Source organism: Homarus americanus, unplaced genomic scaffold (assembly GCF_018991925.1).
Source record: "Homarus americanus isolate GMGI-L3 unplaced genomic scaffold, GMGI_Hamer_2.0 scaffold39675, whole genome shotgun sequence".
In the NCBI taxonomy this organism is placed as follows: Eukaryota; Metazoa; Arthropoda; class Malacostraca; order Decapoda; family Nephropidae; genus Homarus; species Homarus americanus.
In genome coordinates this window covers 5445536-5517624 of record NW_024736071.1, presented here as the reverse complement: position 1 = coordinate 5517624, position 72089 = coordinate 5445536, and the positions used below count along the sequence as shown (strand labels likewise).

The window sequence follows — 72089 nt, the reverse complement described above, 5'->3', positions numbered from 1 at the left end:
GGTCCTCCAGCTCCAGCCAGGGAAACAGTGACAGTAAACATGTTAGAACGGTTACTCTACCACACCGTCTTTGTGTAGGTGGAAACTTACCGGTACTTTAATTTATTTGGTACTTATCAGTTTACTAGCCGTTAGGGCCGTTGCTTTTTACTGTATTAGACCTTCATTGTCCAGTGACACCAAAAGAAAACCTGCAACGTTTGGTAATGAGGGTCACACTCAGCTATCACAGCTGACCTGGCTGGGAGTGCACCCACAGGACACATCGTGAGAGGCTAAAGGGAGTTATTTTACTATTGTGAACGCATTTAAAACCATACCTAACCATCACTAGCACAGTTACAGATACATTTTGGAGCCCGTACTTGCCAACAGTGTGTAAGTCAGAGGGATACACCCCATTTCGTCACTGACCCGGTTTGTCACCAAAACCCCATTTCGTCACCAATATCAAATCCATTTCGTCACCACCAACAGTCGCTGGAATTAGTGACAAATTGTAAGTTATTATTGGTAAATTTGCACTGTCACACCGTTCACTTTTAAACCGAATATAACCATCATTTCTGGCGGAAATCAGCCGGGTTTTTTTGCGATATTTTTTCGTTTGACGTTTTCTGAGAAAAACGTGGCTAAGCGACTAAAAAAAACAAGAAAAAAACCAAACCTAACCTAACTGACTCTCACCATATGATGGAATCACCTATTTCTTACCTTATTGGCCTGGTTCTTGTTCGTCGTTGGATTCTGAGATTCTTGCACAACGCCACATATGTTGGTCTTTGCGATATTTACATTCAGTCTTGCTCTTAGTACACTTTACTGAGGTTGGAAGAACACCATGCGATCGAAAAAATACTATAGTTTCTTCGTTTTTTTCCCAATAAATTGTCTTAGTGTTTTTTATTATTTTCTATCCCAAGCAACAGTTATTTTTGTGTATATGTTGATGGAAATGAACGTGGTGATGAAATGGGTAAAGCAGTGGTTACAAAACGGGTTAAAAATGGTGGTGACAAAACGGGTTGGTGAAGATATGGGCAGACCCCAGTCAGAGACGTGGGCCGTGGCTGACCGCCTAAATGGCTAACCAACCAATCAGACCAATCAGTGGTGGAGGATCAAGTACCATAGTACTGTCTGTACAGTCAGTACTATCGTTTTTTTTTCTAGATGCACAGAATAGCTAACGCGTTAGCTATTCTGTGCATCTACAATAAACGCATTATACAGCTGCTCCCCGACTAAAGACGGGGTTAGGGACCGACATCCAGGTCGTAAGTTGAAATGGTCGTAAGTCGGAAATGCTTAAATAATACATAGAAAATCTAAAATGGGTGTCTCTTTTTCTTCTCAGCACCACAAAACACTCACTTTTATGCTTGCCAGCCATTTTAAAGTGAATTACAGATGAAAATTTTGTCGGTGTACTGACTTTGGGACTCAAAAATACGTAATTTGACCAAATTTTGGTACGACTGAGGCAGGCCGTAAGTGCGGGTGGATGTAAGTCAAGTACAGTCAGTTCTGCTATAACACGATAGTTGTGTTCTTGTAAAATATCGTGTTATAGAAAATCACGTAATAGAAATAACAGGGCTTATGGAGAAAATAGGGTTAGGTGCAGATTACTACATTACTCGAAATCGAAAAAAAATTAGTAGTTAGCCTAACACAAAGGATAGCACAGTCTAAATAAATGTTACATTCATATCTAATAATGAAATCATACAGTAAATGTAACACTTTACCTAGAAAAAATATGAATAAAATTTGATGGGGGAGAAGGGTGATGTTGAGGTTGATAACATCGAGCTTCTCTTGAAGTGTTATAGCCTTTCTTTTACGGTCATCACCGGGAATTCTATCACCAGAGCGCTTCTTGGAGATATTCTTCTTTACCATATTCACAGTTAATTCCACAAAATTGGAGAAATAGTAAGCAAAAATCGCGTTACAGCAAACAAGCGTTCGCGTTATACAAATATCGTTCCTCTATTCATAAATCGCGTTAGAGCCAATTCTCGTTATCAAAACACGCGTTATAGCAGAACTCACTGTAGGTCGTAAGTCGGGGAGGAGCTGTACTGTTAAGGGGTGTGCCCATTTTGTCACCAACCCGTTTCGTCACCACTGCTTTTACTCGTTTCGTTGCTGCATTCATTCCCATCACTATTTCAAGGGCAATACATTCCAGAAAATTCTTACATAATTAATACATCAATATATACACGAAAATCACTGTTGCTTCGGATAGAAAACAATCAAAACATCTAGTTTACAAAATTGTACTGTATTATGAAATTATGCTTCAGCATAACAATACAGTGACCCCTCGGTTAACGAACTCAATCCGTTCCAGAAGGTCGTTCGTTAACCGAAAAGTTTGTTAACCGAAACCATTGTTTCAATGGGTTTTTGGGTAATTGGTTCCAGCTCACCGAAAATTTCCTAAATTCAACAAAAATGGTAGAAAAGTTCACTTACTTTGAGGTGTGTAAGTAGAAGGCTCCTGGATGATGATGATGATGATGGGATTGGGGTGGAAGATAAGTCACCCCATGGTGCCATTTCACCCATAAAATTTTAGTTCTCATGGTGTATTTCAAGATTATTTTCTTTAAATCAACACTGCACTGCATTATATATTGTCAATATGTAAAATATATTTCAAAATGACCAATAATTTGCTTGGAAACACAGAAAAAAAGCGTTTAGTTGAAGAGAGTCTCAAGCAAGATGTTACCTCCAGTGAAAACAGAGAGAGACTAACGCCTGTTTGCTGTGTTAAGAGGCTGGATGGCACGCCAGAAACTAGTTTCTTTACCTTCAATTATGTTCAATAATTGTTAAAATGACTAAAAAAGTTAATATTAAACTTTTAAAATTATTGAAAAGTATAAACTTCTTGATATTTACTAAAATAGTAAGGAATTTAAGCCCTAGAACCGATTAATGTATTGGCGGACTGATACTAAAGCTGGTTGCCCGGCCAGTGCAAGCGAAAACATGTTGAGGTCGGTTCGTAAGAAATTCGTTAACCGAATTTTTGTTCGTTAACCGAATTGAAGATCCTTATGAAAGGCAGTTCGTTAACCGAAATTTCGTTAACTGAGGCGTTCGTTAAACGAGGGGTCACTGTACATTGGATTATGCAAGCATCTCACTAAGACAATTTATAGGACCTAACACAAAGCATATGGCATGAAAAAATTGAAAAGAATTGTGCCTAGTTGAAACTAGTTTTGGCTCCGCCCATTGTTAAGAGGGTACTGTCCGATTTCATTAGTTGTTGGTAACTTTGGTGTAACAATATTGATAATTACTCAAATATGATTAAAACTAATATCATTACTCATAAGATACTTTAAATAAGGGTGAAAAGTTTATTACAGTTCTGTAAGTGCAAAAATTAAGACATAACGAACCTGAAATCCGTCGTATTGCGTGTACTGTATATTATATGCGGACACCTGTAAGCAACACAATGTAGCCGCGAGATGAAAGAACATACAGTAAGTAGTGGGGCACCTTTCCTGTATCAAAAATGGATCAAGCTGCCATGGCTATTGTTGACTGATTTACTTTTTTCCTTTTTGTCCTTCCATATTTTTCTATATATTTTCTTCATTATTTCTTTCCATAATGTGTCCAAATAACAGTTCTAATTTTATTGTTCCCTGAAGACTGTGTTTTACAACAGTTATTTCCAAGATGTGGTACAAATGTTGTATTTTATAATGACAATCTGGGAAGCTAACGTGTTAGCTATTCTCTGCATCTTAAAATGCCTTTCAAAAAATGCCTATAGTTCACATAGGGTATGTGTTCCAACTTACGTACATTTTAACTTTTAAAAACTTCCTCAGGAATGGGACTCTTTCATAACCCGGGGAACCCCTGTAATAAAAATGATCTGACAAATTTTTATATTAGTTATAAGAATTGATTTTTTTTATATTATTTTCCCCCATCTATGATCATAAATCACCAGTAGTGGGGCAAAATACGGTGAAAACTGATCATATGCCACTGTCTCTATGTGCTTTGTGCACGAAGGAATTAATTATTTACCATAAATATTCAGCTGAAAATCAGCCGTGTTGACACATGTTGTCGTCTGCTCTTTGTTTATTTAAGTTAGCATGTCATTTGGTCCATGGGAGATTTATTGATGGATTATTTATGGTAAATACCTGTGTTGTTCTGTACAGTCAAACTGAGCCGATTATTGAGAATTGACCAATAGAAATGTGAAGGATCAGTTGTGACATCCTTGAGGCTGTAGCTTCCAACTGGGCTTCTTAGCAGATCAGGTCATTGTGGGAACAAAAGTGACAAGAGACTGTGCAACATGGAGAGCTGCCATCAGGTAATTTAAATGTGGTTAACCCAGGCAGTTGGTGGAAAATGGCTATAAAACATTAATGATGATATTGGCCACACACGAAGAAATCCTAACATCTAACATGCATGACAAAAGGAAGCTTGACTCAATTTTGATGTTGTATCTTAGTAAAAGTATAGAATATTTTGGCACAGCTATATGCAGGTTGCTGTACTTACTTTTATCCTCTTCGCCACTGATCGGCTCATTAGCTGCTGGGGCAATCGGTTACATCTCTGTTACGCACTGTTGGCAAGTACTGGGCATACACTGGCTCCTGGATGTATCTGAACCCGCGCCAGTGCTTGTCAAGTCTGGTCTTGAAAGAGCTCACACTCGGTGCCGTCACCACACTATCTGGCAGATTGTTCCAAGAGTTCACAACTCTCACTCCGAAAAAGTTACCCTTCACAGTTTTCTGGACTTGCGGCTTCTTTAACCTTGAGCTGTGACCCCTTGTGGGGCGAGAGTCCGCCAGCTCCAGGTAAGGACACTCGACTGAGTAGTGCCCTTAGAGATGCTTGTACACCTCAATCAGATCTCTTCTTTCCCATCTGTAGTACCTGTATAAGCTAGACAAGTTCAGGCACTCCAATCTCTCCGGGTAGCTGAGGTTCCGCAGTGCAAGCACCAGTCTGGTGGGGCTTACTGTCAGCTTTCCACATGTGGTCTTGGCTGGGCTGTAGATGGTCCTGTACAGTGCTGTACAGTATTCCTTTATCTCCAGAGTTGGAGAATATTTGCCAGTTTTCACTTGGGCAGTGTTTGCCACTTTTTTTTTTTTTAATAAATGGACCTGACAACAATCTACATCTACTGTTTATTAACTTTGTATCAATAAATGTGTATTAAATGTAAAATATATATAATAATTGTGTACAATAATTATAAAAAAATTCTTCTCAAATTCATGTACAGTAGTGTTCTGAACAGAAATCTCAGAACATAGTACTGGTATGTCTCTGATAACACTGTACTTTGAATGAAGTGTGGCTGTCCAGTGCAGTACACTCCCAGCAGGCCACACTGGTATTAAGAAGTGTGTTATTAAGAGGGTTTATTTTACAGTACACTACTGCACTAATTGACATGGTACAGTATTACTTACTGTATACTGTACTTAAATGAGATGTAAGCATTGTTCTGCATTCAATGAAGATAAATAACCAATTCTTAAAGAATAAGAATGCCTCAGGTCCTCCCAGGGGTGTGGCACTGAGGTACGTGTTTGTCTCTGGAAATGTTCTGTGATGTACTACTATAGGTAGGTGGCAAGTGAATAACAGATGGCACACAAGTTGAACCTGACTTACTGACTCTCCTTAAACAGACACATGTGTCTTGTACTGTTCTCATTTCATTTAAGAATGGAGATATTTAGGTACCGTATGACTTTAAAGGTATCCGATTCATTAATGCCATGGTGTTGGATTCACCAGACTTGACAAGGTGGGCTTTGTCACAAAGGATTGGCCTCCTCTCAAAATCCAGTCATTCGCTCCATTCTCTGTCATGAAATGGGACTTCAGGATTCTTTTCCCATTTTTTATAATGATTTCAATACAATACTGTACATCCATGATGCATTATAAGAATGTTAAGATAAATATGTTGTAATATGTATGTGCATTTTTTGCAGAATAAATAAGAAATGAATTGGGTAGCTCAGTTACCGAGGATTGTTTTGAAGCCAGGATGTAAATATTGTGTCCCAGTGGGGACCAAGGCATCCAGGTACTTCTCCTCTTCTCCCACACTGCCACCAGGTATGCCTCCACTTGTCTTTGCAATGATCAAGAAATTTCAAAACAAAAGGATTTATTTTAAACTCATTTCATGGCTAAGCCTAGAACTGCTGCCATAGGTGGCTTGAGTATACAGAGGGTAGTTTACATCAAGTCATTTGTTTAGACCCAGGAAACCTGATGTAAGTCACTAGGATTGATCTATATTACGTACTTGTATTCCTTCCTGTTGCAGTCATCACCCAGAGGAGGGAGAATAGAATTAAGGATTTCTCACAGACAATAAGGAGTACAGTACTGTACACTTGTACAGTGATCCCTCGGTTAACGAGCGCCTCAGTTAACGAAATTTCGGTTACCGAATTACCTTCCATAAGATTCTTCACTTCGGTTAACGAGCAATCCCTCGATTAACGAATTCCTTACGAGCGCCCCTCAACATGTTTTTTCTTGCTCACTAGCTGTCGTATTAGTCCGCCAATACAGAAATCGGTTCTAGGGCTTAAATTCCTTACAATTTTAGTAAATATCAAGAAGGTTGTACTATTCAATCATTTTAAAAGTTTTATATTAATTTTCTTAGTAATTTTATCAATTATTGAATATAATTGAAGTACAGGAAACTAGTTTTATGAGCGCCAAACAGCCTGTCAACACACCAAGCTTGGCGTCAGTTTGTTTACACGTTCAGAGGAAGGAGCATCTTGTTTGAGACTCTTCAACATAAACGCTTTTTTTCTGTGTTTCCAGTCAAATTATTGGTCATTTTGAAATATATTTTACATATTGATAATATATAGTGCAGTGCAGTGTTGTGTTGATTTAAAGAAAATAATCTTGAATTACACCAAGTGAATTAAAATTTTATGGGTGAAATGGCGGCATGGGGTGACTTCTCTTCCACCCCAATGCCTTCTCTTCTCCCTTCTCCTCCACCCCCATTCTAATTCCAATCATCATCATCAACCAGGAGCCTTCTACATGCACACCTCAAAGTAAGTGTATTTTAATGCATTTATTTTTCGTTTGTATGTAATTTTCGGTGAGCTGGAACCAATTACCCAAAAACCCATTGAAACAATGGTTTCGGTTAACGAGCAACCTTCTGGAACGAATTGTGCTCGTTAACCAAGGGACCACTGTACTGTAGAAGGACTGGACGAACATGTTATTTTACACTGACCAGTGTACATTTTACCCTTTCCTTAGTATCAGTCATATTGGTTTACTAGACAGTAAATCAAGAAATATATTTCTGTGCAGCAAATAGTACTGCATTCTCTTCCAATCTTGTTCTTAGGTGAAGGGAAGGTTTTTGAGGTTAGTGATAAAATGCAATTTATGGTACTGTACAGCAGGCATGGGCAACCTTTCCTCAGTCATGGGCTGCTTTACAATTTATGTGTATTTTTCTGTGGGCCTACCCACCAAAACTTATATCCTACCTAACCCAAAAGTAATGTTAATATTGTATTAGCACGGACAGTGATGCAGTTTATCATCACGTCCACCTTACGATATTTTCTGTTTACAATTACAGTCTTTTTCCCATTTATGAAACAAATCCACCATTTTCGTGGTTACAGTACTTACTTTTAGGTGATGAAACAGTAACGAATTGTGTGTGAAGATTATATTGCTTTACTCACCATCTACCTGAACCGCAGGCCTCATTAAATAAAATGTCTCAAATCACTCTGTGGGCCACACAAAGACATGGTTCGGGCTGCCCATGCCTGTTATGCAGTATTCTAGGCCGAGTACAGTACTGTACAGTATTTTAGGCCAAGTAGGGTACTGGACAGTGGTCCTTCGGTTAACGAACACAATTCGTTCCAGAAGGTCGTCAGTTAACCAAAAATTTTGTTAACCGAAACCATTGTTTCAATGGGATATTGGGTAATTGGTTTCAGTTCACCGAAAAGTAAATACAAAGTAAAAAAAAAAATAATGCAGTAAAGTACACTTACTTTGAGGTGTGTATGTAGAAGGCTCCTGGTTGATGATGATGGGAATTAGAAGTGGGGGTGGAGGAGAATGGAGAAGAGAGGAAGTGGGGATGGAGGAGAAATCTCCTTTCAGGGGACCCATGCTTGATGCCGTCATTTCACCAATAAAATTTTAAGTTCACTGGGTGTAATTCAAGATTATTTTCTTTAAATTAACACTGCACTGTGCTATATATTATCAATATGTTAACTAAAGTTCAGAATGAACAATAATTTCAATGAAAAATGCAAAATATTCAAGACACCAACAAAATAGATGTTCACTCCAGTGTCAACAGAGCCCAACTGACGCCTGTTGGCTGAGTCAAGCGTCTGGTGGGAACACAAAAAACTAGTTCCCTGTACTGCATATATTATCAATATGTTAAATGAATGTTAAAATGACTAATAATTTTAATATAAAAAATGCAAAAATATTAAAGAGCACAACTTTCTTGATATTTACTCCACTGGAAGCGAATGTAAACATAGAACAGATTACTGAATTGGCAGACTAGCCCATCAGCTGATGCTCACAACAAAACGTGATGTTCGTAAGGATTTCGTTAATCGAAGTTGTATATATATTATGTATTCTGTATGTATATTATGTATGTGCTCCATTTATATACACTTTATTCAGCCTAGCTAGCAGCGTGTGGCAATGTATTTACCATGTCCCACACGCTTAATTAATGTGCCTGGTGACATATGGGAGCTGTTAGTGTATCACTTGCCACATGTCGCCTAGAGGCTAGTTGACCCCCCAGACAGAGTAAGGAGCGCCACCTCCCTTGTGCACATATTTGTTTATCCAGTAAATAAAACCTACGAAAACTCTACAGGTGTTTGTGTTCGCTCCTGTAGATAGAACTTGATACCCAGAACACATGCAGGAGTTTTGTTCGTTAACCAAATTGAAGATCCTTATGGGAGGTAATATGTTAACCAAAATTTTGTTAATCGAACCGTTCGTTAACCGAGGGACCACTGTACTGTACAGTAATTCCAAAATTCGGATATAACAAATTCTAGTTTGTTTCTGGTACCAAACTTGTTGGGTAATCAATACACTGTACTATACAGTACAGCATACTGCAGCTATAAGAATTACATGTCATTTACACTGTTTCAGACGTAGCATTTGAGGAATTGCAGCAAAATCTTACTGATGAAAAAGTGATGCTGATTGATGTCCGCACATCCAAGGAACTAAACAGATATGGGAAAATTCCTAAATCCAAGAACATTGGATGTAAGTATTAGTGGTGTGCACTGTGATTGCTGTTAAATTAATTACTGTACTGTATACAGTAGACCCTTGCCATTCACGAGTTTGCGATTCACGATTTCTATGATTCGTGGTAAGCAGATGGTGGCTAGCTCGTGAGCCTTTTCCCGCAGCACCTCGTGTTGTACTCTCAAAACTTTAGTGTCTCTGTGTTAAATGGCCCCTAAAAGACTGCCTAGTGTCAGTGCTAGTGAAGTTAAATGTAAAAGGCAGAAGTCAGTGATGACCCTGACAAAGAAAGTTTTATTATTAGACAAGTTAAAAGAGGGGATGAGTTCTGCCATGGCTGGTCAGTTGTTTGGTATTGGTATAGTATACAGTAGTGCACTAAGGTAGTTTAAGTTGCTATTCACGGTTTTGCTTATTCTCGCCATTCCTTGCAACCTATCCCTCACAAATGACAAGAGTTTACTGTATACACACAATATATGTACATGTACTGTATCTGACATCTTTGACTGTATTCTGTGTAGTATTGTTTACACATACTGTACTGTACATGTTGTTTATTGGATTTAGAGCAAGGTTAAGCTAGCAGCATCCTGCTTAAACATTTGGCTAACCCCTGTCATTGATGGCTGTCACTAAAGTAAAACATATACTGTAACAATGTTTGTATCACAGCCCAAGGTGTCTAGGAGGCAGAGGTTCACCACTTAAGGATTTAGAGTCTTGGTACTACCTTGGGGAATGAGGTGGGAGAAGCCACTGCCATGAGGATGGGCCACACTGTTGGTTATTTTTTATTCATTCTGAATTCACATCGTTTAATTCATTTTAGAAAAACATACGAATTAACCCAAAATCCGAATTACAGATACAGGTTGACAATCCCTTATCCGAAATCCTTGGGACCAGATGCATTTTGGTTTTTGGAATTTTTCGGATTTCAGAATGGGTTTTTTTTTTATATACAGGGATTAGCCCACCCGGGCACAGCAGGTCACTGACTCACATTGGGGCCTGGGGGGCTAAAATATAATAATAATAATAATAATAATAATAATAATAATAATTCATAGGTCTAGGTCATGTTTCTCACTTTTGATCTTTTTTTCATTCTTGTATTTCTTTATTATTATTATTATTTCATTATTACAGTATTATTGTTGTTGTTATTATTATTATTATTATTATTATTATTATCAATCTTATTTTATTTTTGTGTATTTTTTATTAAAAATTTAATTACTATGAATAATTATTATTATTACTGTATTATTATTATTATTACCAGTATTATTATAATTATTATTACTATTACATTTTCACCCCCCAGGCCCTGATGTGGGTCAGTGACATGTGCCCGGGTGGGCTAATACCCATATACTGTATATATAAAAAAAAAAAAAAAGGCTCCAATATTTTTTTCGGTTTTCAGAGCTTTTCGGTTTTCGGAATTTCGGATAAAGGGTTGTCAACCCTTACAAACTCTCCCCCATGTCATTCTTGGCTCTCCTCCCCTCCACATTTTTTTTTTATTATGGGAATAGCCCACCTGGGCACAGGTCATCTTCCCACAACAGGGCCTAGGGGGCAAAAAATAAGAGTAAAAAGGAATTAACCCCTAGGCCACGGGTGACGTTCCAGAACGTCCGCCTATTCCCTGCACTTTTTTAAGTGGATTTTTCTCGATTTATCCCCGTGAGGGTGGAGGGGGGGGGGTTACCGCCATCGGCACCCTAACCCAGGGCTTAAGGGTTAAAAATAGAAAAGAAAAAGATTATATTAATCTACACCACGAAGATGCCGGAAAACCAGCTTTTTGAAGTGAGACAGATTGTATGAGTATGGAAACACAGAAGAAGGCAGAGCATTCCACAGTTTGGCTGTGTGAGGAAAGAAGGATGTATTATAACTGGTTATTCTATTGTGACCTCCATCCACAGAGAAACAATGGGCACCGCTGGCAAGACGAGTGTTAAGAGCCCCCGGCCTTGCCGGCGGTACACAGGATGCCAAATCCACCGAACATTTCCCGTTAAAGTACCTGTAAAAGAGAGAGAGAGAGAGTGCAGCAACATTGCGACGATGAAGGGAAGAAAGATTATCAACTAAAAGAGAAGAGTTAATAAGACGAAATGCCTTTGATTCCACCCTATCTAACAGTTGGACAACAGAAAAGCCACCCCAGATATGATAGCAGTACTCCAAGTTAGGACGAATGAATCCCTTTTAAACTTGAAGCAACTGCTAAGGAGTGAAGTAGCTACGGCATCTGTACAGCATTCCCAGCTTTCGGGAGGCAACTTTGCAATGTTGAGGATGTGTGGCTTCCATGACATATTAGAGGAAATGGTGAGGCCTAGCATATCTATTTTAGAATTTGGCAGAATGATTGCATCCAGAAATGTGATTGGTGGGAGATCATCCAATTTGGAAAGTGTAATTGGTAAATACAGAGTTTTATTACTATTGAATTTAACCAAGTTTCTACCTCCCCATTCGGAGATGCTGCACAGATCCGCATTGATAGATGAAATGATATCGGCTCTAGAAACAGATCTAGTTTGAGAATTAGGGAGAAGGAAAAAATGTGAAGAAGAGTGAAGAGTAGAATCATATATATCTTGACCCAATTGATTTCATCCATTCTCTCTACATACCAGTATAATGTTAAGAGGCAGGAAAATATCTTTATTGTAAGTATGTTCAATTATCTTTAAAATATTTTCAGTGTTTATCCTGGGAACTCACCTCCTACTCCCTGAAGTGGAATTTGAATCACAACTTGGTTTTAAAAAGCCAGCGCTGGATGAGCCTGTTATTGTTTCTTGTCTGGCTGGTGTTCGTGCTAGAACTGCTCAATTAGCAATGATAGGAGCTGGCTACAAGAATGTTAGGTAAGTACAAATCCTGCTACAGTTTTCCTTGTCTTTCTCACAGTGACCTCCATGTCGTAAACATCCCAGTTAGACCCTTCAAATATATATATTTTTTTTTGTAAAACCAGCAGTTATTATTAATTTTTGGTCCTGAAGAATGACTTCAAAGTGTATATCTAGTGATGAGACTTGCTGTAGCAGAGGCTGAGAAGAGTGTGGGTGTGTGGCAGGGTGAACTGTTACTAGGGGTAGGCAATGGCAGCATCCTAGCTGGTTTGCCTTGCTAAGGTGAGCGTTGAGGCCAGACGGCCGTGTAAACAATGGCATTTCTAACCACATCCTGCAAAATACAGTGTACTTAGCAAATGCTGCAGCTTCTGAGAATGGAGGGGGACCGGAGATACTACGAAGAGCAGAGACGTTACTGAGAACAAATTCTGGCTTGAATGTCATGTACACTAATACTGATACATTCCTTGATAAGAGAGACGAGTTTGAAACACTACTGAAGGTGCACCAACCCGATATTTTACGAGTTGTAGAACTGCTGTACAAGAACAGGAGAATTGATCCAGAGGAATGCGAGTTCAGCATTGCTGGATATGACTCATTTATGAACCTTTCTCAAGAAACTTGCAAGAGGGGTGTGGTTATCTATGCTAGGCAAGACCTTAGAGCCAGCCAGGTAAGGGTACAGGGAGAGGATGTTTTTGAAGAGTCCAAGTGGTGTAAAATTAAATTAAAGGGAGGGGACTTATTTATTGTCCAGTGTATCTACAGATCCCCAAACTGTGGCCCACTAAATCAAGGGAACTTAAGAGCCTTCATAGACAATGCAGCAATGCTCAACCCTAGCCACCTCCTTATCATGGGGGACTTTAACTAAGGCGACATCAACTGGAGAAACGAGTTCACCCCAAATGACTTGAATAACCCTGCTACTCTTTTTGTAGAAACTCTGAGAGATAATTTTCTGTTCCGACATGTTAGAGACCCAACACATTATAGAGGGGAGCAAACACCCAAGCCACTAGACATCGTAACAAACGAGGAGGGTATGGTGGCCAAACTGGAACACCTTGCCCCAGTTGGCACCAGTCACCATATAGTTTTGTCATTCAGATTTAACTGTTACCTAGTTCAAGATAAGGCCAGGCCAAGGTGCAAATATTACAAGGGAAATTATAACGGGAGGAGATGAGGGGTATCCACTGGCCTGACTCATTAAGGCACAACAATGCAGACACTACACTTAATATCTTAACTAGTAAAGTGACCCATTTGATCGATAAATATATACCCAAGACCAAACCCAGTGCCGCTAGGTATACGAGGGGATCCCTACACCTAAACCATGCGGCGGTCGACAAAGTTAAGAAGAAAACTCAGAAATTCAAGGAGTGGGTTGGGTCAAACGATGAGCAGGACAGGAGGATGTATGCAAGAACCAGAAACCAAACAAAGGCAGAGTGTAGCAGGGCTGAAAAGGAGTTCCAGAGGCTGGTTGAAGCAAGGTCAAGTCAAAGCTAAAGGCGTTTTACCGCTATGCAAGTCGAAATTAAAAATGCAAGTAGGAGTATCAGACCTGAGGCTTGAAGATGGTAGTTAAGCAGATTCTGACCAGGATAAAGCTGAGGCATTAAACAGCTTCTTTTCCTCGGTGTTCACAAGAGAGGATGCGATTAACCTTCCTGCGTTTGAGGACAGACAGTTCGACACAGCACTGACCCACATTGTGTTCACAGAAGAGGGTATTAGATATAAACTGTCAAAGCTAAAGGTCCCTAGGAGTCCCAGCCCTGACATGGTGCATCCTAGAGTGCTAAGAGAGTTGTGCACCAAGCTTGCCGAGCCCCTGAAGATCCTATTCTGTAAATGACTGGATGAACAAAAGGTCCCCAGTGATTGGAAAATGGCTCATGCGAGTCCTATCTTCAAGAAGGGCAATCGTCACTCCCCGAACAACTATAGATCGGTGAGCCTGACCAGCATAATTTGTAAAGTGAGAGTATTATAAGAGATGCTGCGATGGAACATCTACTACGAAACAACCTTGTAAAGGATTGCCAACACCGTTTTACGCTGGGGCGCTTCTGCTTAGCACAATTGCTCAAGGTATTGGATATTGGATATTTGGACCCATATTCTGGAACGGGGTGGTAATATCGACATTATTTACCTAAATTTTGCCAAGGCTTTCGACAGTGTACCCCCAAGAAAGGCTAAAAATCAAACTAGAAGGGTACGGAATTCGGGGAATTGTCCTAGCGTGGATAGAAGACTTTCTACATGACAGCAAGCAGTGTGTGGTGATTAATGGCACGAAATCATTATCTGTACTTGTCACAAGAGGGGTACCACAGGGCAGTGTATTGGGCCCGCTGTTGTTTGTTTGTTTCACAAATGACATGTCTGACGTACACTCCTCCATACAAATTTTTGCCGATGATGCCAAGTTATTTCGGGAAATCGAGAACCATGCGGACTGTGAAGAGCTGCAGAAGGACCTCTGTGAGCTCCAAGAATGGTCAAAGAAGTGGCTGCTGAGATTCAATGTCACGAAGTGTAAGAGGATGCACCTGGGGCGTACCAACAGTAAGGAGGCGTATCATATGTCTCAACGTGGTGAAGAAACTGCACTATTTGAGACTGAATTTGAGAAGGACCTAGGTGTGTATGTTGACAATGAGCTAAAGTTTTTGGGCCATTGCGAGAAGAAGGTAAATCAGGCAAATAAATTATTGGGTCTTATAAGAAGGTCGTTCAGATTTCTAGACGGTCCGTCCCTCGTAATGATCAGTCTGGTCCCCGAGATATACAAGGGACTGTCAGTTGATTGAAAATGTTCAAAGGAGGGCCACCAGACTGCTGCCTGCACTTAGGCACCTCAACTACCCTGAGAGATTGGACCGCCTGAACTTGCCTAGCTTATACTACAGATGGGCAAGGGGCGACATAATTGAGGTGTATAAGCATCTCACGGGGCACTCAGTCGAGTGTCCTTACCTAGAGCTGGCGGACGCTCGCCCCACAAGGGGTCACAGCTGAAGGCTGAAGGAGCCGCAAGTCCAGAAAACTGTGAGGGCAAACTTTTTTGGAGTGAGAGTTGTGAACTCTTGGAACAATCTTCCAGAAAGTGTTGTGACGGCACCGAGTGTGAGCTGTTTCAAGACCAGACTTGACCAACAGTGGAGCAGGTTCAGGTACATTCAGGAGCCAGTGCATGCCCAGTACCGACCAACAGTGTGTAACAGAGAGCCAGTACATGACTAGTACTTCCCAACAGTGTGTGACAGAGATGTGACCGATCGCCCAAGCGGCTAACGAGCCGATACACTCATATCTAATAATGAAATCATACAGTAAATGTAACACTTTACCTTGAAAAAATATTAATATAACTTGATGGGGGAGAAGGGTGATTTTGGGGTTGATAACATCGAGCTTCTCTTCAAGTGTTATAGCCTTTCTTTTACGATCACCACCGGGAATGCGATCACCAAAACGCTTCTTGGAGATATTCTTCTTTTCCATATTCACAGTTAATACCACAAAATTGGAGAAATAGTACGCAAAAATCACTGAGGATGCTTCAAAACAACCCACGTGTTTCAACTGATCGTGTGATGGAAACAGAGAGCGCGGGTGTAAAATACTACAGTTGGCCCTTAACATACGCGGGTTTGGCATACACGGATTTGTAAATACGTGGATTGCCCCGCCGGAGGAATATTCTGTACATTGAAGTAATTGAAGTACATTCAAATCGCGCACCATTCAACTCGCTCGCGGCACCGAACACGGGACACCGCCCGCTCCCGCAACCTCACACACACACACACACGCATAGCTCTCCCTCACTCAGTCAGTCTCGCTGTAACCACGCTTGTGTTGACATCAGCATTGTAGCTGCAAAAATATTACATTTCTGTGAATGTATTATATCAAGCACAGTATGAATAGAATATCACTAATATAAGAGTATTTTAACCGAAAACTACTAAAAAAACGAGTAACATATCTTGAACATCGGAAGGTTAGGTAAAGTCTTTTGTTTTCATGTAGTTTATCCTAATTTACATTGAAATGCATTACGTTTCAGCAAAACTACTATTTATTTCTGAGAATATGGAAATGTAATATTTTGCTGAAATGACGTACGTATTACAGTGGAAAGTGACGAAAGCAATGACTCGCTTTCTTTCGTTCAAAAGATGTTACCGTAATCGCTTTTCGAATGGTTTTCAGTTAAAAAACTGTTGTATTACAATAATATTCTATCCTAATTCACTTGTGATGCAACAGTTTTTTTAACTGAAAACCATTCGAAAAGCGATTACGGTAACATCTTTTGAACGAAAGAAAGCGAAAGTCATTGTTTTCGTCACGATTTTATCCCACTTTCCACTGTAATACGTACGTCATTTCAGCAAAAATATTACATTTCCGTGAATGTAGTATATCAAGCACAGTATGAATAGAATATCATTGTAATATAACAGTATTTTAACCGAAAACTATTAAAAAAACGAGTAACATCTCTTGAACATTGGAAGGTTAGGTAAAGTCTTTTGTTTTCGTCATGTATTTTATCCTATTTTACATTGAAATACATCACGTTTCAGCAAAACTACTATTTATTTCTGAGAATATATTCATTCAGGCACAGTTTAGATAAAATATACATGTGCTGTAACATTTTTTTAATTGAAAACGATTCGAAAAACACGTACCCTCTAGCCCTGTTCAAGGAGAAGACTGGGAGGAGCTGTTTGGTGCTTAAGACGATGACAAGGAAAATGATTTTGATGAATTTTAATGAAAATATTCAGAAAGACCCTGGCACTGTCAAGGAAAGTGGCTGCGGAAGGCTTCCAGGACATGGCAGAGGACGAGATTAGGGAGCTAATTGAAGAGCACGACACTGAGCTGACCGAGGAGGATCTACAGGAGTTAGTAGACTCAGGCGAGGAAGAGGAAGCGAAAGGGAAAGTGGAAGAGGAAGAGCATCAAGAAATAACGTTGGAGAAGTTGGGGGAGATGACCAGGAATATTGAGGCACTGAAAAACCTGGCCTATAGTATGGACCCCTCCATGGTGCGTGCCCTGAAATTCATGCGATGGATGGATGACGTTTTTGCTCCATACAAAAACATCATGGAAGAAATGAAAAGAAAGAGACGACAACTCCCCATCACCATGTTCTTTGATCACCGAAGGAGAGATTTAACACCATCAATCACTGGCGGCAGTGAGGAAGCAGCTGAATCCACCGTCGCCCCCACTTCACCACCCGTTAAGGAATTGAGTGACGATGAGCCCGATGACCCCCGTCCTGTCGCCGAGGATAGGTACTGTACAGTAAAGTGAAATTTTTATCTCTTTTTTTTTTTAATAGCTTTTCTTGCCATGTTTATTGTTTGTGAAAATGCACAGCACAGTACAGTTCAGTACAAGTACTGTACATAGGAAGTGGAGGTGCAGTTATTCACAAAACATTTGTGTTTGTTGTCGGCAGTAGTGACGGTGAGGAGGTGGAGGAGGGAGCGAGTTGGGAGGAGTGGTGACCTTGGACGCGGGAGGAGGGACAAGTGGAGATGCCAGCCAGTACATTACGGGTGTATTAATTGTTTTTATAGCTATTTTTGCATTTTAATATTAAATACTGTACATTACATTTCAACGAAACTACCATTTATTTCTGAGAACATGGAAATGTAATATTTTTGCTGAAATGATGTACGTATTACAGTGGAAAGTGGGATAAAATTGTGACGAAAGCAATGACTTTCTCTTTCTTTCGTTCAAAAGATGTTACCGTAATCGCTTTTCGAATGGTTTTCAGTTGTGGGATTATAAGGCTAATGATAGGATAGAATATTATTGTAATACAGTACGATTACAACAGTTTTTTAACTGAAAACCATTCGAAAAGCGATTACGGTAAAATCTTTTGAATAACGAAAGAAAGCGAAAGTCATTGTTTTCGTCATGATTTTATCCCACTTTCCACTGTAATATGTATGTCATTCCAGCAAAAATATTATATTTCTATATTTATTTCTGAGAATACGTATATTCATTCAGTCACAGTTAAGGTAAAATATACTTGTGATGTAATATTTTAATGAAAATACGGTATCGTAGTTTTCTTTTGTTTCAAATGTAATGAACAAAAATTTATGTCCAGTATCTATAAATAAACTTTAATAAATGAATACTTTATGTTTTACATCGTCCTGTGCTACCATACCATGCATTTGGCTACTTTGGGCTTGCTATGATGATGCAAGAGATCTGCCCTGGCAACTGTACCGACACTCACAGCTAGTGGTGCGTTGGTGCATCATTTCCATTGATTATTGGTAGTTACTGGTAAATATTTTCCAACCTAACGAAACTATTACCCGTTTAGAGGTCGACCCCTAAATTTTTGCCAAATAATTTGGTCTTAAAACTCGAACTACACACAGGTATATACGGTAAATAAGGACATGGGGGGGGGGGCCAGCAAAAATGCGCGGATTTTTAACATCCACGGGTATCTCTGTTACGTAACCCCCGCGTATGTTAAAGGCCGACTGTATTAGTCCACACTGTGAAACATTATTTTTATTTTATTTTTTCATACAGTATTTATGGGAACAGCTAAATTTGCAAAAAAAGGATGAAGTTTATAGAGTCCCAATCAAATAACACTTCACAAACAAAACACATGAATCAATTGAACGTGTGATGTCGAACGTGAACTGTAAGTACTGCATAACTCCGCGCCAAGCAACAGTACAGTACTGTACATGTACATGTACACTTAAAACGTTCGAATGGAATCGTGTTACAGCAAACAAGCATTCGCATTTTACAAATATCGTTCTTCTATTCATGAATCGTGTTATAGCCAATTCGCGTTGACAAAACACGTGTTATAGGAGAACTGACTATGGCTCGTGTCACCTCAGAATGGTTGGTATGCCTGGTTGTGAAGGTGCTGTGCACAGTATAGGTATTACCCAGATTTATGATATTTCGCTTTAACAATGTTGATGTTTTAGGATCGCCTTCCTATTTAAGATCAAAGAAATTTGCATGAACGATGGTCATCGTCTGGCCAAACTCGCTTATGTACAGATGATTGTACAGGTATCCTTGTGTGTTCCTGAAAAACCTATCATTACCTGTATTGCAAAATGATCGATAAAAGAGGGATAACGAGAAATAATATTCTTCCTGAGGGATCACAGGGAATAATATCGATGGATGTGGCACATAACTCTGTAGCAGTCTCCAACTTGCCACCCAGTAGCACTTAAGAGCGGGTGAGGGAGCTGTGATCTACGTTATTCTTCTTATTCAACTCCGTTATTTTGGACAGATACACGTAATGTTCTTAATTTGTTAAACTCTGTTACATGCACACACAATCACTCGTACAGAATATGCTAAATTAAAAAATATTTAGCATAAGGTCAAAAACATAAAGGGAATAAATACTTCGTACATGCACTGGAATTAGCCCTCAGAGCAGGGGAGGGGAGAGCTTAATAGGGGATCTTTCAGTTTTTCTTTTGGGAGAGACTTTTTTTGTGTCTTTTACCTTTGGGCTGCTGACATTGATTTTGAGAAATTTGAGGATTCACTAAAGTTGTCCTCACCATCAAGTGGCCATTTTCTGCACTTATATGGGTTGCCAGGACCACCTGATGGTAACTCTCCATGGCTAAACATGAAAACATTAAAATTAACAGAATTTATGCATTTTAAAGTAATTAATATTTAAACTCTTTCAGGGTGTATGTTGGATCTTTTGAGGATTGGCTAGAGAAGGGTGGACCAGTGGAATATTTTGAAGAACCTCAGAGCTAGATGAGGCCTTTGTAAAACTGACAGTTGTATGTAGTTTTGGAAATCTTAGTTTGATGGCCTAGAAACAATGTATAAATTTTGGGAAAGATGAGTAATATTTGGTCACCAAAAGCCTTGTACTGTAACACTAATAAATTTTAATATTCATTATTTTTATGTAGCAGTGTCTTACCTCATTGACTTTTATGCAGGATTCCCACAAAAATCTATTTTATTTTCCATTAATTTTCCCATGACCAGATCTAACCTAACCAGTATCTGGAACACTCCAAAAAACAGCTAATTTCTGGAACTAATCACATTATTTAAAATGACTGTCATGTAATTCCCTGGTTCAGCTGCAAATTTCCAACCATTCCCCACCTGTGAGCTGCATGTTATATTATGGATATTTTTCAACTTGTACTGTAATTTGAGGTTGATACACATTCTATATGTATGTATGTTTGTTTATTTATTTATTCAGTTACATGCATTTGAGATAAATTTGGCATAATTTTCATCCTTTATCCTCTTTGTTAGCTTTTCATTTGAAGTGATATTTTTTACTTTTTTGTGCATAGTGGTAATTAATTTTGTGGCAGTATACAGTAAATCCTTGCTATTCGTGGGGATTAGGTTCCAAGGAATGGCGTAAATTGGCAAAACCGTGAATAGCAACTTATACTACCTTAGTGCACTATTGTATCCCTATACTGTGTAAGAGAAACTTGAGTCACCAATACTACTTACATTCATATGTGGAAGTTTGGAGTTTAATGAAGTGGTGTACTGTATATAGAGAAACATCTGGTTACTGAAGGATAAGGGGATCATCAGGATCACTGTTGGAAGAAAGTGATCCAGTGGTGGTTGGTGGAGAGGCACACAGCCAGGAGGTGGACTGCCAAAAGGTTCTTGTTTTTACCCTTTAAAGCCCAAGGGTTTGCTAAGCAGTAAAGCAAGCCAGGCTCGATCATGTGACCAACTGCACTGCCACAGAAGATGAGCATCTCTGTCCTTGGCTGCCTTGAACCCAGAGGCACGCCTTTCCTGCTTGTTTATATACAGTAGCTAAAACAACTATCTGTGCAGGTGGGGGTCGATATGCTCCGTGTGACAGCCCTCGTACACCAAAATTTATTGTCCATGGTCTCATATTGATTCCCACAAAGTATGCACAGATAGTTGTTTTAGCTACTGTACATTCTACCAGGCATCTTTTTCCAATATAGATCGGATTCAGCTGCATTAAACAATTGCTCTGGTCTATAGCCTCTCTCTTCTATTACAGGGTATAGCTCTTCCCCGACTTATGACGGGGTTAGGGACCCAAATCCAGGTCATAAGTCGGGAAAAAAAATAATACAGTACATATAAACTCTAAAATGAAATACAGTACAGTAAAAGTAATCAATAATGAAAAATAGATACAGTGTGACTGTGCACTTACCTTTAATGTAGTCAGCTGAATGCACACAGGGCCCCCATAATTTTTTATTTACAGGATACATGGAGACTATATTAATTGGATGAAGCAGAGGAGGAGACAGGGCTGGGTGGGTCAACAATGCTGCTTTCTTCAGACAGGTTTATGTACTGGGGAAACTTGCTGGTTGAAGGTATTGGATCATTTTTAGGGAGTGAAGAGGCAGCACTGGTGGGGTGTGAGGAGACAGCAAAGGGGGACTTCTTAAAATAGATGTCCAATTTAGACTGCACAGCTTGCTTTTTCTTTTCATTATAAATTTCCCTGTAGCAAGCAAGTGCATTCTGTCAACTTTGGCAAAACGCTCAACATTTTGATCCATTCCATCAAACATATGGATATCCTTATTAATTGTAGCAAATGCCTCTGCCATTTTCTTCACTGAAAATTTTTTGGGGGGGTGCAGGTCCTTCTACATTTAGATTCTCTTCTTCCTCTGCATTTTTGTGTGCTTCCAGTTCGATAAGATCCTTGTTACTTAGCTCTTCTGCTACACTTTCAACCAACTTTTCAACATCTTCATTATCAATTTCTAACTCAAGCTGTTTACCCAACTCCACTATCTTGTTACTAATCTTAGAAATTACTTAATTTTCATTAAATCCTTTGAAACTGTTCACATATCTTTTCAGTACTTTCTTCCACATTCCATTCATGCACTGTTCTGTAACCTCATCCCATGCTGCAATAATGTTCTTTATACATGTCAGAATGTTGTAGTCCTTCCAAAACTGGCTGAGCGTTTTCTCACCTTCAGTAGCAGCAACAGCCTAAGCGAAGGTCGTACGTAAATAATTAGCTTTAAAAGCTGCAATAGCACCTTGATCCATGGGTTGGATGACAGAGGTAGTGTTAGGTGGAATGTAGACTACCTTAACAGCAGGGTGCATGTCGTCCAGGTGTGGTGGGTGTCCCGGAGCATTATCCAAAATTAGCAAAATCTTGAATGCAATCCCTTGTTGCAGACAATACTCCTTGGCTCGAGGAATGAAACAATTCATGAACCAATCCTTTAACAGTACTAGGGTCATCCAGGCTTTCTTGTTACTGCGATAAAACACTGGCAGTGTGTGCTTGCTGACATGTTTAAAAGCCCTGGGGTTCTCTGAATGATAGATCATGAAGGGCTTTATCTTGAAACCAGCTACATTTCCCCCAACAGAAGTGTAATTCGGTCCTTGAATCCTGGCATTGTTTTCGCCTCTTTGTGGATGTATGTCCGTTCAGGCATGCGCTTCCATAATAATCCAGTTTCATCCACATTGAATATTTGCTCAGGCAAATAATTTCCTTCCATGATGACACGATCTAGTTCCTCCTAAAATGCTTCGGCAGCAACAACATCAGCACTAGCTGCCTCTCCACTCACCATAATACTATGTAAACTGTAGCGGTTCTTAAATCTATTAAACCACCCATGAGTTGCTGTGAAGGTTTGCTCGCACTCATCTGCCTGCTTCTTCAGGCTTTCGAAAACGTTTCTTGCCTTAGCCTGTAGTGTTGGAAGGCTTAAGGGTACACACTTCTGTATCTAGTCTTCCATCCATATCACAAGTAATTTTTCCGTCTCATGAATGGGACATTGCCTTTTCTTCGTTATTATAGTTCTCTTTATAGGTGCTGATCCTTTCACTACCTCACAAATACATTCCTTGTCCTTCAGAATAGTAGATATGGTCGAGTGCGAGAAGCCGAGGTCACGTGAAATTGTTGCTACAGTTTTCCATTTTCATACAGCATTATTATCTTCATTTTTGTCTCAATAGTAATTGACTGTCTCCTTTTCTTCTGAGCACTACCAGCACTCTCACTTATACGCTTTCCAGTCATTCTAAAGTGAGTTAAATACGAAAATAATGTCAGTACACAGCGCAATCAGTTGCGGATACAACGACAGCCAAACACCAACTAGGCGCTCTACTGTGTGGGTGCTGTACCCACGTGGTGACCCAAGCCACGCGATGCTCTCGTATGGGACGGAAACGTTTTCGTATAGAAAATGCGCGCATCATTTGAAAAAAAATTGGTACCGACTATGGTGGTCGTATGTGCGAATGGTCGTTACGGACTAAGGCAGGTCATAAGTGCGGGTGATCGTAAGTCGAGTAGGTTGTAAGTCGGGGAGGAGCTGTATTTTCTTTAACTTTGCGGGAAATGCATCTGTGGCTGTGAGGTCAGCTGATGCAGCCTCCCCAGTTAGCTTCACATTATGGAGAGAGAATATGTTCTTAAAATTCTTAACCCACCCTTTACTGCCACTGAAAGTTGGTTAAGTAGCTGCACTAGCACCTTCAACACCTGTTGATTTGTAAAAATGGGCATAAAGACTCTTGGCCTTCTCACGAATCACATTGCTGTCAATCGGAACATTTTTGCGGTGCTGGTCCTCAATCCAAATAATCAGTACTTTTCTGTTTTTACTATGTTTTTGTCACGAATAACCTGCGTCACTTTAGCACTTGCAGGAGCACTCGCTTGAACAGAATCACGAATTGCTTGTTCATTCTTTCTTATGTACCGCACTGTGGATTCGTTCACACCAAACAACTGACCCGCAGCATCACCCATTCCCTCCTTTAACTTGTCTAATAATTCAACTTTCTTTGTCAGAGTCATCACTGACTTCTGCCATTTATATTTCACTCCACTAGGCAGCCATTTTTACACAGAAACACTAAAGTTTTGAGAGTACAACACAAGATGCTGCATCACAGGCAATGGTTGAGCACGAACAGAGGGAGAGGCTCTGCTTACCTCAAATCGTTGAAATTGCAAACCCGCAACTAGCAAGGGTTTACTATACATATTTTTATTTTATTTATATTTTTGTCAGATAAATAAATTTTATAGCCATGTTAAGTGAAAAAATACAGTAAAACTAATTTTTTGGTGGAAAATTTAAGACTTTTGTGGAACAACCTTGAAGCACCCAAAGGGTTGTTTTATTTACAAACTTGTTTCAGTAGGTTGTTCTCATCTTTACTGAACCTTTCTACTGTTTTTACATAATACAGTAATGCTTTTCCTAATTTTTGCCAAACCTTACTGACTCCTTTCTCACCTCCCAAAATATTCCTTATTCACATTCTTACACAAAGAAACACATTAAAAGACTAAGGAAAAATAATGTTGAATAAATCCTCAATGATATTTATCATCATTATTATTATTAAAGAATTGAGGAGCATATTTAACAAACATAATAAAGCTAAGGACAATCATTTACTCAATGCAAATAATTATTATTGCTCAAAGTAATATATTTACAAGACAAAGTGGATCCTTATATAAGTATCAATACCTAGAAATATACTGATTATTCTACTGTGTAGTAATACAGTTAATCACATTCTCATAGTAAGCTTAGCATCTAGAACACTATGTAAACATCATTTTCAGTGACCTATTAGACAAAATTAAAAGTATGGAAGTACAGGAAGGCAATGCTCACAGCTCCCCCAAACAACACTATCAAATGATAAATGTTCAGGAATATCACAATAAAATGACTATCATTTTATAATTCTCATCTTAATGCTTTACAAGTTGTTTCCATGATACACAGCAAAAAGAGAAAGCTTCGGAGACCCATTTTGTAACTGAGCTATGACAGAACTTTGCACTATAGGTATTTGGCATTTAACTGCATCATATATAAGAATTATCATACAGGAAAATAAACTCATTATAAAAGAACAGTAAGGCTCCAAGCATCCACACAATATCAATGTTATTTTAAGCCTTATGTGCATATTGTACTTGGCCTGTAAGGAGCAGCAACTGTCTAAGCACATTTTGTACCAGCACTTGATCCTCCTGTAAACAAAGGTTGTAAAGAGACCACCAAGTTCATCACCATACACAATATACGAGACCAACTTTATTAATAGATACAGCACTAACCAAAATTATAAAACATTTGAGATGTGAAAAAACACGGAATTTGTTTGTCAGTGAAGAGTAACAACCACATAAATATTATGTTTACAGGGCCGGATTAAGTTTAATAGGGGCCTGAGGCACAGATCAACTTGGGGCCCCCTACCCTCAAGGTATATATAAATAACAAGAACAAAATACTGTATACCCAAATTTATCAATGATTTCATCAATATTAAGCTTCTGCAAAATAACACATTTAATGTTCATAAGAGACAGAAAATTGAGACTTTGCTAGGACATCGTTGAACGAAGTTCATGTTTTATATGCTTCAACTTCGAGAATGTTTGGATTTGGGGGCCCCTTAGAGTCAGGGGGCCTGAGGCCAGTGTCTCAAGTGACTCATGGTTAATCCGGCACTGTATGTTTATATGGTGAAGGGTGCAATGTACCATTTATACAGACAGAAGCCTTTTAGTAAATGCCTTGATCCATCAGAAAAGTAGTACAGTATATATTTATCATATAAACATTAACTGTGCTGGTGAAATGAAACATGAGAACAGGTAAACCATCAGTTAAATCCTGACAAGCGGTCTACATTAATGCTAATTAACTGTACTACTCTATTTAGAAGTTTATCAAATATTGGTTGTCTACCAAACATCTCAGTCCCATTACCTTGTATAACTACAACATAAAAAATATCAATACAGTACACTGAAGCATTTATCTTGTAGTAATTCCTGAATTTATAACCCCTAATACACTATACTACAATACATGTATACTGTATGAACAGTACAGTACTATAGTTGTTGTGGCATTCTGTAATGGCAAAGAAAACTGCACTAACACATTTAAGTCTTATCTTTCCCTCACCCCAATTGTTAAACTGACCACTATTGTGAATGTAAATTAGTGATGGCACATGTAAGGAATATGTACAGTTGTAAACAAAAAAAATTCAGCAGGGGGGAGTGTAACCTGTGTCTGCCTAATAATTAATCTAAAAAAATCAATTTATGGTGTGGGAAGAAAATAGTTTTAATTACCACCTCCAGGATGTTGCCAAGTGATCAGTGTATACCACCTGCCTGTTTGCTGAATTAATTGTCCACAACTGTACTACATGTTACTGTTGACTGATTATGACTAGTGTCAACAGCCACACAAAGTACTGTACTGTGCATGTAACTTGGGACTTACTAACACACATGAATTTTTTTTCATGTTAAAATCATATACAGTACAGTAGTCATAAAATGTATTTCACTTTTATATTTATATTTTAAAATTTGGGATCAAACAATGCAGATATAAATAATTTAGGAATAAATTACAATACAGTATCTGTTTGGATTTACAAAACAAATTAAAATTTTTAACTTGGTGTTACTTGCAGTAAATAGTGCATCACTACAATACAACCAGCCCTCACAAATGGTAATTCAGTGAATGTAGGAATCTTGGTTCAATGGGAAAAAGGGGGAGTTAGGTTCCTAGTATGACTGAATATGTGGGATGGTAAATGTTTAAGAACTATGGCTACAATAACTGTACACTCGCCAGAAAAAGTTCTCAAACGCTCTAAGAGTCATAAAATATGACAAAATGTTCAAGAAAACTGAACACTGCTCGAGGAAGTATTATTGCAAATTAAATTATTGTACTTCTTTCATCAGTAAATATTATAAAAATGAGCAACATATATTATTACAAAATATTGAATCACTTCACAACCAGGCATATCAACTATTCTGAGATGACACGAGCCATCGTGCTCATTCTGAAATCTGCCGTGCCCAGCTGTATTACATACTGTCAATATGTAAAATAAATTTCAAAATGACCAATAATTTGCTTGGAAACACAGAAAAAAGCATTTAGTTGAAGAGAGTCTCAAGCAAGATGTTACCTCCACTGAAAAGAGAGAGAGACTAACGCCTGTTTGTGAGTTAACAGGCTGGATGGCGCGCCAGAAACTAGTTTCTTTACCTTTAATTATGTTCAATAATTGTTAAAATGACTAAAAAAGTTAATATTAAACTTTTAAAATTCTTGAATAGTATAAACTTCTTGATATTTACTAAAATAGTAAGAAATTTAAGCCCTAAAACCGATTACAGTCAGTTCTGCTATAATGCGATAGTTGTGTTCTTGTAAAACATCGTGTTATAGGAATTTGCGTAATAGAAATAACAGGGCTTATGGAGAAAATAGGGTTAGGTGCAGATTACTACATTACTCGAAATCGAAAATTTTTTAGTAGTTAGCCTAACACAAAGGATAGCACAGTCGAAATAAATGTTACATTCATATCTAATAATGAAATCATACAGTAAATGTAACACTTTACCGTGAACAAATATGAATATAACTTGAGGGAGAAGGGTGATCTTGAGGTTGATAACATCGAGCTTCTCTTCAAGTGCTATAGCCTTTCTTTTACGATCACCACCGGGAATGCGATCAACAGAGCGCTTCTTGGAGATATTCTTCTTTACCATATTCACAGTTAATACCACAAAATTGGAGAAATAGTAAGCAAAAATCGCGTTACAGCAAACAAGCGTTCGCGTTATACAAATATCGTTCCTCTATTCATAAATCGCGTTGGAGCCAATTTGCGTTGTCAAAACACGCGTTATAGCAGAACTCACTGTACTGTATTGGCAGACGAATACTACAGCTGGTGAACCGCCAAATGCAAGCGAAAACATATTCAGGTCGGCTCGTAAAAAACTCGTTAATCGAGGGATTGCTCGTTAACTGAAGTTAAGAATCTTATGGAAGATAAATCGTTAACCGAGGCGCTCGTTAACCGAGGGATCACTGTAGTGTTAATTTCACATTATTGGGGTGAAAAATAAAATAAAAACTAAAACTTTGAGCAAAAACAAACCAACCAAAATATTATTAAAGAGGAGAAGGTCCTTTTGGCAGATACTGTATTGTACAGTACCAAAGTGGACAGGAGGGTACAGCAAGTGATGAGCAGTAAACAGTGATTCTAAAATCTTTCAATTTTCCTAATGCTTCAGGTACTTACATTTTCTCTTAATATCTTAAATTGTATATAGAGAGATGTGTTTACGAAATAATGATGACATAGTAAGTGTTTGCATTCTTTGCAGGATGCAGTACAATACAAAACTGTACTGGCAACTGAATGTGTTAGACAGATCAACTAAAGCATCTTTCACCTGATATTTTAACTATCCTAAATTAACAAAGAGAGAGAAATATCAACAACTTTTAAACAACAACTTCTGCCACGGATATATTACTGTTGTCAGGTCTTAATTAACTGTGACTGCTGTCAACTTATACAAGATGTGAATGACAAACATTTAAATATTTTTTTCCTCCTGTTCATATGATGTAATCAGTTGGTAAAATCTTCATTATACTGTACACCTCATTATCCCATCCACCATCATTGTTTATTATCCACATTATGTGCCAAGTTACACAATTATTATAATGAGTCAGACAGCACTGTTAACTTTCAAATCAGTGCTGCTACAGAGACAGCCTATTGATCACACCCTAAAGTCATCACTGTTTTAGTTCTAATACATGTTTGGTCTATACATTTTCAGTGCCTGCAATATATTGTCAACTAACAAGGAGACTTAAGGTGTAGCTGTGATACACTAATATGTTCGCATCACCAAAAGTTAATTTTTGATATATATTTGTTAATATTTTTATTCATCTCTCAACAGAAGTTAACACACAAAAGTCTAGTCCTATTATGTGTACAGGTAGTAGGCAGCTACCAAACTGGGAAGATATTAGAAGCATAATGTGTTGTCTAATGGTAGACCCTGCTGCCATGTTACCAAGTCCCAGGTTGCTGATCTGACTTTCTGCCTCATTTACACACAATTGCAGGGTCTCAATTGTTTCTCTTACTTTGACAACACAACATACATATATTGTTCCTCACTTTTGATCTTTTATTAATTTTTGCATTTCTTTATGTTTTATTATTATTACAGTGTTATTATTATTATCATTATTATTTAATTTTGTATTTTTATTTACTATGAATTATTATTGTTACATTTTCGCCCCCCAGGCCCCGATGTGGGTCAGTGACCTGTGCCCGGGTGGGCTAATCCCCATTAAAAAAACAGTACAGTACCCCTGTATAGTATAGTATAGTATAGTATAGTATAGTACAGTACAGTACAGTACAGTACAGTATTGGGGTGTATGAAGGTAGATCTCATTGATTAGTAATATATTTTGTACTGTAGTGTAGTCCTTTCTCTGACTTTCCTAATTGATATTTTAAGGAAACTGGACCCAAACTAATGAATAAAACCTTAGTTAACCTTGCAATGGTAATTCACAGAGGCATGACAAACAATATAATAAAAGTATTGCCTCTATTAGCAGTTTAGTAAAACTAATTATGATCAATCTGTAAATAATTAAATAAATTATCAAACATTAATCAGACATTGTGAAATATTTTAGACAGATGCAGCCTTCGTCACCTCCAACCTTTTCATGAGGTAATGCAGTACAGTACATAGATCAACATACTGATAACCGAAACCACTGTTTCAATGGGATATTGGGTAATTGGTTCCAGCTCACCGAAAAGTACATACAAAGTAAAATAAATAATGCAGTAAAGTATACTTACTTTGAGGTATGTATGTAGAAGGTTCCTGGATGATGATGATGACGGGAATTAGAAGTGGGGGTGGAGGAGAAGGGAGAAGAGAAGGAAGTGGGGATGGAGGAGAAATCACCTTTCAGGGGACCCATGCTTGATGCCGTCATTTCACCAATAAAATTTTAAGTTCACTGGGTGTAATTCAAGATTATTTTATTTAAATTAACACTGCACTGTGCTATATATTATCAATATGTTAACTAAAGTTCAGAATGACCAATAATTTCAATGGAAAATGCAAAAATATTCAAGACCCCAACAAAATAGATGCTCTCTCCACTGTTTTCAAAGCTTAACTGACGCCTTGTGGCCAACTCATGCATCTGATGGGCGCACAAAAAACTAGTTCCCTGTACTGCATATATTATCAATATGTTAAATAAATGTTAAAATGACTAATAATTTTAATAAAAAAAATAAAAAAAATATTAAAGAGCACAACTTTCTTGATATTTACTCCACTGGAAACGAATGTAAACATAGAACAGATTACTGAATTGGCGGACTAGCCCATCAGCTGATGCTCACAATAAAACATGATGTTCGTAAGGATTTCGTTAATAAAATTTTTGTTCGTTAACCGACTTGAAGATTCTTATGGAAGGTAATTCGTTAACCGAAATTTCGTTAACTGAACCGTTCGTTAACCGAGGGACCACTGTATACAGTAATGAAGTTATGGTACTTTCACTCTTACTGAAAGTACAGTAGAGTATACTGTATGTACAGTAACTGTAATCACTTTTTATGTCTTGACACTGATTTAACGGTACAGTGACCCCTCGTTTAACGAACACCTCGGTTAACGTAATTTCGATTAACGAACTGCCTTCCATAAGGATCTTCAATTCGGTTAACGAAGTTCTTACGAACCGATCCTCAACATGTTTTCGCTTGCACTGACCGGGCAACCAGCTTTAGTATCAGTCCGCCAATACATTAATCGGTTCTAGGGCTTAAATTCCTTACTATTTTAGTAAATATCAAGAAGTTTATACTATTCAATAATTTTTTAGTCATTTTAACAATTATTGAACATAATTGAAGGTAAAGTGACTAGTTTAATGCGCGGCATCCAGCCTCTTAACACAGCAAACAGGAGTTAGTCTCTCTCTGTTTTCACTGGAGGTAACATCTTGCTTGAGACTCTCTTCAACTAAACGCTTTTTTTCTGTGTTTCCAAGCAAATTATTGGTTATTTTGAAATATATTTTACATATTGACAATACATAATGCAGTGCAGTGTTGATTTAAAGAAAATAATCTTGAATTACACCAAGAGAGCTAAAATTTTATGGGTGAAATGGCACCATGGGGTGACTTATCTTCCACCCCAATGCCTTCTCTTCTCCCTTCTCCTCCACCCCCATTCTAAATCCCATCATCATCATCATCCAGGAGCCTTCTACATACACACCTCCAAGTAAGTGAACTTTTCTACCATTTTTGTTGAATTTAGGAAATTTTCGGTGAGCTGGAACCAATTACCCAAAAACCCATTGAAACAATGGTTTCGGTTAACGAACGACCTTCTGGAACGGATTGAGTTCGTTAACCGAGGGGTCACTGTATTCTTGGCTGATTATGTGCTGGTACAGTACTGTACAACACAGATTTTATACGAAGACAGCAGTGAGTAAATGGAGCCAATCACTGTTCATGAGCATTCTGAGCTTACCCACCAATACGCTTGGCACGTGTCAGCGCACCATGTAATCTCTTGGAAATTTGTGTGAACGCCAGGAAAGGAGAGAGTTTTATCGGATTTTCAAGGAATGCTAAAAAATTTCCCCTTTGTAATGGAAAGTTGTGGGGATAGAAAATTCAGCCTAACGGGGAGATTACTTTATAGTTTTCTGTAAAATAAGTCAACAACATGGTATCTGGGGTCCTTTTACCCACATTATTCACAAGAAGTCACATTTGCTACACGTAAAAGTTCATAGATGACTGACTACAGTACCAGGTAATGTTCCTTGTTTTGATCTAGTTGGTGCCTATCTAACTGTAGTACAATTTGCCTTTAGCCTTGAATTTGGACAATATCTTTGAAAATTGGATCAAGGACCTACAGCAAACATTTGTTGTGTGTATAATATTCAAAAGTCAACCATGTGGAATATGTCTCACAAAAAATGACTTGTTTAACTTCTGCATATACTGTAAAGTTAAAAAACCCACAAAAGGTGATGAAACATTTTTTTAAGTAAATGTGTTACTATTTTCTTGTAGTAAAGGTTAATTATCCTAATTTTATTACTGTAATTCCAAACTCTTGTTGTTGACTGTATATTTGCTTAGCTTGAGGCTAACATTCAAATTTCACTTAAGTGGAAGTATATTTAAAATCATTGATTTCTTTAAAACTAATCCTTAGTAAATTATTTCATACTGAACTTAACTCAAAAGTTATACTGTACTACTTTTCTTGTGTTCAAATAAACTTACTTTTTATAAAACACTCCTACTAATAGCTGTATATTACATCCAATAAGATATATGTCCCTAGTATTCATTCATATTATACATATTTTCAATACTGTACCATGTACAGTTGCAGACAACTCATTTCACACCTTTAACAACACAATACAGTATCTGGTGTCTACTGGAGGGTTGTGTAGGCAAGAGGGATTGGTATTTTTGTATACCCTCCCTCCCCAAGTGGTGCATGAAGCACAGTGGTTGCTTGTCTGGGCCATATCTCTCACTTTTTAAGATACAAAGCTGAAATATGATCACAATAGAGACCAAGTCCTTTGGCTAAAACATTTATTCTTTATTTTGTATTATACTTTTTGTTTTCTTGCTTCTCTGGCAAATATTTCACACAATCTTTGAGCCAAGAATCATAAATTTGGACATAATTGTGATCAAGAGTTCCAGCTTTTTTACCATTATATTGTACATTTTCCCATCCAGTCTCGAGGTGTTGGTGTGAGGTGGTGTACAGTGAACATGAGGTACAGGGTGGTGTACAGTGAACATGAGGTGTAGGGTGGTGTACAGTGAACATGAGGTGTAGGATGGTGTACAGTGAACATGAGGTGTAGGGTGGTGTACAGTGAACATGAGGTGTAGGGTGGTGTACATGAGGTGTGTGGTGTGTAGTGACATGAGGTGTAGGATGGTGTACAGTGGTGTACAGTGAACATGAGGTATGGTGTACAGTGAACATGAGGTGTAGGATGGTGAACATGAGGGGTGTGGGTGTGAGGGAACATGAGGTGTAGGTGGTGTAGTGAACATGAGGTGGTGTACAGGTGTAGGGGTGGTGTAGTGAACATGAGGTACAGGGTGGTGTAGAACATGTGTAGGGTGTACAGTGAACAGAGGTGTAGGGTGTGTAGTGAACAGTGAGGGTACAGTGAACATGAGGTGTAGAGAACATGAGGTGTAGGGTGGTACAGTGAACATAGGAGGGTGGTGTACAGTGAGGGTGTGTACAGTGAACATGAGGTGTAGGGTGGTGTACAGTGAACATGAGGTGTAGGGTGGTGTACAGTGAACATGAGGTGTAGGGTGGTGTACAGTGAACATGAGGTGTAGGGTGGTGTACAGTGAACATGAGGTGTAGGGTGGTGTACAGTGAACATGAGTAGGAGGGTGGTGTACAGTGAACATGAGGTGTAGGGTGGTGTAGTGAACATAAGGTGCTGTATTCACTGAATGTTTTGTACTTGTTTATGCAGACTTTTCTTATTCACAGTGTTATCAGACTTTTCTTATTCACATTGTTATTCCTGCTACAATTCTGACATAATTTACAGTGACAAGCAACAATCACCAACTATGAACCACAAGTTGATGCCAGATACTGTCAAGTGTTACAACTGTACACAACCCTACAGTTGGCATACAATTTCATTAAAACTTTGGTTATTCTTGCAAAAATGTAATATCTAATACAGCAACTGAAGAATAAAATACTTTTGTATCTATATGAGCAATTTGGTGTAAATTTGACTTCACCACAAAATGGCTTCTAAGCCCTTTGGCTAACAAGATGTAATAACTATTCATTAGTTTTCTCTTCAATAAACTCAATCTCTTCAATTGCATTCCCTTAACTTACAAGGTGGAACAGAAATGAAAATAATTTATAATAGCCAAGTTTACCAATGTAAGTAAATAACTGTACTACACTTACCTGTCTCCTATGGGTTTGTTAGTTCACAGATGAGCCTCATATTTGTCTAGTCTTACAAAATTTATCACTGTTGGTTATAAACGGCAGTACTGTTCTGTATAACAATATGTTTTCCTATTGGTCAACACCACTTATACAGTACATTATAAGGATCCTATAGAGTATTTTACATACTCAGGCCATTCAAGGGAGAACATGTAACTTGTATGAACATTAGTTAAGAAGGTGACTATGGTCAGTGTCTAATCACAGGCACTGCCAAAGATGACTTTATCAAGTGAAAACATTGTACTCTATGACAGCCACAAGGACATTCTGGGCAAGAATGTGAGAAATAGGCAATTACACTTACAGTTAACTGTCCTGAAAACAGCAGATAACACTAGGACATTGTACAAAATACTGATTGAATTTCAAGGCTAGTTCAAGCTATTTTGAATATATTACACAGATACATTATACATCTTGAGGAGCTTAGTGAACCTTTGACTTGTGAGGAGAAGCAAGTTTGACCATCATGGCATAGATCTTGGGGAAATACTGAAACACAAGAGAGGAAACTACATAAGTAATAACACTAACCTCTCTCTCTCTCTCTCAAAAAAAAAAAAAAAAAAAGGCATTAAAAATATATAAATAAAATACATTTATAGTGAACATAAAAGGTGTTCAGCACTGTCACTTTATGCAGTGGTTTAATGGCAGACTGCAGGATGTTGTTGACTTTAAGCATGTTGTATGTGCAGGTAGTATATCTTTCCCAGGATTGTCAATAAGATCTGCTACCAGGGTGACATGATCAGTGCAGGAGGTGGTGCCAAACTTATCTCAGTTACAAGAGTCACAAGTTGAGGGAGCTGTTGCCTTTAATGAGAACCCTTTACTTTAATGGAAATAATTATGCAACTGGCAAGACAAGAGTGATGTATGGCAATGAAACATGGGTAGTTTAAGAGGATGACATATGTAGGCTTGAGAAAGTTGAAATGACACTAGTAAGATGGATGTGTAATGTCATGTTTAGAGACAAGAAACCCTATTCATTGTTAAGAGGGTAGCTGGGTATTGAGAGGACTAAAAAAAATTCACCTAGAGGCTGATATTGTAAGGCATATGGAGAGAATGGAGGAGACCAAAGAGAATCTTCAAGAATAACATGAGAACAGGTTGTGAAAAATAGCCTCAGAGATAAGAAACCAAAGAGTGAAGCAACAAGACAATATGCAGTTTTGAGAGCTGCCATCACACAATCACAGCTAACACAAGCAAGCATGGAAAATTAAACACATACAAACATGGAAAATGGCTGAAATGATGATGACAATAATGGTGATAATGGTGAAAACAATTTTGCATAAAGAGACATCATATGTATTCTGTAAGGATGCATTCCAGGTTACACATCCACCTCACCTTGCTCAGACCTCTCTAACTACCCATGTTACACTGTCATACAACTTCACACTTCTCACACCAGCTGCATACATTATAACTGTCACATAAAGGGAAGGTCCTCTTGTACTTAATAAAGGCTGCAACTCCCCAAAGTTCCTCCACCCACACCACTAATCAATACTTTGGTTTTATCCACATTCACTTTAATGCTATTTCACTCTATTCCATCCTTTCATCTCTTAAATTTCTCCACTGCCTCTTCAATACTATCTGCTATAGGCACTAAGTCTACAACAACTCCCAGGGCAAGCCAGTCCTAAAGTCCTGTTATATTACCTCCAGCACCATGACACATAGAAGGGGCTCAAAAGAGACCCCCTACTTTCACTTCAAGTGGGGACTCATTTAAATTGAGTACCTTAGCATTCACATGTAGTTGTTTGAACAAAGCACATATTCAGTCACATTATACAGTACAATATAAATATGCCCCCTGTATTCTCTGACAGAATTCACAAAGTTGAACTTTGAAATCACAAAATTTTACTAGTGGTCAATCAAAGAGAGAATACTTGTACTGTACAGGAAAGCCTCCGATAATGACGGTTCTACTAAGGAAGATTCACATTTAAGACCCTGGTTAATTTAGGACCCAATTCAATTTACGCCTTTATTTTCTTCATATTTGCGATAAAAATACAATGAAAGATAAAATAAAATTACATTTTCATATATATAATAACAAATCCCGATATGTATATATAAAAAAAATAAATATGCCTTGCGCACGGAGGCTGCCGAGCTTGTGAGCGGTGACTCCAGCATAAACAGCGGTAGCTGGCGGGCCTTTTGTTTTCACACAATTGAACAGGAAAAGGAGAAAAACTTTCTCAGTGATGGGAGTGCAGGTTCAAAAGCTAAAAGAAAGTGTATCAGCTTAGCCGAGAAACTAGATGCGTTAAAACGATATGAAAAAGGTGTGAGGCCTGTGGATATTATATGGCGCAAGCAATGAACATATCTGAAGTGGATCTATTAACAGAATGAAGCATTAAAATTAACAGGGACGTGAAAAACATAAATGACCTCTACATAAAGATGTATGAGAAAAATAAAGCAGTTTTGAAAGGTTCTTTAGACAGCTTTATCATTCAAATGCCTAAACCACCAACTTCAGCATCAGCTTCAGCAACAACTACAGGTTCATTAACAGCTTCAGGTTCAACAACAGCTATGATATCTTTATGGAAAGCTTCAGCATCAGCCAGAGTTGAACCTGATGACTTCGTCATCGGAGTTAAAATTCACACAACATTCATTGGCTGTCCTTATATTTTAGACTTTACCACCATTTGTGAGTAGAATTTTTTATTTACATTAGTAAGTATTATTTAAAACTCATATGGACAGTAATAAGTGTTGCTTTCATATTCTTATGTAGAGAAATGACGATGGACAGTAATAAGTGTTGCTTTCATATTCTTATGTAGAGAAATGACGATGTTTTCACATATACGCACTTACATATGATGGCGTTCCCAATCTATTTCGTTTTTTCTTTACCATTAGTGGTTAGCTATTTCTATTGTTCCATTTATTAACATTAATAACATTACTTAGAACATACAAATTAATTTTTTTACATTAATTTTACTACAGCCTCAACCAGGGTCTTATTTTCTTCAGTTTCTTACGTAGAACCTTCGTCACTCACGAAAACAATGCCGTCTCGTCTCCTCTTGTGTGTTTTAATATTCTACATAATATTAATGAATTGTATTGTTCATTCCACATATATAAACATTAATTCAATCAAATACATGTTCAGTAATAGACAATAATTAATCTTTTATACTTATTCTTAATGAGATAAATGACGCGGTTTCCTGAGTGTGGAAGTATACATTTCTGTTCCACTATCACTCTTTTTTTCTTTACCATCAGTGGCTACTTCTACTATACAATAAATAACATTAATTAAAAACTTACATTTATTTTTTCTACATTAACATTAGTACAGCAACAACCAGGGTCTTATTTTCTTCAGTCTCAGATGGATAACTGACATTATGGGTGTAAACTCTGACAACAATGGCGTCCCCTCTCCTCTTGTGTGACCATATTATTATTATTATTGATTTACACTGTATAAGGTGCATTCATAAACATTATTTAAAGAATTTAGTTTGCATTTTTCATTAACTGTATTGTTTTGGGGGAAAAGAGGATAAAAATGCCACACAAAAGATATGAAAAGGTCACACTAGGGAACACATCTCATTATTGTTTCTTTGTTTTAATGGTAATTAATGATTCACGATACGATGATTCACCTTACATCGCAATACTGGAGGACACATTACCGTCGTTATCTGAGGCTTTACTGTATGGCTGGCCATGAAAATTAATAACTGTATCATAAATTTTCAATAGATATGCAGTATCAAAATTGTTTGACAGTGTCTAGTGAATATTGTTGATGATAAGTGTGGTACAGTATAGTAACTATGGATATAAAGTTTAAGAACAGTGGAGTAGTCTAATGAATTGTATGTTACATAGAAAGAAACAAGATTAATCATACATATAAATATTTGTGTACTCCAGTAACTGTGGACAGGGGAATTATCTCCAATAAGACCAGTTCCTCAAAATTAAATAAATCACACTCTGGGGTCGGAGGTACATGACCAATGCTGAAAATACTCAAGTGCTGCAGAAGAAGACAAATGTTGAGAACCCCTGATCAAACTTGTCACCTTTAATTTAACCCTAAGTACTGTAGTTAACCAATATGGTCTGACCAATTCATTCTTGTTTCTATTCTAACCCTTAAGTCTTCAATCAAGCTGTTATAGATTTTACTCACCTAATGTTGTCAGTCATTCACTTGAGGTCCATGTCATCCCAGACACATTATTAACTCACATATGCTACAAATATCTTCATTTCTTGCGCTGAATTTATTCCAACTCACATTTTACTTTTCTATTTAATAATAGAAAAAGAATATTTACTGAAAACTGTATGAAGAATTGTACTTACCTGAAGAAACACATAAATAACACCCAGGTATGCTAAGATAGCCATTGTGAGTAGAAAATCAAACGCAGCAGGTTTGACAGCATAGGCAGCCATAGTGGCCCGGGTGACATCATAGAATGCCCACTCAGGGTCCCTCTTATCAGCTTTCAGGAAGGTGACTCGTGCCTCATTGGTGTATCTGCCAGAAAAACCACTGTTAGGCATTTTATTTGAAAACAATCCCTAAATAAATCAAGATTACAGCGATATCCCCATTAGCCGGAATAATTGGTGCAGAGCTCTTCTGGACATGAGAGATTTCCGTTTTTTTTACGGGCATTAGCCCACCCGGGCACAGGTCATTTTACGACCCACATCAAGGCCTGGGGGCAAAAATAGAATAAAATAATAATAATAATAATAATAATAATAATAATAATAATAATAATAATAAAATTAATAAAACTTAACATAAATAATAATAATAATAGTATGGTAATAGTAAGGAGCCATAATTGAAAAATAAAAATAAAAACAAATATCAATAGTGAGAAACAATATATGTTTGTTGTGTTGTCAATGTAAGAGAAACAATTGAGACCCTGCAATTGTGTGTAAATGAGACAAAAAAATCAGATCAGTAACCTGGGACTTGGTCACAATTTTTGTGATGCCATATGGCAGCAGGGTCTACCATTAGACAACACATTATGCTTCCAATATCTTCCCATGCGGTAGTACATCCCTGCCTGGTAGCTGCCTACTACCTACTACCACTAATTGAGACGACTCTCTGAAACACGGAAAAATTCCACATCCCCAGAATTTTTCCGAGTAATGGGAATATGTTCCCAAATGACGAAAAATATGGAGTTACTGGAATTTTTCTCAGAATTTTCAAAAAAATGCACCTGATTTTCAATCTTGGAAACTCATTCCCAGACCAGAAATTAGAGAACTTTTCCAGGAAAATTCTCAGCCAATTCAAAATCTGGGTATTGGAGAATTCCGGCTAACAAAGATATAACTATACCTCTATTTATATTAACTTTTATAGGAAAAAATTACTTATTATAAAAAGTTTCATGGTAAGTAAATTTTCTGTGGAACACATCCTTGACGTATAAAGATGACCCCCAGATACCACATTAATAATAATATTATTATTATTAAAAAGTAACAGTTTATTGAAAAAAGTTCTGCAGCCTGAAGGCTGAAAATATACATTGGACATACATGACTTATTACATACACTGACATTAGGGGGGGGGGGATTGTAACAGAAGCTTTCATTAGAGGAAGGTAAAGGAACATACAGCGAACATACTGTACATATTAATATTCACAGTGGAGGTCACGAAGGTCACATGGGCTGAGTGTTGAACAGCAAACACATGGTGTATTAACTCCCTCACAGATGGTGTTATGGGGGACCTCACATGGTGTAGTAACTCCCTCACAGATAATGTTATGGGGGACCTCATGTATGTATATGTGTGTTCATGTGACTGATTCATTTGTGTAAGTTATGTAATTTATTATACTGTATGTTATGGAAGGGAATGAAGTGCTTATACTAGTACAGGAGATTTAATGTGGGTCAGTGACCTGTGTCCGGGTGGGCTAATCCCCATAAAAAAAAAAAAAAAAATGAAAAACTATGAATATACCTGTACATGTATTTCATAAAATACTATTTTCAATACAAACACATGATGTACACAACATGTTATAATAATAATAATACATAATAATAATAATAATAATAATAATAATAATAATAATAATAATAATAATAAATAAATAAAAATAATAATAATACATTAAGCCCACAACATGTACAGTAGTTTATAAAAAAAAAGAAAAAAAAATAAGTTACTGTACCATAATTGCATTGTCAGGTTTGAATATAGATTTTCAAGTCAATTAATATACAGTATATTCTTTTTATATTGTAGCCTTAAAATTAGCTAAAAACAATGACTAGTTTGTATTTATCTTAGGTGCCCGGACAAGTAATTTTTCAATTGTGTGCGCCCGGCAGTTGTCTGGAAGACATTTAAATAATTAATGAAAATACCCGACAGGACTTTGTCAAGTGCTGTTTAACCAATGAGGTGACGGCAGGGGAAGCCGTGTGTGCTTAACCCTTTAGGGGCCAGAGTATCCCTTAGGTATTTTATTCTGGCTAATGCCAGGCAATTTTATTCAGCTGAAGGGAGCTCCTGCCCACTAAAGGGTTAACCTAATGCTATATCACAGCTGAGCTGATCCCTCTTATTTCTGTTGGTGTATTCTCACAATGATCTCTCCTGAGAGTCTGTAAAAGCTGCCACTGATTCTTGTTTATACAGAGTTACGCTACAAATTAGTAAGTGAAAACATCGACATGAAAAAGAAGCATTTGACCAGGTGAGAGTAAAAGACATTTAGAAGGACACATGTGATCTGAGAGTTGATCGACACAATATATAAAGGTTTTAAAAAATTTATTTAACTTTCCCATAAATAAGAACTGCATAAGAAAATGCCCTCCAAAATTGGTGAAGGTAAATAAATTTCATAAATCACTTGCCTGGAACAAGAAAATATTTCCTATAATCTGCACAACCTGGTTTAATTTTCCTTTGGAATACCAATCAGTGATTGACAACTAATTAATATATTTTTTTTAATTTACTATACAAGTTAAACCTCAGTAGTTCGGGATCCAATAGTTCAGCACAATTTGTATCTGTTGGCCTTGGTTTTAGTTTGTGAAACTGTTGCTTGGCCAGCTGTCCAGTACGGTGCCACTGTAGCTCCCAATAATCAACAACATTGTTTATAACTGCCACAGCTCACTTGTAGTGGTTGGTGCTTCTATATTCATCTCCTTACCTACCTGGTACTTATTTCAGTGTCACAGTTGCATAAAATTATTGTGCCAGGGCACTAATACTGCACTGTTATAATGTGGTCCAATAAGCCTGGGTTAGGTGTATACTTACCTAAGTTGCATCAGTACGATACAGTCTACACATACAGCTGTTTTCTCAGTCATTTGGGAGTTAGGTGAATACTGTACATTCAGGAGCTGGCTTCAACACATGAATGGGCTTATTAAACACATTTCCGAGGCCTCTCACAAGAGTCGTACGCACAATGATGCATAAGACTGTTGTGAGAGGACTCAGAAATGTGTTTAATAAGCCCATTCATGTGTTGAAGCCAGCTCCTGAATGTACAGTATTCACCTAACTCCCAAATGACTGAGAAAACAGCTGATTACTTTTCCTTTTTTATTTTACTTAAGTTTTGGTGGTTCAGAATTTTCAATAGTCTGGCACCAAGCTTGCTATGTCAGACTAGTGAGGTTCAACCTGTATTAAACTTGCATCTTGCCATAACTTTACCTGCACTGATTCACTGTTAATCTGTATCTATAAGCCTTGGATTTATAATGTATTTTTAAGAAGATAAAGGATAAAAATATCTCTGTACCTTGAAAGTATCTGTTGAAGTGTGGACACCAATGGGTTATTTTTCCCTGACAGCAGCTGAGGAGACCGTGGCTGTGATGTCAACAGATCCAGCCATGATTTTACACTTTTCTTGGTCACTGCCTGGAGAACATATTGTTGCATTATTATATGATTGGATGTACAGTTACTTAACAGAAGCTTGAATAATGAGTCTAACCAAAATGGTCAACATCACACTTAACTAAAATAAGGTAAAGTCAGGAGCAAAAGTTGATCCCAACCAACACTCCTAACAAACTTGCAAGTGGAATTATTTATAACAATATCTCAGAACCAGGTTGGAAAAAATCATGATTTTTAAAAACAAATAAAAAAAAACGATTTATTTGATTAACATCAGATTTTTTTATTTAAAACGATTTTTTTTTCATTTTTTTACTAATTGCATTAAAATAGTATTTTTAAATCATAAAAACAGTATTTTTCAACCAAGCTTATTCAGGATAATAAGCAGAAAACTGGCATTAAGATATTTATGCAGTAGAAATACCAATGGAATTTAACACAATAATATTCTTTTTGTAAAATAAAAGAAAACTGGTAACATATCTTACATGTGAGTGCACACATCCAAACGTAATAATGAAATTTAACATAAATGCTCTTATAGGATTACAGTGTTTCAAAAATTAATAACTTGACTTCTTCAAGTTAACAATAATATTCTCATTTTGTAAAAAAAATAATACTGGTAACAAGTTTATTTTCTTACATTTGTAGGATTACAGTGTAGATTAAGAATTACCGGTAATAACTTCAAGTCAACACAATATTCTCATTCTGTAAACAACAAAAATAGTTCAAAACATTTAAATTAGCTTAGTTGAACATTGAAATGCTTATGTACTGTGACAAGCTTAGATGCCTTTTCCTGTCCAAGGCAATTTCTTCCCTTTGAGTGTACAAATCCATATGTGGAAAAAATTCTCTCAACCCCTGCTGATGATGCAACAGCTGTAAATAATTGCCTAGGAACATCCATTACATTTTCTGTCATATCATTGGCAAAATACTGCCACCAAGCATGGGGTGAGAGGTTTTACAACATCTTTACCAAAATAGACCTCTTTAAATGGTGCACTTCTTCCATGGAAGGACATTAATGTTGAAAGGAAATATGGAAGAGACTCGCGCACATACTGTTCTGCAATGTCTCGCTGCTCAGGAGTCAGATGTCTGCCCTGATACCTTGGATCTATCACATTAGCTAGAAAATGGGCAGGTGTCGATGCTACTTTGATTCTTTTTTCAAAATTATCCATAGCCTTCTTATCTGCTAAATACTCCTTAATATCAGTTTTCAGTTTTACCCAGATTTCTACAGCATCACTTAATAGGGTATGTTCTCTCTGGACACAGTCCAATGCCACAGCAATAGGCTTAAGTCTCTCTAAATAGTCTTCTGCAGTTCTTTTTAATGCCTTATCATTAACTTTCCTTTCAATTTTCTTATCAATGTCTTCACTATTTTCTTTGCACACTTTGACAAGGGTCTCCCAGTTCTTTAAATAAGATTCAATAGAATCTGTCACTGTGTTCCATCGTGTGTCTGATGGCATTACTAGCATTGTTCCTCCTGCTCTTCTATACAAAGATCATGGGATGTGATGATTTCTAAAGTACTTAATGATTTCAGTAATGTGCTCCTTAATGTTCTTGATTTGCAGGTCTTGTGAAAGCAAATTTAACAGGTGTGCAGAACAACCATATGTTATAATGGATTTACCTTGTCCGAATTCACTTCTCATTTTTGCCATATTAGCAGCATTATCTGCTACACAGCTTCTTACTGTGAATCCAAATTTGTCTTCACACTTTTTTGTAGCACATTCAGCTAATTTAAACAGATATTCAGCTGTGTGTCTTGATTCTGTGTCTACAGAGTCAACAAGATAAATACAGTTGTCCGCTGTTAAAGTTATATACATACTATAGGCTTATTATGGACATTACTCCATCCATCCATGGCCATGCAAACTGTTTTCCCACTAAGTTCATCTGAATAATTCTTAATCACTGAATCGTAGGCTTGATCCAAGAGAGACCCTCCAATTTGATGTCTATTAGGTGGAACATATCCTGGTCTTAGCATTTTAATCATCTTGATAAACTCTTCGTGCTCCACTGTTCGGAAGGGTGAATATGATCAAAGTTTCACAAAACTGGAGAGAACAGACTATAGTACAGTACATAATTATGTAAATCCAAATAATGTTATTAGCCTGCTGCATTGCATATACTTTTCAATCATGTAGAATAAAAAGGGAAAACAGTTATTAGTAAAAAAATCATTTTGAATTAAATCGATTTAAATCATGTGATTTAAATCATTTGATTTAAATCATAACAACCCTGCTCAGAACACTTCTCAGTTTTTGCCATGTATAAAACAGCCACAAAACCTGAAAGGTCTAGTAGAGTCTCAATTCAATACAGAGATAACTGCGCTTACAACATGTTCCTTTTTGAAAACAACCTAATGAATGCTAACTGGGATCTTGTCTATGCCTCCAACAACCCTAACATGAACAGCTGTAACTCATCTTGCATCTTCAATGCTTGCTTTGATAAATGCTTCCCCCTCAAGACTAAGTCAGTGAAAACTGTATCCATTTCCAAACCCTATATCACAAGCGAAATGAAGATAATGATAAAGGAAAAACACAAACTTCAAAGGAAATTTGCAAAAAGACCCATAACTTTCGGTGATGCTTACCGAAGTATCAGAAATAGAGTAACTCAAGCATTTTCTATACCAAAACGTTTCCAGTTAATGTAGTCTCCATGTATAATTAGAAAATTATGGGGGGCCCCGTGTGCATTCAGCTAACTACATTAAAGGTAAGTGCTCAGTCACACTGTATCCATTCCTCATTATTTAATACTTTTACTAAAGCTGACAAAAAAACGGGAAAAATTTGTAAGGAATTCGTTAACCAAAATTTTTTCGTGAACCGAAGTGAAGATTCTTATGGAAGGTAATTCGTTAACCGATATTTCGTTAACCAAGGGACCAATGTATGTATGTATGTATGTATGTATGTGTATGTATATGTATATGTATATGTATATATATATATATATATATATATATATATATATATATATATATATATATATATATATATATATATATATATATATAGTTAACCCTCACTTTACGCGGTCCCACATTCCGCGTTTCCACGTTTACGCGGTGCCCTGCCGGAACCCAGGATGCTCACATTCCGCGGTGCGTGTACCCCTTTACGCGGAGAGCGGCTGGCGAGCCGCGCCATTTTTGGATCCAAACCTCCCGCCATCCGCCATGTTGTGTAAGCGGCGCGAACATGGTGCGCACAAGGTCGCCCAGTCATCAAAACATTACCAGTTCTTCACCCGCCACCCACCACAGCCGGCCCAAGTCAGTGATAGTGATAATTATGGTGAGGATATGGACTTATATGGACTTTGGGGAGTTTGACAAAGAGGCCCTGCAAGCCTCTGTGGTGGATAGTGATACAATTGATACCAGTGATACAGGTGAGGGCCAATAATCTGCCCTCTGCCTCGGAACCAACCGCCCATCCCCGTGTGCCCAGCCATTTTTTCTACTTATGTAAGTGTTAAAAAACCTAATATTATTGATATTTCTCTTAATTATTAATTGTGTGTGCATACCATCATAAAGTTAAGATAATATTTTTACTACAACATAGTTGTGTGTCGTCAAAAAGTGGAGTTTGGGGATCGGCCCGGACTCCATTTCAATTAATCCCATATGTTATGTTATTCACTTTACGCGTGACCCTCCGGGTTACATTAACCGCGTAAAGTGAGGGTTAACTGTGTGTGTGTGTGTGTGTGTATATATATATATATATATATATTTATCATGTAAATACATCTTCAAAATCCTGTCTGAGAAAACAAACTGTGTTAAGGACAATATTGTGCTCCCCACTAAAAAATAACTAGCATTCAATCTACTTACCAAACCATTATCAAAGATACCATCTACAGATGTATTGTAGATATGACGAAGAAGTGCCGTAGCTACCAATGCTGTGTTACGAGTCAAAGCAGTTATGTCTACATTCTCTGGTGTGTCCAAAACACTTCCACGTTCCCCAGTCTTGGGTCCCTGAAAGTGAACAAGAGTTGCTAGAAGACAATGAAGCTCATCCCCATTAGCCGGAACAATTGGTGCAGAGCACTTCCGGGGATGAGAGATTTCCAGGTAACCAGATGACTTTCTCAAACCCGGAAAAATTCCTTATCCCCGGAATCTTTTCCGGTTACCCGGTACTGGTCAAAGTTTCCTAGTGTCTAAACTAGACATCTTGCACACACAGACACTAGCCCACTTCCCCAGAATGTCTCTGGGTGCTGGGGATGTTTTCCTCGAGTCTAAACTACCTGAATCCGTAAATGCAGTTCTAATTAAGTTAGAAACTCCATTTCTTTATTATAAAAATCCAGAATAGTTTATCTAAATGTTTGGTAAAATAAATATATTTGAAAATTAAAAATCTTTATGATATGGGCATGAATGAAGTTGTGTGTTATAGCAAAGACTAGTACTTTCCACTCCCATGGGGCTGTGGGGGATTAGTGGGTCTCCTGTACCTGCCCTGACTTCTGATGGAAGGTCAGGTCACCCTTTCTTGGCCGGGAGATTAGTGGGTCTCATGACCTGAAGATGTCTTGAATATACACGAAACCTAAAGTATTTTTAGAGAGATTGTGATAAGTATAAATGATCAAAGTTGTATCCCTTCAACATTACATTATTTAACATTTTAAAATATGGAGTGAGAAAGCAGAAAGGTGTGGGTGATTGGAGAGATGGAGTGGAAATGAGTGTTGCCAAGCACTCCTCAACAGCTAATATTTAACTCACAGTCACACACATGCAAATTTGTCACACAATAAGACCTTCACTCCTTATGTCTGCCCTCTTAATTCCATTGTTTGGTGTGTGTGTGGTGTGTGTGGTGTGTGTGTGGTGTGTGTGGTGTGTGTGTGTGTGTGTAATGTTTGGCTGAAGAGTGTGGGAGTCAACCTTTTTGGGGAGTGAGGGGGGTGGGGGGAGGCTGCACGGTCATCCCCACCCCCCCCCTCCTCACTCAAGTGTGGCTAATTGTGATAGGGAGATGAATTCGATATCATAATGATCCTTAATAAATTCTCTACGAAACTTTTCCAATAAGATATCCTTGAACGAAATATTTCTATCTGATACAGTGATGGAAATTCCATTCTCTTTTAAAAAAAAAAACGTAAGAAATGTTGATACCGGAGTCAGTAAAATCAGTTCTAATTTCGTTACACACCATTTTTTATCAAAATAATCCTGTATACTTTATCTAAAAGTTTGTTTAAATAAATATATTTAAAAAACACAAAAGCCCTATACGATACGGGCGTGAAAAAAGCTGTGATACTTTTATCCTCTTCACCACTGATTGGCTCCTTAGTCACTTGGGCGATCGGTCATGTCTGTTACACACTGTTGGCAAGTGTTCTTGTGTACTGTATATATTGTACTCCAGGAGATCCTGTCATCTTTAGCCTAGAATAGGCAGACGCTTCACTCAATTGACTGTAATACATAGCTAATCATGTCTTAACACTTGTGATGAAGGTTGGCTGGGAGATTATACTGTCGGGTCACGTTACTAACCTGACCTGATCCAATGTCAGGTCACCCAGTGTTGGGTGGGGGATAAGTGGGTCTTATGACCTGAATATGCCTTGAATGACATTATTTTTTTACCTATGAGGTATACACATAGTACTATACTGTAATGTATATGAAGGGTACTACATGTATTAATAAGCACAGATTATTACAGTAACGTATCTGTACTAATTAATGAAAAACAAATAATTATTATAGTACTGTACATATCATGAATGAGTCAGTACTTTAGACAAACAGTGAGGGAGGGAGGGGGGTGGTGCAGTCACTTTTACCCCCAATGGATCCTTCAACCTCTTACTAGTTCACAATGAGAGATTAACCTTATAAAATGTCATTGACTTGACTTACAAGAATATAACTTGCATTGCTGGAATTCTTGTAAGATATATTAATATTAATAATTAACTTAGTACATTTGAGTACTTTTACTTTTACCCTCTTCACCACTGATCGGCTCGTTAGCCACTTGGGCGATCGGTTACATCTCTGTTATGCACTGTTGGCAAGTACAGGTTGTGATAATTTATGTGGTTGCGGTTTCAAAGCTTTGTGACATGACTAATGTATAATGAGTCTCCATATGCCCAGGTTTATTCATTGATCAGTTGTCTAAATGCAAAAGTAGTCCTGTCGAGCCATCATGTATCAATTAATTTTAAGATAGAAATTATAATGTAAAATGTTATAACACAATGGTTTAGTAGTGCTGTTGATGTGTGTGTTGTGTAAGTGTCTTGGCATGTCACCTCACCACCTGACTCCTGAACAAACTCTTCATCAACTTCTTCAAATCCTACAATGTGCTTGGCAAGCTCAAAACGCACACACACGGGAATTAAGACAACAAGCATCCAGTGAGGGTCTTGTTGTGTGACTGCCTGGAGGCGAATTAAAAGATCTTCTGTTGAGGAGCTTATCACTTGGCAACACTGGTGCATGTTACCACTCCATCTCTCTAATCACCCACACTTTTCTGCTTTCTCACTCCATATTTTAAAATGTTATGTCATATAATGTTGAACGGATACAACCTTTCTCATTTATACTTATAACAATCTCCCCCAAAATACTTTAGTTTTTGTGTTTATTCAAGACATCTTCAGGTCATGAGACCCACTAATCCCCCACCCAAGAAAGAGTGACCTGACATTCCATCAGAAGGTCAGTAAAATGAGACCACTATTCCTCCGCTCAACCTCGGAAAATTTGTTCCTAAAACCAGAATTTTTTTTCAATTCCAGCTATCGGAGAGTTCAGGGTTTGACGGATTCTGGCTAATGGAGATATTACTGTACAGTAAAGCCTCGAATAACGACAGCAGTGTGTCCTCCACTATTGCAGTGTAAGGTGAATTATCTTATCGTGAATCGTTAATTACCATTAACACAAAGCAATAATAAAAATGAGATGCATTCCCCAGTGTGACTTTTTCATATCTTTTGTGAGGCATTTTTACCCTTTTTTCCCCAAAAACAATACAATTAATGAAAAATGCAACTATATATTCATTAAATACTTTATGAATGAACCTTATACAATGTAAATCAATAATGATGATAATAATAATATGGTCACACAAGAGGAGAGGGGACGCCATTGTTGTCAGAGTTTACACCCATAATGTCAGTTATCCATCTGAGACTGAAGAAAATAAGACCCTGGTTGTTGCTGTACTAATGTTAATGTAGAAAAAATAAATGTAAGTTTTTAATTAATGTTATTTATTGTATAGTAGAAGTAGCCACTGATGGTAAAGAAAAAAAGAGTGATTGTGGAACAGAAATGTATACTTCCACACTCAGGAAACCGCATCAATTATCTCATGAAGAATATGTATAAAAGATTAATTATTGTTTATTACTGAACATATATTTGATTGAATTAATGTTTATATATGTGGAATGAACAATACAATTCATTAATATTATGTAGAATATTAAAACACACAAGAGGAGACGAGACGGCATTGTTTTCGTGAGTGACGAAGGTTCTACGTAAGAAACTGAAGAAAATAAGACCCTGGTTGAGGCTGTAGTAAAATTAATGTAAAAAAATTAATATGTATGTTTTAAGTAATGTTATTAATGTTAATAAATGGAACAATAGAAGTAGCTAACCACGAAATAGATTGGGAACGCCATCATATGTAAGTGCGTATATGTGAAAACCGTCATTTCTCAACATAAGAATATGAAAGCAACACTTATTACTGTCCATATGAGTTTTAAATAATACTTACTAATGTAAATAAAAAATTCTACTCACAAATGGTGGTAAAGTCTAAAATATAAGGACAGCCAATGAATGTTGTGTGAATTTTAACTCAGATGACGAAGTCATCAGGTTCAACTCTGGCTGAAGCTGCAGGTTCAACTCTGGCTGATGCTGAAGCTTTCCATAAAGATATCATATCTGTTGCTGAAACTGTTACTGAACCTCAAGTTTTTGCTAAAGCTGCTTATGATATTGAATTTGATGGTGTAGCTGAAGTTGTTGACAGTTTAGGCCTTGGAATAATAAAGCTGTTGAAAGAACCTTGCACAGCTGCTTTCTTTTCTCATTAATTATACAATACATCTTTATGTAGAGGTCATTTGCATTTTTCACGTCCCTGTTAATTTTAATATTTCTTTCTGTTAATCGATCCACTTCAGATATGTTCATTGCTTGCACCATATAATATCCACAGGCCTCTCACCTTTTTCATATCGTTTTAACGCATCTAGTTTCTCGGCTAAGCTGATACACTTTCTTTTAGCCCTTGAACCAGCACTCCCATCACGTGCTCTCCTGCTATGTTGAATAGGGGCTAAAAAATGCCGTAAAAAACCTGAGAAAGTTTTTTTCATTTTCCTGTTCAAATGCGTGAAAACAAAAGGCCCGCCAGCTGTGACTGTTTATCCTGGCGTCACCACTCACAAGCCCGGCAGCCTCCGTGCACAAGGTGTGTTTTTTTTATACAGTAATACATATTGGGATTTAATTATTATTTATATTTAAATGTAATTTTTCTTTATTTCTTATAATATTATTGTCGTAATACGAAAAATGTAATGGTGTAAATTGAATTGGGTCCTAAATTAACCAGGGTCTTAAATATGAATCGTCGTTATCGGAGGCTTTCCTGTTGGTATAAAAAGCTATACGGTTATATAATATAAAAATAAAAATTCTTACACTATGTTTGGTGAGCCTAAGTATTTGGCCAAACTACTAATTCCACTGACTACACATTCTGAAATGATTTGGTGTAGTAGTGATGATCCTTCACACCTTGAGAGGCCTGGACCAGTATAGGAATGTTCTTTTACTGCACAATCCTTTTCCTATACAAGCACCCAGATTGTACAATGGGTTGCCTGCATTCATACAGGTATTCCTGTATTTACCAGTACATGCAGAAAATCTGATGCTTTCCCTTTAAAAAACACTTTAAAATCACTTTGAATACATATTTGATGAATTGTACTAAATTCTTTTTTCCAACAAAATTTTCTCATAAATAGGGATGTGCTTTATACGGCCATGCACCTTATAGGCCAGCAAATACGGTAGTTGTTCAACATTTATGAGCCTAAATGTGGAGGGGAGGAGAGCCAAGAATGACATGGGGGAGAGTTTGTAAGAAATTACATTTGGCTTAAGAACCTGACAAGAGAGACTGCAGTGTGGAGAGCTGCCATCAGGTAACTGTGATTTACCCATACAAGTGTGTAAAATGGCTGTATAACTATGATGATGAATTAAATAGGATGGAGAGATCGTAACAATGATGCACAATTATGTCGTTTCAAGAATTTTTTACCAACTGCATAAAACTGATCTTGGCTGTAGGTGACAATACATGATAATAATTAGTAAGCTTAGCTGCTGGCAACAATGAGGTAAAATAGTAGTTACTGGGAGCCTGGAGAGTGTGAAGGCTGGGAGTCTGCGCATACTGTACTTCTCATGTTCCCAAGCCTGTGTGTCTTCCTGGAGATTGATCTTGCGGTGGACCATCTCCACAGTAACTCCTGCTGCTGCTCCTGCCTCTTCCAATGCCTAAATGTAAGAAAACATACAACTGGAATGAATGAATTTGCAACTTTGTATGCACAAGCATCTGTCTATGTGAATAGCAATGCAAGTACACTCAAACGCCATAGTTTCAATGCACCCTATACCCCTGACTCAATGGAAATCATAGTCTTGGCTTCATACCGAACGCCCCCCATCGTACAGTGGTGCAATGTGGTAGCTCGAAGCTTCACTGTATTGTGTAGAAATAGCAGTTCATGTTGTAATATCTGAGAGAATATATGCACGATACAGTTTTTTTAGTGACTTCTCAACACTTTATTTACCATCACTATACTTAACATTACTCCACAAGAGGGACCGTTCGGTTTGCTGCCCTGACTACGATTTCCCTCGAGCCAGGAGTAGTGGTAGAGGGTGCATCGAAACTATGGCGCCTGAGTGTACATATCCATTAATGTATGAGAGAGAAAGATAGTATATTATGTGTTTGCATATTCACCGATTTATTCACTAATCTGTTATCTAGTGTTTGTACAAGTAGTCATCATTATCACTCAGTGGTAATAAATAACATTGTTAGTAGGTAACACCATATCAAACACTATAAAGCATGTTACAGTGATCCTGTTGTAAGTTGATTTGTTGAATATTCTCTCTCCAGGAACACATCCTGGGTGAATACCTTCAGATACAGTTTATCCTTTTATTTTCAAGTCAAATTACAAGCATTTTTTCTACTACAGCAAGTCCTCATTTAACATTGCCCCGACAACGTTGTTTCGTTATAACGTCGCTACTCTTTAGATCCCCATGATACAGACAACGTCCCGCCGATTCGGTGTAACGTCGTCACGGACTACTTTGTATGGTGCATCACCCTCTATCACCCAGTCAGAGCAGGAGGAGGAGCCACCCTCGGGGTTTGAGTGACTCGCCACCCTCCTCCTCTCCCTTACCTACCACACATGCGCTCCTCCTCCGCCCATCAGTGAGTACAATACAAAATGAATTAGTTTATTTATCTTTTGGGATGTATAATATATACTATTTTCTATAAAAATTCCATTGTATTTATGTATTTGTAATGTATTTTATGGGGCAAAAGGAAGGATGCTGGAAATGTAACTTCCATATTTGATCTATTTCTTATGGGGAAAATTGATTTTGTTATGTTACGGTTTTCAGGAATGGAACCACGACGTTAGCGAAGACTTACTGTATTGAAGATTTGATATTAACCATGACTCACACATCATAAAAGGCTGATCATATGAGAATATAATACGGAATCAACACAAAAAACCTGGCAAATACGTCAAGACCTGGTTCACAGCCACCATATATACTGTACTGTACAGTATCTTCCCTCTTGTACTTAGTCGCTCTCATCATGTCTACAGCAAATCTGATTAGACCACTACAGTACAGCAGCTACATTATTTAGTGAACAAGTGTTGTTTCATAATATTTTTATTTTAACCAATTCTAAAACCCTCAACCACCCCATTAAAAACAATTATTTACTCAACATAAAAACAGGTGTTTTGAAATACAGTAGTAATGTTATCAGTGTCCAAAAGAGAACAGTTAAGGAAGTTTTTAGTGTATGTTTTGGGGCTGCAGTCCTGTAGTCACTCTTCCTGCCAACGCCTCTCCCATATTTTACAAGACTTTCAATGCCATTTTGGGATTTAACACAAATTACCACAGCAGGAGATATTTTAGGAGCCCATCTCTCATGTTAAGCATTGACTACCTATATTAATGTTATAATGAGATTTGGCAACCCTAGGAGCCCTGTTAGGGGGGTGTTTATGGATGGGATTCTCGGGGGCAAACTCCCGTGGTCCGGCACCTCACTGGTCCCGAGGCTACTGAATTAGAGAGGTTGGACCTGTATATGAATCTATGTCTCACAGATAAATGGGTAGAGAAAAAATAACTTATGACTTTTTTTACCTGGAAAAAGTAGTAGCCAGGGGAGTTTTCCTTGGGTCGCTTGGATACATGAAGCCTCAGTGCATTATCACTGCCTAGTGTGTCCAAACACAGTGTGTAGTGAGTTTCAGAGAGCAGGGGAGAATCAGAAGCATCTAGATGATCTTCTAAAAACCTCTTTGATCCCTGAAAAGACAAAAATATTATATTAGTCTTCATATGTTACTATTGTCATTTATTTAAGTTTTTCTCAATAGAAAAGTTTCCTTTCACAATAATCATGGGAAAACAAAGGAAGAAGTAATACAATTAGCAAAAACTTCAAGAGTAATACTTGAAATGTACAGAAAAATGAGATACTTTGGTCATATAACTAGGGAAGAGGGATAATAACAGAAATATTAATGGACAAAGTTGAGGGTGGGAGGGCCAGGGGAAGGCAGAGATGGGGATGGATGATTAAATTAAAAACTGGGTCCCCAGAGAGATACAAAATCTTGGAAGCTTGGTAAAATCAGCCTGAGAACGTTTAGAGTGGAGGACTGTGGTCACCAACACTCAGACATAAGGATGGTACTCTGAATGATTGATGTGTTGGACAGAGAACCAACAAAGGTTTGCAAAAATGGTGTGGATATCTAGAAAAGAAAAAACTGACACAAAAAATCAAGTAAGTTGTAAATGTACAGGAATGAGTTTAATTACCTTAAGTCCTGTTTAATCTGCAATCCCTGACTTAAATAAGACAGTCATCCCTGACTTAAGCAAGACAGCCATTAATAAACAAGTTTATAGCAAAATAGGGGTAACGAAGTTCACAACTTTTTAGCATGAAAATAATTTGTTTACTAAAAAAAATGTATAACCTGACCTGGTAGTTGATGTAGCCACCTCCAGAGAGCAGGAAGGCCAGGTTGAGGCGAGGGTGCGTTCGTGGAGAAGCATAGAGGCGGGAGAAGATGCGAGCCAACTCCAGCAGTATCACTACGCCAGAACCATTGCTGTCTGCTCCCCATGATAGTTCCTGTCACAAATGCAAAATTAAACTTTAAAATACTCTTCAAGCAGTCACATATGGTACTTGTAACTAAAAATATAAAATATTTTAAGACAAATTCTTACTGTATGTATAAAACTTACTGTACTATAGACATTTTATACAAAACACACTGACTACATCATGGGGTTACAAATGTTGACAAAGAAACTGAACAACAGCACTACCTAAACACTGCTGGGTAAGTGGCAGCAATACTTCCTGTCCTTTTATTGCTAATGACAACTCTTGTCTTGAATGAAAACAAGAGTTGTCAAATTAAACTTTCTAATTTCCTTTTTAAATGAAGAGTTGCTATGTGCATAACACATGGAAACATTCCTTATGTATTATCAACTCTTTTGCAGCCTATTGCAGACTATTTTTATGTACCAGATTTCATTTGGTTAACTCAGTCATAAATACATTACCTTACAGCAGCTGTGGGGCAATAAATCCTGAAATTCCATTTATGATCAAGTACAAAGCAAATGCTCCAGCTTCCATCCCTCCTTTACTAAATCAGGTCACAACGGTTATTCACTCAAAATTTTTCTGTGCGAGATCCCGTTTTCTGATGGGGGAAGAAACTGAATTTCCATAAGAATGCAAAGGCTATGCGTAGGTATATGTGGGTGACTCTTACCTTACATGGTGATGACCATTTTGTTAGGGAACCTTTTCTTTCTGAGCTAAATGATCCTGCTGTGCCTAGAAGGGTAATTGCTTCTTCAATAGTACATTACCAATACACTATACAAGGTGACTGTCACAAAGTGCTCGTGAGAACACCAAATCATTTCATTCTATTTACAGATTATGTGAGGGTTATGTTCCTGAGTTCTCTGTGTAAATGCAAACTCTCCATTATTTGGGTTCCCCCTGTACTGTATATATACATATAACCTCTTTTTTATTCCTTATGTAACTGATGCATAATTTCAGAGTTTGTTACATCACTCTTTAGTAAATCCAATATTTTGACCTTTTCTTCAAAAGTTCTCTCAGTACAGTATGCCCTTTTTTCTCTCTCACTCTCACCGCCACGAAACTGCCATTAATTTTCCTCGTAGAGACCAAGATTGCAGAAAAATTCACCAATAAAGAATAAATTTATGACAAATACCTGGGATATGTTCACAGAACCTGTGCAATAGAGAGAAGGATGCCTTAGCAATAATTTAACAAACAGTATCATAAAACACTTTAAATGTACAAACACTGAAACTGTCCACTGGTTGAAGCAACACAGTTTAGCCGGGCAGTCACCCAGCTGACTCAGAGATGTACGAGGCTGCTGCTGCACTGCATAGTGTGTATGTCATGACGTCACACAGGGGAGAGAGAACGCAGCTGGGTGGCGAGTCGGTGGCACAGTTACAGCTAACTGACTCCATACATGTACACACCAAAGGTCTCCATTTTTGTTATTTTATTGTTTTATATTAAATTTTCTTTATTTCCATGCCACATTAGATTACAGTATTGTAATGATTTTTATTTTTATTTTTTCTCAAAAGAGCACGGACAAATGATGAAGATGCCAAACTACTGCGAGATGTTGGGTGGGTCAGCTAGTGCGAGACCCAAGCATAAGGGTGGTTCAGGGGGTCACACTGTACAGGAAGATGACTTGATCTTCTGTAGTTATATAGTTGAGCCACACGAACTTGAGTCTCGAGACCAACAACCCTTCAGACAAGATCCCATGAGATACAATATCCTTTCTACTTTCATTTTAAAATCCATGTATAGTTCTCTTCCTTTCCTTCATCATTCCTTACTTGATGCAGAGGCTTCTAAGCCCTTCTTCACTTCTTAACTTAAAGAGCCAACCTCTCATCTCAAAGTTTTTCCCCAAGGATTATGTTGAACTGACCACTTCAAAATTACTACTGTACTGTAATTTGGTAGCATATCTCACTACACTAATACATTAACAAGATAAATAAGTCTTACTGGAGCAGCACCGAAGGCGTCGTAGTGGGCCACAATGGCTATCGTTGGCAGCTGTTCTTCCACGCCATATCCACTTAGTTTCCCCTAAAACAAGGAAAAACATACACTCAAGATTTCATAATTAAAGGCAAGACCTAACAAGACACTAGTCAATGCCTGGGTTAAGTGAGAGACTATAGTACAGTACTACACTATTGTTCTCCCACAGGTCAATACTGTACAGTACTTAAAACAAAATGGTTTAAAGTGATTCTCTTTTAAGTGAGACAAATTATTGGCTTATATCATAATTCAGTTTTCATTGACAATCAACATGATATTTAAGATTTTTCAAAAGAAATCCTGTAATTCAGACCGAAAATGTTTTCCACATCATAAACCTTTCCCATGTCCACCCAACCATTCCTCTATTGTTCACTCACCTGAAATCTATCCATGGTCATCCTCTATCTCACTACTGCTTGAATACCTGTGGTATTTACACTTCAATATTTATAAATACTGCACAGTACTGTATACCTCAAAACTAGACTAAGCAACAGTAGAAATAGAAGAATAAATGAGTAAAAAAATATGATACACAAGTTGGGGACACTCCCCATGAGACAACAGGTCATCTCTGATACAGATCAAGTCTGTTTTCTTTTAGCTGCCAATGGCATCTGGATCAACTATTTCAACAAATTGAACTAAGTTATTTTTCTTCAGACCATTTCCCATTAATTCATGGCAGCTCAAATAGAGTAAGTAAACAAACATTCTCTTTTCAGTCAATGTCATTCATCATTCTTACTTCTGCAAAAATGTCGCATAAACTGCATCTATATTATTAAATAAATATTTTAAGAAAGCCCAGGAAGTTAATTATGTGATACACCACCAAATAGTGGAGGTGTGGGAAGCTCTGGAGATGATGGGTGTCTGAGGTAGGGGGTGAAAGCTAGTCAAATTCAAAGCCATCAAAATCAACTGTAGACACTTGTAAAGCAACTTCAGCTTCACCACCCATCTCCAGAGTGGCCGAGTCAGTGTCACTGGATTCTACTTGAGGCGGAAAACAGGCGGTGATAGAGGTTGGTGGCGGCATTTATTAAACTCCTGGTAATGCTGCCGTAGGTTTCCACCAAACTGTCTAACTGTGCACTGGGTTCATCACTGTGTTGCAAGCTGAACTCAGCACTCATTAAGTGGGAGTACACCTGCTCATCTAGTTACTGTTATGTGTGTTGTACTTCTCTGGGCTGTATGCTTTGGTCTGATGGACAATCATTAATGTGCAGTAGAGTAGAATAGTGCAGTACAGTGCCATAGAGTACAATGGAGTAGAGTAGATTACAGTGCAGTAGAAATGAGTAGAGTACAGTGCAGTAGAGTTGAGTGCAGTAGAGATGAGTACAGTGCAGAAGAGTAGATTACAGTGCAGTAGAGTTGAGAGCAGTAGAGTTGAGTACAGTGCAGTAGAATTGAGTACAGTGCAGTAGAGTAGATTACAGTGCAGTAGAGTAGATTACAGTGCAGTAGAATTGAGTACAGTGCAGAAGAGTAGATTACAGTGCAGTAGAGTAGATTACAGTGCAGTAGAGTTGAGTACAGTACAGTGTTATTATTGTCTATCAAGTGTTTGGACTACAATGGGCCATCCTGGTGCTAAGTTAACAAAGATGGCAGCACTGACTTAGCATCTTTTCTTTTTCTTTAGAAAAAACTTAAATAGGAGAGGTGCTACTGTATTACTCCACTCAATTTACTTTATTCTTGAGGTGAGAAATAACTTTTCTTCTGTAGATATTTTTCATTAGGTGGCTGGATAACCCAAGCTATTGCCTTTAAATATTACTTTACGTACTGTCTTGGTGCTAGTCGGTGTAACTTGGGTTTCTTCAGTCATAAATCAAATGATGAGACAAAATTTATTTTGTCATATCTTCAGATTTTCATAACCAAACCTTTGTAAATTAGGGACAGGAACTGATGACATTTTCAAATTCTCTAATATCCAGTTATAAAAGTATTCTTTTTCTATCCCTGACCTTCCTTGAGTAACTCTAGACATCTGCTTAGATTACAACATGGAGAAAAAAAAAATATATATATATATATATAAAAAGCTTCAACACTAACTTGGACGTTAGCAATGGTCATATCTGCCATGAGCTTGGACTGGCTCCCACCAACAACTATTTGGTATCCGTCTGTAGACAGGGAACTCATCATGGCTGGGAGAAAAGGTCAATAAATGAAAGTACAAGATACAGAGATATTATAAAAATATTTTTATATAACTAAGCAATATACAGTATGCTGGATTTGTTGCACATAATTCCTTTCAACATATTAATACATTACACTAAAGAACACACTCACCCGCTGCAGCTGATGTTGCACCGTCAGTGTTTGTAGCTGTACGCACAGATTCATACATGTCCAGTAGCTCTTGTGTCTCATATGCCATATAAACAGCTAACTGGGAGTCTGCTTCCAACATTGCTGCTTCTACCTCATGAACCAGCTGTAACATTATCAAAAACTAAGAAGCATTATGGACAACTAACACATTTATAACTGATTTTCGGCAGCTAACTACGTACTGTACAGGGTGTCACATTTGTATGTTATATTTATCCCAGATGGTCTCAAGTATCTATTAAACATGTATGCTCACATATTACCTTTTCACACAAGTGTTCCCTCACCAATTAACTTACATTTCCTATACTGTAGAACCTCGATAAATCAGACTATTGGGGCAGACCCCAGTCTGATAAAAGTGAATGTATGGATGGGAAGGGAGAGGATAACACTGCTTATCTGAACTGTTTAGAGAAAATCAGTTGTTGTTATGTTATTACTGCACTTCAACAACTAAGGTCTTTAAGTGTATAACAAGGTTATTAAAAGAAAATTACATCAATTAAAAAATATGAAACAGAACTCTCCGGGTTGAAAATCAGACATATAAGTCTGGTTGTCAACAACTGTTGTCACCGAGATGATTGTTATTTACTGTAAGTGTTACATGTAAGTAACAACAGATTTGTCTTATGAATCAAGAGAAAACTGTATACTGTACAGTACTATAAAGATAAAAATAAGAACAAATAAGTGTAGGAGAATATTGTATGTGGAGACAAATGTGTATCTGAGAGCAGCTGGCAGAGGGGAGGGGGAGTAGCATGAATATTCCTCAAATATAACTCAAGGAGTAATAACCAACCTAATATGTTTATGTGAGACAAATCACAAAAAATGACATTAAACTTAACACTCACACTTCATCATGACTCTTTCACTACAGAAACACAACTTTTAATATTTTACTTGGCTAATGCAAGACGATTTTATTCGGGTGAGCGACGGCACCATAGACAAGGGGTTAACTAGATATGTTCACTTAACAACAAAGATGATCATTTATATTTACAGTGTATATAAGTTTAAGCTACCTGAACCACAACATAAATTTCCTCCCAAAAGTGGACTTCATCAGCTTGTCATTCTGCTGTTTTAAAACCTTATTTCATACAGAACCTGAAACATGTGCAGGGATCAGTGTATAACCAAGGTACAGTATTTTACATACACAAATACAATGTTATACACTTATGTGATGTGGGATATAATAAATTCCAGCTCCTCCAAGTTCACCAGTTCTTCACTCATAAACTGTCTCATTATGCATCATAACACCATTGGAAGTGCTGATACATTAAGTACTACTGTACTTCAGACACAGTGTGCAGGGCATTTACTAGTCCTAATTACTTATGGTAAAAATTTTTGGACCCACATACCTGTACAAAGAAATTGCAGTCTTGGGGGAGAAATAATAAGCAAAACACTGGGGTTTGACAATGTCAAGAGCATTTGACTTTAAGAGTGAATAAGTCACTTAACTGAAGGGAAACAAAGGCTAGCAAATGAGCCACATGGGCTCACATCCACTTACAAGTTTTAACAATTCTGATGATTTTGGAACATAACAAGGCATTATTATTTCAGTTGATGCCATAAAACTTAGTACAGTACTGTACTGTACTTGTGAACAATAAGGTAAAAGGCAATGTGTTTACTACCTGGCACTGGTCCTCAGAGAAAGCAGTCAAGTTTGTTGGCAGAAGTATTAGTAGAGCTGCAGCGCCTTGACTGACCACCCTCTGGTAGTGGGTGGAAGTGAGGTCAGCCAGGCGCGCCAGCACACACCGCCGTGCTACAGAGCTTGCGTCTACACTCCGAGCTTCTACATTAACTAAGCTGCTCCGACTACCTGTGTGTAGCAAAATTATGAAAACTGTTTAGTACAAGAATTGCTCTTCATAGCAATAATCAACATCTAATAATACATAAGTTACGTTGGGAACAGTGTATATCTACTGTAATACAATTGCCACAAAGGGTAACAGAGCAAGATAAATGACTTACAAACAGTTCTTAAAAAAAAAAATCTCTGTAAAAGAATAATGCACTAACTAGTCTAAACCAAATACTGTAGCACATTACAGAAAAATAAATACCCAGCAAGTTAAAAAAAAATTATAGCAGAAATATATCATTTCACATACACTGTACATCACTAACATACACTACTGTACTGTACACTATATACAATACAGTACTGTATACAACAAATGTTCATTACTGTACAGTCCGTCGTCTACATCACCCACTGATTTATACGAAGTTGATGTACTGTACCTAAATATGACTTATTAGTGTTAAAAGCATCTATTATAATATAAAAAATATCCATAAAAATTAATAAAAAATCTGACAAGTGATATGTTTCTACCAAGCTAAAATACATCGGTCACCTCTCACACGATTGAGCACTGATGCCATTGTTGTGTGTTAGGTAACCATAGAGTTTACATAAAAGTCATTACAATGTACCAGTGTGCCTTAATAATAGGAGAAAATACTGTAAGCTCTCCGGCACCCACAATAGTGACCCCAGGTTATACTCCTCTATGTCCCTAATTTTTGTGGAATAGTTTGAATGTTTAGGCAGGATGAAGTACTTTGCATAGGATATTTATTTATTTGGCAAATTAACTCGCACATAATCTTAGTCTCGATTCTAGTGGTCCAGTGATGGAAGCATGCCATTTGACGTCTCATAACCCGCCTCGCTCCCCCACACCCTAAACAGTAGTGCTTTTCATCTTGAGTTGTTTGATTTGAGTGGCAATGATACAGTACAGTATCAGATGACCAAAGTGATGGGGAGGAAATAGACGCAGATGATGTAGAGGTTATTGAGGCAGCCAACGGTGAGTACAGTCATACAGACAATGGAACTCACTCCACCAAGCCAGCCATCCCTTCAGCGAGGTCGTGGTATCCGTGGATGTATGGCACCGCGTGCATGCCAGCCACAACAGTATGCTCACAATGACTGCACTTATTTTGTCTGAAATACCATTTTTTCAGTGGAATTTTAAAATAATTTTTTTTTAATACCAAAATATGCCGAAGTGAAGGTCCAGCAGGTTTTACGTTGCCTGGGGCATAAGAGTTACGGTCAATTTCTTTTGGGTGTCCTATGCCCCCTGGTTAGCAACTTAATATGGCCAAACAATTTTATATGGCAGATGATCCAGGGGGCGGAGTCTCCAAGTTATAAAGTTAGGTCAGGTTCCGTTCAATGTCTTTTCCCGTTTGTTGTTCAGTATCATGTAAATAACATCTCCAGAAATTTTGGTCCAATTCCCTAAGTTCCTTCAGATGGTAACCTTCTCCTGTTCCTTCAGATGGTAACCTTCTCCTCAATGTTAACCAAAACTGCATTCGGTAAAGGAGGAACAGAAGGTTAAAACCTGAACATGTTTATATATTTTGTTCATATATTCCACAGTTGTTCTATGGATGATACTATCAATATAATCAAAACAACAACACTGTAGTATTTTTTTTAGCCTCATTCAATCATAAATTATTTGTTATTGGGTGGGGCATGAAAGAAGAGGGAAATAGCAGTCAATTTGTAATTTCAACCAACCACAGCTCTTAAGTTGAGCATAGTATTTTTCTGGTGATTTAGACAATTTTAAGACACTTTTTTCTTTGAAGTTTCACTCGCAAATTACTTAAATATACCAGGGGATCCAGGGGGGCCAAGCACCCCGGTTAGGAGTTTAGGTTATTCTACGTCATTTGCAAGGGGAACGTCACAGAAAAAAGTTACTTAAAATTGTCTAAACCATTGGGAAAAACATTGCTCAACTCGAGAGCCGTAGTTGGTCAAAACTACAAATTTACTGAAATATCGGGGTAAAAACCCTGACAAAGAAAGTTTTATTATTAGATAAGTTAAAAGAGGGGATGAGTTCTGCCATGGCTGGTCAGTTGTTTGGTATAGTATACAGTAGTGCACTAAGGTAGTATAAGTTGCTATTCACAGTTTTGCCAATACGTCAGTCCTTGCAACCTATCCCTCACAAATGACAAGAGTTTAATGTATCCCACATATCAAAGTGCTGCTTCTTTCTTAAGTTTACCTTGAATTAAGCTGCTTCATATTAACCTAACCCACAAAGGTCAATTTATTGTACAGTACAGGATATAGCTAATTAGGGTTAATATATAGGACTAAACAGTGAGTGAGTTGTTTTTATTATAGCCCCCCCCCAAGTTCTAGGATTTTTATTTCGCAGTCCTCAACATTCGCGGATGACACCCTGGATGTACCCAAGAATGTCTATGGGTAGTTTTGAAGTTGCCGGCATTTTCCCGGCTGGGACAGGGAGCCATTCGTTCTAGAGACAGTAATTTCCTTTACCTGTATTGTAAATATGTGCGAGTGTGTGTGTGTATAGACACACACACACACAAAACACATACAAATAAATAATAATTGGAAAATCCTCTCGCAAATAATCAGAAACTAATTTAATAAAAATGTGACAGTCTACCCTCAAGTCCATACTTTATTACTGTAGGTAGTAGGCAGCTACCAAACAGAGAGGTACTACCGCCTGGGAAGATATTGGAAGCATAATGTGTTGTCTAATGGTAGACCCTGCTGCCATATGGCATCACGAAAATTTTGACCAAGTCCCAGGTTACTGATCTGACTTTTTGCCTCATTTACAAACATTTGCAGGGTCTCAATTGTTTCTCGTATTATTGACAACAAAGCATACATATATCGTTTCTCACTATTGACCTTTTTTCATTTTTGTATATCTTTATGGTTCTTTATTATTATTATTATTATTATTATTGTTATTTTATTTTTATATTTTATTATAAGTTTTATTTACTATGAACTAATTATTATTATTACATTTTGCCCCCAGGCCCGAAGTGGGTCAGTGACCTGTGCCGGGTGGGCTAATCCTTGTGTAAAAAAAAAAAAAAAAATTAATAATGCACGGAGTTGAGGGTAGACTCACATTTTTAATAAATTTGTTTCTCATTTCTTATGAGAGAATTTTCCCATTCTTATTTATTTGTTTTGTGTGTGTCTACACACACACATATATACAATACAGATAAAAGAAATAATTGTCCTAAGGGCAAACACATAAAGGGAATACAGTATAAATTTCTTTGCACACAAGTAAAAATGTATCCCCCGTCAGCAAACGTTATTAGCGGATTTGGCGATTCGCGGCCATTTTGAGAACTTAGCCCTCGCAAATTTAGGGAGCCCCTGTACTGTTTATTTTACTACAATATTTTCATCAGTGAGTTCTAATATGATAATCATTTATAATGGAAATTGTTCATTTCATAGATAATTAGGCGGCTAGGAGCGCACTAGTAGTTTATTTTACAGGCAATAATGAGGCTGCGCTCTGCTGAGGGGCTTTTCCCGCGCTAAGGGCAGTTTGTTTTTCAGCATGTCGTGTGAAGGTTGTCTCCGACATTATTTCGAGCCGTTGTGGATGGTTCCGTCTTCCCTCGAGGGAGGACGTCAGATATACTGTATTTCCGTTCTCCCTCGATGGGTTCCTACTCATTCACACTCAACTATCTCATCATCAACAGGAAGTACTTAGCAGAGCTATTTAACATAGCCTCCATCCTCATTTAACTCTCAATAGCTACATTGAGATAATTTACAGGAAAACCCTTTTTGAAAATACATATAAGAAATATTTTTATAATAAATGAAGAAGTTACTGGCAGCGGATCTACGGACCCTTAACAATAACAAGTGTCAGTGTTACAAAAAATAAAAATGGTGCTATACAGTATACTGTTACAAAGAAGATATTGTTACAGAAGACTCCGTCTAGAACCAGTCTACAGGACAAGTCTACAGTTTCCAGTTAGTCATGTGTACTCCAAGTAACTGTGACAATTATCATAAGAGTAAGTTCTTCTGTTACTCATACTGTGATTTAACAGAAAAATTTAAACAGTTTCATTAGTGGCAGCGAAAAGGACCAGATCCATATCTTGAGATCAGTGTCAATTTCTTTTTATGGAAACTGAAAATGTTTATTTTGTTCCTGAAGTTTTTTTCCTAAGTGCACGTGGATATATACTGTCGTGAGAAGTTTTATGTTGACTGATACTTATTTTGTCATCAATAACCATTGCTGAGTTATTAATAATTGCTTTTATTATGGCAACACTCCTGTGAGCTGAAGTGGACATCAGTTCTGTAAATGATTCTTTCACTGTTACAGTTGTAACTACTCATCAACCAACATCCTTTAAGCATAATTCTTAGGTTAGGTTCGGTTTATATGTTTTTCTAGTGTTTTTTGGTGTATTTTGTATTGGCTTGGCCATGATTTTTGTCAGAAAACGCCTCACCCAAAACCCGATTACTAAAAACAGGCTATTTCCGACGGAAATTATGGTCAAAAGCAATCAAAACACAAAAATACACTAAAACAACATAGTTTTGACTTTCTAACAGAGTTGTTCTGTACTAATGCAAATTTACCCAAGAAATGAAGGTCAGATTTGAATAAAACACCAAAAAATACAGAGGTATTATTTTACTTTCGGATATAGTGCGCTCGAAATTTATAAACTACGGAAACATTTAGATCTCCCTATTGTGAAAATTTTAAACCCCATATATACATGGCGGAAACAAATAATAGCAACACAATTGAATTTAATTGATTTTAGGAACTTTTCAGTCTTTGTCAGGAGACGTTACCGCTGTGAAACCAAGTTAGTTGTGGATCACGCAGGTGCAATATTGACTGACGTCATCCAGTCGTGACCAATGATGTATAGATATCAGCCTGCAATTTTTTTTTGACTTATCACATTTGCATTTTTCAATGCAGCCTGGGTAAGGATTTGAAAATCTATGGCTTGTAAATTCAATCAGTGTGACAATGGCCGTGGTCGAGGTTGGGTGCCAATAGTGCTCCTACGATTATTTTAAGTTTATTGCAAAGTTTTATGAAAAAGACATTAAAGCTATAGAATTCCTATGTAATCACGGCGTTTTCCCTAAGTCTGTCGAGTGTCCGCACTGTAAATTCAGAAAGGACAAACATCAGTGGTTTTGCAATTGGCCAAGAAGGGTAGTAAAGAAGATAAAACGAAAATGTGTAAATACGTGATCTCGGACTTCTAACTAAGGTATTGTACTTTCAGACATGGCGCGGCCCAAAGGTAAGGTAAGGTAAGGTTAGGTTAGGTTAGGTTAGGTTAGGTTAGATAACTCGTTTTCGTGTTCTTCCTCACCCAAAACCTCGATTTCCCAGGTTTTCGCTCATTAACGTTGTGGGGGGATATCAATTTCCGCCAAAATTAGGTCATATTCGTTTAAAAAATTTACAAATATACACTAGAAATACATATTGGTCAACCCCTAGAGTTCATGACCGAAAGTAAAAATTTACCAATATAAAAATTAACCTATTCTCATGCAAAACCTGAGGACAACCAATGGACGAATATTTACCAAATTTTCTTTTAATTGCCCCCCCAGGTTTTGCCAACAGAACCTAACCTAACCAAAAGTTGTAGGGCAATAAAAATGCAAAAATACGAAAAATATCCCATATCGTCTACTATAACTTAACCTATGACCGTGTGTAATACTAGCCATGGGGAGAGCCGTGTAGGTCATACTGCTGTAGACGGTAGACGGTGAACTCGGCGGCGGCGTCTACCGGTACAGGTGATATGAGTATGAGCAGCGGGAGAGCCACCACCAGGCAGTAGGGCACGGAGCTCCTGAGTACCTCCACCAGGTCCATCCTCCTCAAGGGTGACTAAGACAACACAGGTGAGCCGGGTGTATATATGTGAGGAGTGAGGACGACAACAGTACATGTGGGAGCCAGGAACTGATGACACCCAGCAGCGAACACGGCCAGAGAACAACACATCCAGCAGCAAACACGGCCAGAGAACAACACATCCAGCAGTGAACACTACTAGAGCACAACACACCCAGCAGCGAACACGGCCAGCGAACAACACATCCAGCAGTGAACACTACTAGAGCACAACACACCCAGCAGCGAACACGGCCAGCGAACAACACATCCAGCAGCGAACACGGCTAGAGAGCAACACATCAGCAGTGAACACTACTATAGAAACTGTAACACACCCAGCAGCGAGCAGCCAGCAGACAACACACACCCAGCAGCGAACACGACGGCGCACAACACATACGGCAGCGAACACGGCTGAAACTGCTTTACACCCAGCAGCAAAGCACGACTGAGAGCACAACACACCCAGCAGTGAACACGGCTAGAGCACAACACATCCAGCAGCAAACACGACTAGAGCACAACACACACCCAGCAGCAAACACGACTAGAGAGCACAACACACCCAGCAAACACGACTAAGAGCTATGCCATACGCAACACAACAAACGACTAGAGCACAACACACACCCAGCAGCAGAACACGACGGCGCACAACACATACAGCAGCGAACTTCCGCGACTAGAGCACAACACACCCAGCAGCAAACACGACTAGGCACAACACACCCAGCAGCAAACACTACTGAGGCACAACACGCAGCAGCAAACCGCGACTAGAGCACCAACACACACCCAGCAGCAAGCGACTAAGGCACAACACACCCAGCAGCAAACACTACTAGAGCACAACACACCCAGCAGCCAAACACGACTAGAGCACAACACACACCCAGCAGTGTGAACACTACCAAGAGCACACCACCATACAAGGCAGCAAAACACTACAGGCACACCATACCAAGACAGCAAGCACTACCAGAGCACACCACTTACCAAGGAAGGCAGCAAACACTACCAGAGCACACCATACAAGACAGCAAACACTACCCAGAGCACAACACACACCCAGCAACAAACACTGCCAGAGCACAACACACACCCAGCAGCAAACACTACCCAGAGCACAGCACACACACCTAGCAGCAAACACTACCAGAGCACACCATACAAGGCAGCAAACACTACCAGAGCACACCATACCAAGACAAAACACTGCAGAGCACACCATACAAGGCAGCAAACACTACCAGAGCACACCATAAGACAGCAAACACTACAGAAACTTCCTTTACACCAGCAGCAAACACTACAGAGCACACCATACAAGGCAGCAAAGCACTACCAGAGCACACCACACACACCCCTAGCAGCAAACACTACCAGAGCACACCATACAAGGCAGCAAACACTACCAGAGCACACCATACCAGACAGCAAACACTACCAGAGCACACACCATACAAGGCCTTAAACACTACCAGAGCACACCATACAAGACCTTAAAACACTACCAGAGCACACCACACACACCTAGCAGCAAACACTACCAGAGCACACCATACAAGGCAGCAAACACTACAGCAGCAAACACTGCCAGAGCACAACACACACCCAGCAGCAAACACTACCAGAGCACACCACACACACCTAGCAGCAAACACTACCAGAGCACACCATACAAGGCAGCAAACACTACCAGAGCACACCATACAAGACAGCAAACACTGCCAGAGCACAACACACACCCAGCAGCAAACACTGCCAGAGCACAACACACACCCAGCAGCAAACACTACCAGAGCACACCATACAAGACAGCAAACACTATCATAAATGACATGCCTGACGTTGTACACTCCTCCATACAAATGTTTGCCGATGACGCCAAGTTATTTCGGGAAATCAAGAACCAAGCGGACTGTGAAGAGATGCAGAAGGACCTCTGTGGGCTCCAGGAATGGTCGAAGGAATGGCTGCTGAGATTCAATGTCACCAAGTGTAAGAGGATGCTCCTGGGGAGTACCAACGGTAAGGAGGCGTATCATATGTCCCAACGGGATGAAGAAAATGCACTAGTTGAGACTGTGTGTGAGAAGGACCTAGGTGTGTATGTTGACAATGAGCTGAAGTTCTCGGGCCATTGCGAGAAGAAGGTAAATCAGGCAAATAAATTATTGGGTCTTATAAGAAGGTCGTTCAGATATCTAGACGGTCCGTCCCTCGTAATAATCTTCAGGAGTGAAGTGCTTCCCCATCTGGAGTACTGTCACCCCGTCTGGTCCCCGAGATATGCTAGGGACTGTCAGTTGGTTGAAAATGTTCAAAGGAGGGCCACCAGACTGGTGCCTGCACTTCGGCACCTCAGCTACCCTGAGAGATTGGAGCTCCTGAACTTGCCTAGCTTATACTACAGACGGGCAAGGGGGGACCTAGTTGAGGTGTATAAGCATCTCAGGGGGCACTACTCAGTCGAGTGTCCTTACTTGGAGCTGGCGGACGGTCGACCCACAAGGGGTCACAGCTCAAGGCTGAAGAAGCCGCAGGTCTAAAAAACTGTGAGGGCAAACTTTTTCGGAGTGAGAGTTGTGAACTCTTGGAACAATCTACCAGAGAGTGTTGTGACGGCACCGAGTGTGAGCTGTTTCAAGAGAAGACTTGACCAACACTGGAGCGGGTTCAGGTACATTCAGGAGCCGGTGCATGCCCAGTATTTGCCAACAGTGTGTGACAGAGACGTGACCGATCGCCCGGGCGGCTAGCGAACCGATCTTTTGGTGAATAGGATAAATGAAAAGGAAAAGTTAGTATCCTGAACACAGGTTTCATACCTAACTCAGACGAAATTAATGTGAATACCATCAAACATTAATCAAAAGTTAAAAATAGGTATCTGAGTATCTCTGAAGTCCACTCTGTGGACGCCAGCAGTCAGGATGCTTACCTCTGAAGATGCTTCCTCTCGCTTTAAAAAATATATAAATAAAAATTCGCGCCCATCCCTTGTACATTACGTATACCTGAGTCTTTCACTCTTTATTTGATATTCAGTTAATTTAACCAAAGGCAGCTGATAGAGTCATGAAATAATTGTTCCAGCAACATCTGCTGTTCTTAGGGCCAAGCTATTTTCACGCTTGCATGGTTACCTACCTGATGACAGTTCTCCATACTGTACAGTTTCTTGCAGCATCTATTGTCAGGTTCCTAAATCTAATTTAATTTCTTACATCCTCTCATCATGTCATTCTTGCCAAACCCTGACTCTTCCCCTCCACATTTAGGTGCATTCACCTTTTAATCCAATTGGTCTCATCATTCTCTCCACATGCCCAAACTATCTCAGCCTGCCTCAGCACAGAACTTCCCTAATATTTAATACTCATAATATCCAGCCGCCCTCTTAGCTCTGAACAGGGCCTCTTGTCTTTCAGGTTCAGTGTCACATTGTAATGACCACGGTCGTACACGTCAGTTAACGTAAAATCAGACGATTCATATTACGCTCAATACCCCACAAAACATGTAGCTATGCTTTCTTTATTTAAGTCCCCCATCTAAACGGCCGTTTTCTCATCACTTCAGGACGCCTGAGTCCTTCGTTTTCTCTCAATCTTAGAGTGTGCACCCGAGACTTCGTTATTCCTTAGTAATGACACAGAATTTGACATTGCAACTGTGGTTGCATATGTTGAGGCAACTTAGATATGTCTGATTACAGTTGGAACATTCGAGATCCATTGTGAGTGATGTTGAAAGCTTCAACTGTCCTTATTGTTTGTAAAACTTGTCAAGTAAGTGCGTTTCGAGTTTGTCAGTATGAGTGGCATATCCTAATATCGTCCTTGGGGATAGCCATGAGTTCCAAGTGCTACTGAAGTTAGATTATTTTGATGCCCAAACATCAGAGAATTGGATGTTTATAGTTTAGTTAGTGTCAGTTGTCTATTTTAGAAAGTCATTAATCTCCTGAAAAGATTCTGTCAAACTCAAAATCTCCAAGACCTAACGGCTCTTCTCAGGAAGAATTCCTTAGCTGTGGTTTGTGGTTTCCTGTAAGTAGAGTTGTTAGTGCGTGTTTAACGCCCATTTCACTTTTTCCTGACACTCAATCTCTGATTAGATTATAGGGATAGACGTGGAAAATTAGCCTGACCCGTGACACTGACGTTCATAGTTGAGTTTACAGGGACCGAGGTGAATAGAATTTCTGTTGTGGTGAGATTAGCGTTTTTGGTATGTATGAGTGGGCCGAAACTGCCCCAGGCTCACATATATACGGATGCACAAGGAAAATCACACGTTCGTGACTCTTCCTCAACGCATTGTGGGGTACAAGATATTGGTTCACACTCAGGATGGGATGGAGAAAGGAAACTCACAATGTGCTCTCCGTATACATATTGTATTGGCTGTACAGTACAGCTTGGTGCTGGGAAGGCAGCATGGTTACAAGCGTGATGTAGAGAGAGCTGGTTGGTGAGGATGCTCAGAGGAGGACCAGCTATTTTTTTCAAAATTTCACGGGATAAATTTTACCGTCATCCCGAGGGCCACATTTGGCCCGTGGGCCATGAGTTTGACACCCCTGTTGTACAGTATTATCATAATTTTGTAGATAATTTTTTTTATCATGGTTTCCTTACTTTCTAAGTACAGTACATAGTACAGTACAAAACTTAGTTACCTTGAGAGTCTCATCATGCTAAAGTAATATACAGTACTTGATTTAAATTCCCTCATATTAACCTTAAAACAAACCAAAGGAAAAAGTTCTTGTTTTGGACGATTAAGTCGAGTGACTTAATAACCATTTTTTCCACTGCAGCAAATGTGAAATGTAATGAATCCTAACTGTTGTGAAGCAACAGCAGACCCCATCTCAATATGCCTTGAACTTTAACCTCAATGGCACCTTGTATGGGATACAACTTTTCCAACCTAATATTTTCAAGCTATAATCTTACTATTTTGCAGATATTTGTTACTATCCCTGTAGAACTAAAAAA

General features: G+C 38.2%; 2 protein-coding genes and 1 long non-coding RNA gene across 6 annotated transcripts in view; 2 read left to right on the top strand and 1 right to left on the bottom strand.

The window, feature by feature from the left end:
- The window catches only part of LOC121871760 (thiosulfate sulfurtransferase/rhodanese-like domain-containing protein 3), a 20256-nt gene extending 7 nt beyond the window's left edge, over positions 1–20249 (top strand). Inside the window, exons 1-5 of one of the 3 annotated variants that reach the window (XM_042374198.1) lie at positions 1–74; positions 6027–6153; positions 9256–9375; positions 12089–12254; positions 20024–20249. The exon at positions 1–74 is cut by the window's left edge and continues 7 nt beyond it. In XM_042374198.1, the coding sequence (XP_042230132.1) occupies positions 6039–6153; positions 9256–9375; positions 12089–12254; positions 20024–20099 (477 nt within the window). In that variant the 5' untranslated portion in view covers positions 1–74; positions 6027–6038 and the 3' untranslated portion in view covers positions 20100–20249. Of the gene's footprint in view, positions 93–3399; positions 3516–6026; positions 6154–9255; positions 9376–12088; positions 12255–20023 lie in introns of those variants that run through there. The other 2 variants (XM_042374197.1, XM_042374196.1) reach the window with 2 other exon arrangements.
- A 13461-nt stretch (positions 20250–33710) lies between these two features.
- Positions 33711–67225, bottom strand: LOC121871758 (nicalin-like). 2 transcript variants are annotated; one of them, XM_042374194.1, is made up of 12 exons: positions 66903–67225; positions 60952–61142; positions 59243–59405; positions 59000–59094; positions 56879–56962; positions 54755–54907; positions 53905–54069; positions 51823–51966; positions 46210–46359; positions 42196–42317; positions 38734–38911; positions 33711–34833 (listed from the first exon to the last, which is right to left on the bottom strand). In XM_042374194.1, exons 1-12 carry the CDS (start codon positions 67054–67056, stop codon positions 34768–34770), a joined length of 1665 nt encoding a protein of 554 aa, XP_042230128.1. In that variant the 5' UTR covers positions 67057–67225; the 3' UTR covers positions 33711–34767. The 2 variants fall into 2 exon arrangements, with proteins under 2 accessions (XP_042230128.1, XP_042230129.1); XM_042374195.1 differs by having other exon boundaries at positions 59243–59387; positions 66903–67222.
- LOC121871759 lies at positions 51890–53865 on the top strand. The gene is made up of 3 exons (XR_006089941.1): positions 51890–51972; positions 52765–52933; positions 53131–53865. It is a non-coding gene; the product is annotated as an uncharacterized LOC121871759 (long non-coding RNA).
- Positions 67226–72089: the final 4864 nt, after the last annotated feature.

Excerpts from the sequence above, each read along its gene's own strand:
- LOC121871758 (XM_042374194.1), bottom strand. The coding sequence starts at position 67,056 with ATGGACCTGGTGGAGGTACTCAGGAGCTCCGTGCCCTACTGCCTGGTG. Across the intron at positions 61,143-66,902 it reads CCTACACGGCTCTCCCCATG|GTAGTCGGAGCAGCTTAGTT; the intron begins GCTAGTATTACA and ends TGCTACACACAG. Across the intron at positions 54,070-54,754 it reads GTGGCTACATCAACTACCAG|GGATCAAAGAGGTTTTTAGA; the intron begins GTCAGGTTATAC and ends TTGTCTTTTCAG.